Here is a 69,627-nt window from a genome sequence, read left to right on the forward strand (position 1 = left end):
TCAAAGAAGTTTCAAGCTTATTAATCCTCTTTTCCAAGCCTTCGATAACAAACTCATTTTTCCTGTCTTCGTTGTCCTGCTGCATTTTCAGGGCCTTGCTCAGCAACAGACTCTAAAAGACGAATAAAATTTAGATCCCCGTTACTGAAATACTTAAATCGGCATGATGAAAGAAAAAATAGTAAAGGAACTTTACTTTAAAATTTGAGTAAATAAGCTGTTTATAATGTGTTGTCTTCTGTAGCAGCTGATGTCCTTCTCTTGTTTCGGGAATCCGATGCTCTTTGATAATGTGCTTATAGTTTTAGCTTCGACACGATCGTGAATACATCCTAAAATCTCTTCGTCGACGTCGCCAAAGAGCATGGATCCGGGCTGATAGCCGCAAGATATGGCAAATTCTTTCAGTTCTGATATATCCTCTTTGTAAAGTTGTTGGCCGCCCAAGTGCCGAGATCAAAATTTTTATCTTCCGAAGAGGTCTCCTTAGTTCTCTTTCCCTTATCAGTAGATGTTTCGACTACGTTTTTCTTAGGAACCACATCAGATATAAGTCTGTCACTTTCTGACATTGTGGTAATGAGATTATCGATTTCAGGTGTAGCTTCATTAGCTTCGGCTTCAGCAGCATCTTCAGCTTCAGCAGGCACAATAGTTTTTTCGCCGAAGCCGGGGTCGGGGTCTATTCGATGGCTTGCATCACGTTCATCATTCGCCGTTTCTTCTGACCCCATGCATTTCCCTCGGTAGCCGAAGCGATCTCCTTTGACTGCAATAGGCTAGTCAGATTTGACCCTAGAGGACTTAGCATTGCGAACGGGATGGGTTCAGTCATTACCTTCAGAATTTCTGAAACATCAACAGAGGAAGGTGAATAAGGGTCTGCAGTCTTTTCTGGCACATCTTGTACATACATCTCTACAGGAGATATTCTAACAAGCTTTCGTTTCTTGGGAGCCGAATCCTTCGGCTGCGCTAGAATTTTTTTGCTTCTTGACAACCCTCTGATCCTCCTTGACGGACCGAATGGCCTACCTGTTCAAAATGCTAACAATCCTTTTTCTTTTCGCTCCTCTAGCCCCTTCGTCAAGTCCGTTGTAATCTGGATACTCAAAGTTCAAAGCATCCATCACCCCGATTCAATCTTCGTTTTTCACGGGTGCCAAAGGCAGCTGTCATCAACTGATCTTCTTTCTTCGTGTAGTTCCCGAGAATTTCATTGCACATTGTTTCTATCAGCTCCAACCATTTAGTGCAGGGTTTGCTGAATCTTTTTTGGAACTTAAACCAATAAGGAAGTCGTACAAGTTCATATTTTTTCCCTCTTCCTTCTTCTTTGGCATTCCCCACCTGCTAGAAGTTGGGAATGTTCTGTTTGCTAAATATGCTTGCACTAAGTCCCTAGTGCTAATGTGCTCCACCACGACCATAAATTCCACTTCGGCCAGTTGGTGAGGAGACCCCAACTGCATATTGAACAAGGGTCGAGTAATGCCGAAGTTCAGCCTTAAGGGACTCTTTACCATGCTCATGAGCTTCTCCCTCTTTTTCTCATCAGCCTTCACATAAAACCACTCATTCGTCCACCCGGTCGGCCATTTAGTGTGGTAGCCAATCACGGGGGCCTTGGTATCCTTTCGATATGCAAAATTGTAGCACCCGAAGTTCTTGTGCAGACCATCGGCTCTAGTCTTCGTCTGATAATGAAGTTCGTGCACTCGACAGAACCCTTCAGCATTGACACTTTTTCCTTGGCTTCGAAGAGCCCAAATTGTCACACCCGGTTTTAGAAGGCAAACCGAATGCGAACCATGTACGTGCCAGGATCAGTTATTCACGTACATAGCAGTTACATAACATGGACATCATCACACAGTGCTCAAAATAGTATTAAAAGGGAATAATAGTAGATTACATCATATGTCTGAGACGTCCATATAGTTCTTACAATAAATCAAAGTGCGGAAAAGAAACGTAGATAAACGCGGCCTTCACAGGCAGCCGACTGGGGGTTGCCGCTAACCCACACCTAGAACTCGTCATAGTCTTGGAACTCCTGGAAGTCTCCTTCCACAGCTTCATCTTCGCCTGAGCAGTGGTTGCAATGCTGACAACCTGGGGATGGGGGGGGGTTGGTGTGTAGAGCAAGGGTGAGTACACATCAACATACTCAGCAAGTATCATGTTTGGCTGTAGTGGACTAGCTTTATGTGGGGATAAGTCAAGCAGTTGCTTTTAGTTGGTCAGATTATTACTTACTAGTAGAAAGCCAAGTTTTAGCATTAACCCAAGTTATTAACCCGATGTACCCTTTCCAAACGGAAAGAATACCACTTACCAGCACCATAGTCATAACCAAAACCATCAATCTCATAACCACCTGTACCACAATGTCTCTGATCAAGTACCACTAATCACTGGAGCTCCCTTGGCCGCTCATAACCGCGAGCACGGCTGATATATCAGTTTCATAACACTCTGCAGAGGTTGTGCACTTTACCCACAAGTCGTGATTCCCTCTTGCCTCGGGCCGATCAAACCCTTAAACACTACCAAGGTGAACAGGCAGGGTCTCACTACGTAGCCTTTACAAAGATTCCTCGGGGCTGTAGCCGCCCGTTAGGTTTCCTAAATGTACCGCACTCCTCCCCAAGGGACGAATCAACCTTGGCAGAGCGAGCCGCATACACCGAGCCCCATTGACGGCACGACGGCGAAGCGAACTACACCCCGAATCCTCTAATTATTCAGCTAAGGGCACCCCATTCTACCCTCATGGTTGCACTGTTTTCCCGGGCGGTCATCCATAGAACAGGTCCTTACGGAGAGGCACTCGAGAAACCGCTCGAGTCCCCTTGAAGACCACAAGTATAACATCAACATAAGAAAGGGGAAAACAGCGTATCATAGATAATCTCATCATGTTCATTGATTAGAGTTTGAGCAATAGCATAGGACTAAACAATAATAATAATAATAATCCAACCCAGATAGGTAAACAAGGACATGGATAACAAAAGCTAGTTAATCCTTAGGTATAAATGTGTAATGCGGGAGGTGAATTAAAGAATGAATAGGACAGAGATAGGTCAAGGGACACTTGCCTCCACCAACCGACTGCTGCTCAGGGGCTTCTCCTGCGAGTTCCTCGGGCTCTTCAACCGGATCGTTCTCTATGCGAGCGCAAACATACATACATCCACACATTTAATACAAAAGAACAGTACACCATACAATAGAATGCAATAAGTAAATAGACGTTCCACGCGGGCTCGCGAGTACGGTTAAGAGAGAAAGAGGAAAAGACAGTCGAGAAACGATCACGTTACATGATTATAAATTAACCACTCGCTTAATGGAAGGAAATTTAATGTAGACACTATGTTTAGCGTAAAGTAAAGTCATGTTTCATGTCTAATTATTATCAGCAGGTGGAGATAAATAAAAAGATGGTCGCGCGGCGAGATGCGCGACAAAGCTCTCTAAAACAAATTAAGAAGTTAACGACTCGCCGTGCGACCGAGCACGCAACGAGACACTTCGCCTTAGTTACGAGGAGACGTTAAGCGTCGCGCGATGAAGCGCACGACGGCATACGTCGACTAAACTGAGTCCAAAGTGGAATGTCGCGTGAATACACACGCGGCGTTACACCTTAAACAACCTGAAACAAAAATGGATCGTCGCGCGACGAAGCGCACGACGCAACACAAGATAGAATCTGAATTTAGACAAATCCGTCGCGCGACGAAGCGCGCGACGCAACACGCTAATTAACGAATAATCACCGCGAGCGCGGGCGAGCGAAGATACGGTCGGGCGAGGCCGGGACGGGGGAACGGGCGGCCGAGCCGGGGCCGGGGCGGTTGAACCGGCCAGGGGGCGGTTGAACCGGCCAGGGGCGGCCGAGTCGGCCGGGGCCGCGCCGGGGACACGCCGGGGGCCGGAGGCCGCGCCGGGACCGCGCCGGCGAGCAGGGGCCACCGGGGCCGCGCCAGGCCACGCCGGGGGCGCGCCAGGGCCGCGCTGCGCGCGAGCAGGGGAGGAGCGGGGGCGGGCGGGCGCCGCCACGGGCCGGGACGGGCGGGGAGCGCCGCGCGGGGCCGGGGAGGGGCGGGCAGGGGGCCGAGCGGGGGGGGCCGAGCGGGGGCCGAGCGCCGCCGGGGAGGGAGGGGGAGGGGTCGCGCGAGGGGAGGCCGGGGACGGGCGCCGAGCGCCGCCGCGGGAGGGGGCGAGCGGGCGAGCGCCACCGGGGTGGGCAGCCGGGCGGGGCCGAGCGCCGCCGAGGCCGGGGGCGGGGACGGGGTCGGGCGCCGCCGCGCCGGGCAGGGGCGGGGACGGGCGGGGTCGCGCGCGGGCAGGGGGAGAGGGAGGGCGCGCGCGGGGGGAAGAAGAGGAGGGAGAGGGAGAGAGAGAGGAGAAGGGGAGGGGAGGGGAGCTCACCTCGGGGTCCAAAATCCGGTGATCGCCGTCTCCAAATCCTAGGGCACCACGGGGAGAGAGAGGTGGAAGAGGGAGAGGAGAGGTTGTTTGCGCGGGAGATCCAAATGAGAGAGAGAGAGGGGAGGGGGGCACATGGGGGGTTTGGGCGCCAGGGGCGCGCAGGCCGGGGCGGCCGAGCCGGTTGGGCTGGGCTGGACTAGGTTGGGCTGGGCCGGGCCACTTCGCGGATCGAAAACCCACGACGAGCGCGGACCACTAAATGGAATTAAATCGCGAACCGAAATCCGGAACGGAACAAGACGAACACTCATCATCAGACAAAGAAATGCGCTTCGGCATGATGCAACACCCATGACACTTAGGTTTTGGTTTATACATGACACGGACACCTGCCGCTATACTGGTTTGAAATTGGGAAGAAGGAGCAAACGGGGAAAGAGAAAAGAGAGTAACGCCCGAATTTGGTGAGAGAAAAGAAGAAAAAATTCTACCCCCAAATTCAGGGCGTTACAAACCTATCCCCCTTAAAAGAATCTCGCCCTCGAGATTCAGGGTCGGCTAGCAAAAAGCTCAGGGTATTTAGCCATCAGATCATCTTCACGCTCCCAGGTTGCTTCTTCCTCAGAGTGATGATTCCATTTGACTTTGCACATTCTGATGGTCTTCCTTCGGGTGACTCTGTCTGCAACCTCAAGGATTTGCACTGGCTTCTCAACGTAGGTCAAGTCCTCCTGGACTTCAAGACCTTCCACTGGCAACTGCTCTTCTGGCACACGCAAGCACTTCTTCAACTGAGACACATGAAAGACATCATGCACAGCAGACAAATTCTCTGGCAAACTGAGCTGATAGGCCACTTCTCCACGTCTTGCAAGAATCTGATACGGACCAATGTAGCGGGGTGCTAGTTTGCCTTTCACTCCGAACCTTCTGACTCCTCTAATCGGTGACACTTTCAGATAGACAAAGTCTCCGACTTCGAAACTCCGCTCTCTTCTTCTTGTGTCTGCATAGCTTCGCTGTCTTGATTGCGCTATCTTCAGATTCTCTCGGACCATCTTGATGTTCTCTTCGGCTTCAAGCAAAATGTCTGGCCCAAACACTTGCTTTTCTCCAGGTTGATCCCATTGCAACGGAGTTCTACAACTCCTTCCATAGAGCGCCTGAAATGGTGACATCTTCAAACTGGCCTGGTAACTATTGTTATAGGAAAACTCTGCATAAGGCAATCTCTTATCCCATCCGGACTGATCTTGCAACGCACAGGCTCTCGACATGTCTTCAAGAATTTGATTGGTCCTTTCGGTCTGGCCATCTGTCTGCGGATGATAAGCTGAACTGAAGTTCAGATGCGTGCCCAAAGCTTCATGCAACTGCTGCCAGAAATGAGAGGTGAACTGTGTTCCTCTGTCTGACACTATCTTCTTTGGCACACCATGAAGACAAACGATCCGAGACATATACAACTCTGCCAATACTGCACTGCTGTAGTTGGTCTTGACAGGTATGAAGTGGGCTGACTTGGTCAAGCGGTCCACTACTACCCAAATGGAATCGTAGCCGGCACGAGTGCGAGGCAATCCGACTATGAAATCCATACCGATTTCATCCCATTTCCACTGAGGGATCTGCAACGGTTGCAACAATCCAGCAGGTCTCTGGTGCTCTGCCTTAATTCTTCGGCAACTATCGCACATAGCCACATGCTCTGCGATTTCCCTCTTCATTCCGTACCACCAGAATTTCTTCTTCAGATCCTGATACATCTTCTCAGTGCCAGGGTGAATCGAATAAGCTGTCTCATGAGCTTCCTTGAGAATCAACTCCCGAATGGACTGGACATTGGGAACACACAAGCGGTCTTTGAACCATATCACGCCTTCTGCATCCTCTCGAAAATCTTTGCCTCTGCCATCTCGAATCAGTCGCCGGATCTCACTGATTTTCTCATCATTCTTCTGCGCTTCTTTGATTTCGTGCTCCAAGGTAGGTTCCAACTCAACTGTGACTCCTCGAGAATTGTTCAGAAATCCGAGACTCAGCCTGTCAAACTCTTTGGCCAACTCATAAGGCATCGGACGAGCGGCCATCAGATTGACTTGACTCTTTCTGCTCAAAGCATCTGCCACTACGTTTGCTTTGCCTGGATGGTAATGAATCTCCAACTCATAATCTTTGATCAACTCTAACCATCTTCGTTGCCTCATGTTCAACTCTAACTAAGTGAATATGTACTTCAGACTCTTGTGGTCTGTGTAAACATCGCATTTCTGTCCATACAGATAGTGCCTCCATGACTTCAGTGCGTGAACCACTGCTGCCAACTCTAGATCATGGATTGGGTAATTCTTCTCATGAACCTTCAGCTGTCGGGACGAGTAAGCCAAGACTCTTCCCTCTTGCATCAACACGCATCCCAAACCTGTGTAACAAGCATCACAATACACCGAGAAGGGCTTGTGCACATCAGGCAATACTAGGACAGGCGCTGTAGTCAACTTCTCTTTCAGCGCTTCAAAGGCCTCTTGGCATTTCTGGGTCCACTTGAACTCAACTTTGTTGCCTAGCAACGCTGTCATTGGTTTCGCAATCTTCGAAAACCCTTCAATGAATCGCCGATAATACCCGGCCATTCCAATGAAACTCTTGATTCCTCTAGCATCTGTTGGCGCTTTCCAGTTCAAAATGTCTGCCACTTTCTTCGGATCCACAGCCAATCCTTCCTTGTTGATTATGTGACCCAAGAACAGGACTTCACTGATCCAGAACTCACACTTGCTCAATTTTGCATACAACTGGTGCTCTCGCAATCTCTGCAATACCATCCTCAAATGATCTGCGTGCTCTTCTTCGCTTTGAGAATAAACCAGAATGTCATCAATGAATACCACCACAAACTCATCAAGGTAATCCATGAATACACTGTTCATCAAGTTCATGAAGAATGCTGGCGCATTGGTCAAACCAAAAGACATCACTGTGAACTCATACAACCCATACTTGGAAATGAATGTCGTCTTCGGAATGTCCGAAGGTCGGATCCTGAGCTGATGATAACCTGACCTCAGATCAATCTTGGAGAACACACTGGCTCCTCTCAACTGGTCGAACAGATCTTCTATTCTGGGCAAGGGATACTTGTTCTTGATCGTGACTTCATTCAAAGCTCGGTAATCGATGCACATCCTCTTGGTGCCATCTTTCTTCTCCACAAATAGGACAGGGGCGGCCCAGGGCGAGGTGCTTGGCCGGATGTAACCTTTCTCTGACAGCTCATCAATTTGCTTCTTAAGTTCATCCAACTCTGGTCCAGATATTCTGTAAGCTCTCTTAAAGATAGGGGCGGTTCCAGGAAGAAGCTCTATGGCAAACTCAACTTTCCGCTCTGGTGGCATACCCGGTAGGTCCTTTGGAAACACATCTGGGAACTCGGACACAACCTTGATCCTCTCGATTGGGTCTACTTCACTGCTATCAACAGCTATCTGATAACAACTTCCTTTCTTTGGCTCAGGCGAGACTAACTCGGTCACCACTTCCTCTCCTAGTGGGGACACCAACTTGATGGTCCTCTTATCACAACTGATAACTGCCTGATACTTATCTAGCCAATTCATCCCTAGGATGACATCTATTCCCTGAGTACCCATTACTATAAGGTTAGCGGGAAACGCTATCCCCCTTATTTCCACACTTATATCCAAACAAATGCTATCGGCTCGAATTCTACCACCGGCTGAGTCAATTTGAATGGGGGTTGACATGGTAGTAATTGGAAGATTATGTGCTTCTACCCACGATGCAGTAATGAAAGAATGTGTTGCTCCAGTATCAAATAACACTTCTGCAATATGGGAGTCGACTGGGAACATACCTACTATCATGTCGGGGGTCTCCTGAACTGCTTCAGCCTCCAAGTGGTTCAGCCTTCCATGATTATAGCGCGGCTGAGAGCGATTGCCTGCTCCAGACTGAGGCACATTCTGCTTTGCTGGGGCATTGGGGCCTGACTGCTGCTGGGCTGCCTTCTTCGGACATTGCATCACCCAATGGCCTTGCTCTCCACAGTGGAAACATGCTCTGTTTCCTACCTGAGCTGGTGCTGCCTGACTGTTCTGCTGGGTTGCTGGGGCAGGAAGACGAGGTGCCTGCTGATTCTGCCTCTGAAACTGACCTCCTGACTGATTGCTCTGACGGTTCTGGTACTGATGCTGAGGATACTGCCTTTGGAACTGCTGATGCTGAGGTGGACGCTGGTTCTGCCTGAACTGCTGAGGTTGATTGCCTGAGAAACGAGGACGATTGCTGCTTCCAGGCTGGGGTCCACTGATCTTGCGCTTACGATCCTCCATCTCCTTACGCTTCCTCTCTGTCATGATTGCTCTGTCAATCAGGTGCTGGAATGTCGGGAAAGTGTGATTCATCAGTTGGTACTGCAGAGGGTCAACCAAGCCTCTCAGAAAACGGTACTGTCGCTTGGCGTCGGTGTTGACATCTTCAGGAGCATAGCGAGACAATTGCAGAAACCTGTCTCGGTACTCACTGACAGACAATGGCCCTTGCTTGAGGGCCAGGAACTCCTCCTTCTTCACTGTCATCAGACCTGCAGGGACATGGTACTGACGAAAACTACCTCTGAACTCTTCCCATGTGATGGCGTCAGGGTGGGCATGGGTGGCGAGGTAAGACTCCCACCATGATTGGGCTGCTCCTCTCAACAGACGGGGACCATACAGAACCTTCTCCCTATCATCGCACTGAGCGGTATGCAACTCCCGCTCCACAGTGCGCAGCCAGTCTTCAGCATCCATGGGGTCAGAAGAATGAGCAAACGTTGGTGGATGACCTCTCATGAATTCAGCACGCTTGTCTCTGGGCATCTGAGGCATCTGAGGCTGAGGTGGGGTCTGCTGCTGAATGGCGGCCAAAGTCTGACCGATGGCTTGAACTGCCTGAGTCTGCATCAGAAACATCTGCTCGATGGACATCGGGGGTGGGGGCGGCAGGTGCTGCTGCTGAGGCACCTCCTCCTGTTGAGCGGCTCGCTCCTGCTGAGCACGCCTTCCTCCTCTGCGCCTGTTCTCTGACATCTGCAGAATGCAACCACACATCAGAACTGATCTGGCAAATCTTGCAGCATAAGAAAAGAGTAGAGGATTCTTCAACAGCACTGAACAGATGAGCATCTTCACTGATCTCCAACACAGACCACACAGCTTCTCAGATAAAGAGGAAAGTGGAATAAAAGGTTTCCCAACTATATAACTAACTTTATTAACATAATAGGTAAACCAAAATGCAGGGGATACCCACACTCTGGTGACAATCATTACAAAGATCCAAACCAAACATAGTTCATCATGACAAACATAAATGCACAGGATATAGCAAACTACCCTGTCTAACTAAGACTAACTAAGACCGAGACTAACGCTAAGGCTGAAGCTTCTATGTATATATATTTTGTATTAATTACAAGATCCAACTCTAACGATCTATGGTTCTAGAGTTATCTTGGTCTTGCAGGCGGGATTGCCATAAGACTGGTGTCCACGCTGAGGTGAGCGGTATAGGTGCTGAGTCCCGACGGGAGCGGGGGAACCATCCTCCAGGTGACGACGTTCCGCGCGCTCGGCCCGCAGCAGGGCGATCTCAGCACGAGCCCTACTCAGCTCGTCCAATGCATGGTTCAGCTCCGTGTTTAGCACGGCGGCTAGGTTGACTGTGCTGCTCAACCTAGGATTGCCCTCACCGACAGGTGAGACAATCACGCCTCCTGTGCTGCCAGATGGACGGCGGGGGTAATACTTCAGGTCAAGACCGTCAGCTACCCCACCGAAAACCGAGCAGTAGTGCGAAAGCGCACGCCGTGCAGCATCTTGCATGGCTGCCTCAGCGGAGTCCCGCTCAGAGATAGAATAGTGCTCTGAGCAGGCCTCTGCACCCTGGAGACTGTTCTCCGGGCAGCGCACCAAGCAGGTTGCCTCCCAGCGGTCCGGGTAGACCCCGCGACTGTGCTGGTAGACCACACAGTGATACTCGACGGACCAAGTATGCCGGTTAAATGCCCGACGTAGCAGGGTGTCGAGCGCATCGTGGAAGTGACACCCGCGAGCAGCGTCGCGAGTGATGGGTCGAGCAACCCATCCTTCCGGCTCATGGTTAGCAGAGAAGTCGGTGTCGTGGCTCGAGCTGTCGTCGCCACCTCCGTCGTCCGGGTCTCCTCCAGCAGCTACTCCAGAAGCTGGGGCGCCCGGTGGTGAGGCAGGGGGCGCCTCCAGAGGAAGCACAGGGGAGCAGCTCCTCACAGACTCTATCTCCTGCTGGAGCGAGAAAGAAGAGCCCTGCTGCTCCTGTCGTCGACGTTCCTGCTCCTCATGCAGGCGGTGGTGCAGTCTCTCCAAGTGGCTGGACTGTCCGGCCACGGGACGGCGAAGCGGACGCTCAGCAAGGCGGGAGGGTAAGAAGGGGATGACTGACTTTCGTGCAGTGTGTCTAAGTCGAGCCATCTACAAAAGACATCGCAAGCAAAATGGTGAGAACAGAATTAATATGACCAGCAAATGATGAATCATAAGTAAATGAAGGATTAGAATAAAACATGATTTTCAGCAAGGTATAGTATATAGTAGAACATAGGTTTGGTCGGTATGACCAACTTTTGAAGAGATATCAAAGTCAAGGCAGAGACAGAGGTCTATAGTCCTTAGAACGACCATTCTATTCTAGGTTAGCGGTCCTACAGTCAGCACGGCTTTGATACCACTTATGTCACACCCGGTTTTAGAAGGCAAACCGAATGCGAACCATGTACGTGCCAGGATCAGTTATTCACGTACATAGCAGTTACATAACATGGACATCATCACACAGTGCTCAAAATAGTATTAAAAGGGAATAATAGTAGATTACATCATACGTCTGAGACGTCCATATAGTTCTTACAATAAATCAAAGTGCGGAAAAGAAACGTAGATAAACGCGGCCTTCACAGGCAGCCGACTGGGGGTTGCCGCTAACCCACACCTAGAACTCGTCATAGTCTTGGAACTCCTGGAAGTCTCCTTCCACAGCTTCATCTTCGCCTGAGCAGTGGTTGCAATGCTGACAACCTGGGGATGGGGGGGGTTGGTGTGTAGAGCAAGGGTGAGTACACATCAACATACTCAGCAAGTATCCTGTTTGGCTGTAGTGGACTAGCTTTATGTGGGGATAAGTCAAGCAGTTGCTTTTAGTTGGTCAGATTATTACTTACTAGTAGAAAGCCAAGTTTTAGCATTAACCCAAGTTATTAACCCGATGTACCCTTTCCAAACGGAAAGAATACCACTTACCAGCACCATAGTCATAACCAAAACCATCAATCTCATAACCACCCGTACCACAATGTCTCTGATCAAGTACCACTAATCACTGGAGCTCCCTTGGCTGCTCATAACCGCGAGCACGACTGATATATCAGTTTCATAACACTCTGCAGAGGTTGTGCACTTTACCCACAAGTCGTGATTCCCTCTTGCCTCGGGCCGATCAAACCCTTAAACACTACCAAGGTGAACAGGCAGGGTCTCACTACGTAGCCTTTACAAAGATTCCTCGGGGCTGTAGCCGCCCGTTAGGTTTCCTAAATGTACCGCACTCCTCCCCAAGGGACGAATCAACCTTGGCAGAGCGAGCCGCATACACCGAGCCCCATTGACGGCACGACGGCGAAGCGAACTACACCCCGAATCCTCTAATTATTCAGCTAAGGGCACCCCATTCTACCCTCATGGTTGCACTGTTTTCCCGGGCGGTCATCCATATAACAGGTCCTTACGGAGAGGCACTCGAGAAACCGCTCAAGCCCCCTTGAAGACCACAAGTATAACATCAACATAAGAAAGGGGAAAACAGCGTATCATAGATAATCTCATCATGTTCATTGATTAGAGTTTGAGCAATAGCATAGGACTAAACAATAATAATAATAATAATAATCCAACCCAGATAGGTAAACAAGGACATGGATAACAAAAGCTAGTCAATCCTTAGGTATAAATGTGTAATGCAGGAGGTGAATTAAAGAATGAATAGGACAGAGATAGGTCAAGGGACACTTGCCTCCACCAACCGACTGCTGCTCAGGGGCTTCTCCTGCGAGTTCCTCGGGCTCTTCAACCGGATCGTTCTCTATGCGAGCGCAAACATACATACATCCACACATTTAATACAAAAGAACAGTACACCATACAATAGAATGCAATAAGTAAACAGACGTTCCACGCGGGCTCGCGAGTACGGTTAAGAGAGAAAGAGGAAAGGACAGTCGAGAAACGATCACGTTACATGATTATAAATTAACCACTCGCTTAATGGAAGGAAATTTAATGTAGACACTATGTTTAGCGTAAAGTAAAGTCATGTTTCATGTCTAATTATTATTAGCAGGTGGAGATAAATAAAAAGATGGTCGCGCGGCGAGATGCGCGACAAAGCTCTCTAAAACAAATTAAGAAGTTAACGACTCGTCGTGCGACCGAGCACGCAACGAGACACTTCGCCTTAGTTACGAGGAGACGTTAAGCGTCGCGCGACGAAGCGCACGACGGCATACGTCGACTAAACTGAGTCCAAAGTGGAACGTCGCGTGAATACACACGCGGCGTTACACCTTAAACAACCTGAAACAAAAATGGATCGTCGCGCGACGAAGCGCACGACGCAACACAAGATAGAATCTGAATTTAGACAAATCCGTCGCGCGGCGAAGCGCGCGACGCAACACGCTAATTAACGAATAATCACCGTGAGCGCGGGCGAGCGAAGATACGGTCGGGCGAGGCCGGGACGGGGGAACGGGCGGCCGAGCCGGGGCCGGGGCGGTTGAACCGGCCAGGGGGCGGTTGAACCGGCCAGGGGCGGCCGAGTCGGCCGGGGCCGCGCCGGGGGCCGGAGGCCGCGCCGGGGCCGCGCCGGCGAGCAGGGGCCACCGGGGCCGCGTCGGGCCACGCCGGGGCCGCGCCGGGGCCGCGCTGCGCGCGAGCAGGGGAGGAGCGGGGGCGGGCGGGCGCCGCCACGGGGGAGGGCAGCCGGGCGGGGCCGAGCGCCGCCGGGGCCGGGGGCGGGGACGGGGTCGGGCGCCGCCGCGCCGGGCAGGGGCGGGGACGGGCGGGGTCGCGCGCGGGCAGGGGGAGAGGGAGGGCGCGCGCGGGGGGAAGAAGAGGAGGGAGAGGGAGAGAGAGAGGAGAAGGGGAGGGGAGGGGAGCTCACCTCGGGGTCCAAAATCCGGTGATCGCCGTCTCCAAATCCTAGGGCACCACGGGGAGAGAGAGGTGGAAGAGGGAGAGGAGAGGTTGTTTGCGCGGGAGATCCAAATGAGAGAGAGAGAGGGGAGGGGGCGCATGGGGGGTTTGGGCGCCAGGGGCGCGCAGGCCGGGGCGGCCGGGCCGGTTGGGCTGGGCTGGACTAGGTTGGGCTGGGTCGGGCCACTTCGCGGATCGAAAACCCACGACGAGCGCGGACCACTAAATGGAATTAAATCGCGAACCGAAATCCGGAACGGAACAAGACGAACACTCATCATCAGACAAAGAAATGCGCTTCGGCATGATGCAACACCCATGACACTTAGGTTTTGGTTTATACATGACACGGACACCTGCCGCTATACTGGTTTGAAATTGGGAAGAAGGAGCAAACGGGGAAAGAGAAAAGAGAGTAACGCCCGAATTTGGTGAGAGAAAAGAAGAAAAAATTCTACCCCCAAATTCAGGGCGTTACACAAATATACACGCTAAGTCTAACATTGGCATTGGGAGTCAGTTGATGTAGATAAATTTCAAACTTCTTCAAAACTTCACTGATCATCTCATAAAGGGGAACCGAAGTCCTGCCATGAAGAAGCTTTTGAAGACTATGACTTCATTCTCTTTTGGCTCTGGAATCACCTCCTCTCTAGCAAAATGAACCAGTTCGACATCATTCTCTCCAAAGTATCCTAGTTTCTTCATTAAAACTAGATCCTCTGCCTTAATTGTGGATCTCCTAAATTCGATATGGCTGGGTTTGCTCAGGCTTAGGATATTGCCATCATCTTCATCTTCATTTTCGCTATCAGCTTCGCAACAGTTTGTTCAGCTTCGGTATCAGCAGCACCTTCGGTGATAGTTTCTTCTTGCATAACCAATCCAGAACGCTTCATCATCTCCGAAATAGGAGCTGTCTTAGTAGTCCTAGCCTCATCTCCCTCATGGGCCACTCTAGCAATAGATCTTACTCTGGCCATTTCAATGTTCAGTCTCTGACAGACAAAGTATGCTTAAGTGTTGAAACGTTTGTCCGAAGCGTAAAGCAGCAAGCTTCGACTTCAGTAAAAATTTTCAGCAGCACAATGGTGCAATAGCAATGAATGCTACGGTAACTTCTCACCAACTCGTCTGTTTATATAGCCTTGCAGGAGAAGAAGTCGAATCGCCAAGACGCACATACTAGCTGATTGGTGGACCGGTAAGCGCTGTGAATTTTATATTCGTTTTTAATAACAAGCTCAGGGAAGGTGTTTTCGGACCTTCGGCGTTCCGAAGCCTTCGTACTTTTCGCGTATCGAGCTCATTATGAAAAAACAATCTAGCACCACGAAGGGGCTACTGTTGGGGGTCTTCTTCTCCGCCGAAGGTCCTTAAGACAAAGGTATCACTGGCAAAGTGATATTGAGGATCCTCTCTGCCGAAGGTCCTCGGGACGAAGATATTATCTAAGAACTATAATTGCGAATACCGAAGCTTCTACCGAAGGACGACAACTTCGGCTTAAGGTGACGACGAAGGTCAAGCATGGCGCTGAACCGAAGAGGAAAAGAATAGTTAATCCCTGATGACCTATGTTACGATTTTGTATACAAATTGAGGTCATAAATGTATTTTTACTCGGGCTGTGTCCCGTGCTATAAATAGGTGAACAGTACCCCGTACTGTTCACACTGGATTGTAATTGCTCTCGCGTCAACACCTTCGAACAGGCAGAAGGTATCAATGTATTATAAATTATGTTAATGTTTATATGTATATTACGAGATACATATGTGTATGAACAAATGAATTACATATATCATCTCCATGGATTCTTATTCTCATAAATCATGAAGGCATGTCCTTCATGACCTTCGTCTGAAGATCATTATATCCAAAAGGAGATAATGCTTCGGAGGACGAAGGTACTTAATCTTTAACAATTGTGTTGTCTTGTTCTTGATTCACAACATTTGAGAACAAGTGACCAACACTATCTCATGTCTGACTTTCTTAAAACAATTATGGAATAACTTTCTATTTTCACCATTTCAAAAAGCAAAACAGGATCCAAGATACTTCCAAAACTGGACTACACAAAAGCAAAAGCATCTACTTCTAAAAACATCTTTTGCTCCGACCTCTTAGATTGGCTTTTAGCATTTTAGAATCAAAAGCAACAGCAAAATGCCCAACCAAATACTTCAGGCCACCCGAGTTATGAACTTTGTTGCCAATTTGTTCGAGTTCGACCGATACGATAATTTGTGTGTTTAAAAAGTTTAGTCTAGTTAAATCGACAATAGATTCGGATTAGTTTGTTTAATAGATGTAGGCGCTGGCTCTTTAAATGAGATGGGCACCCGTGGAAGACAACCATAATACAAATTCATGCCTAGATTAACAATAACAGCAAAAGCCAACATCCCTTTTCAACCAAAATAATTCAAATCAAAGAAAAATGATTCAAATCAAAGGGACATGCATGGCAAAAATGAGTACATTCTTACTGTGCGAGTGATGAGGAAAACCAAAAATTAGATACACACACAATTTATTTAGCCAACAATCTTAGTCTGCAAGTGATGAGAATTCAAGGGAACCAGAAAATAGACCACAACACGATTGATGTAGCCATTTAGGTGAAAGGGCAGACCGGGGCAATAAGAATGAGTTGACAACTGAATGAACTAGTTCAAGCATTTCTTAAACAGTACAGATGACACCTGACTCTAGTAGTCTGCTAATCACATGGTACAATCAACCACCCAATACAAGGCTTCAATTCTGAAACAACTCCATGTAACAGATACCATAAGCAGAAACTACAAGAACTTTTTAATCTAGCAACCACCCCTCAGAGCAAGAACAAGATGGAGCACTGAACCACCTTCAATGTTGTAATCCTTGGCAGTTTTGTCATCAGCAAGTTGCTTCCCAGCATAAATGAGCCTATGCATGGAACATTTTTATTAGGACCACACAATGCTAAAAAAGATTACAAGAATTTGGAGCTTAGAAAAAGGTTTCACATTCATTTAGATTTTGGGGGCAAGTAGAGTACCTCTGCTGAATAGGTGGGATGCCTTCTTTCTCCTCAACACGCTCCTTGATCCTATAAATTGTGTCATTGGGCTCGATGTCAATCTCGATTTCCTTCCCAGTTAGTGTCTTCACCTTGATCATAGTTCCACCCTTGAGCCTCAAGACCAAAGGGAGTGTTGACTCCTTCTGAATGTTGTAATCAGCTAAAGTTTTCCCATCCTCCAATTGCTTGCCAGCAAAAATCAGCCTCTGGTGGTCAGGCAAAATGCCCTCCTTGTCCTGAAAAATACAAAGTCAGATACCCTGCCGAGTTAGAATGGCATTCTTTCACCTGTCTCTGAATCAGTGTTACTTAAAATTGATTATCACAAGTTTTGGAATTTGATTCACATTTAAATGCACTTGGCAAAACAAATGATACATGAAAAATGATCACACATGGACAAAGGTGTGGGATACAAATATTGAACATGGACAAGTGTTAGCAAATAAAATTTACTTGAGCATGGACAATGTTATCCAAAGCTAGCTCCGATTGAGGTTTTTGACTAGGCAATTTTTTGTTCACCAGAAATGACTCAAAGTCGGCTTTTATTTCCTAAAATGTGTTTGAGAATCTAAGCAGCAGTTGCACTCCAAAAACATAAGCGAAAATAAGGAATATCTCGCTACTTTGCAAATCCTAACAGAGGATAAGAAACATGTTATTCCGCAATGGGACCGGGTTACAAGTAAGATCAAAGTCATGGTTTTCCTAAACTAAGTCACATAGTATACAAAACGAAGTATTACAAAAAAAGATGGCTTGGCCTTTAATTAAGTAGCAACCATGATGCAATATGGAGGCCTCCATTCCAAATTGTAATTTGTTTTGGTTTTTCTAGGATCTAGGTGCATAGTTTGTGCTACTCAAAACGACTTACAATTTGGCAATGAGGGAGTAAAAGCCATAAATAGTGATACTCAGTATTAGTATGGGGTCAACTCTTTACATTCTTATTATGAAAAGAATTCTATGCTAGGTGCTTGTGGAAATATTACATCTTCCATAACCACATAACAGTTTATAGGTACTAAATTTCCTAAATTTGTTTGTTCATCACAACGAATAAGGCTTAAGTGTCGACAGTACACGGCACGATACCAACCAGCAAAAAATTACCATAAGCGCCAGTTATGAGGAGAATCTTCATACTTCAGCCAATAGACACTATCCCAAGATCTATTTCCCCGCAAAGGGTAAGAACCGCACTAAAGGAACTACCAAATCGATGAAGCAATCAACACGACTACTCCGATGTTATCACCGATCACGAAGGACACAATTCGGCTACGAATCGGGAGTCGTAGAGGTGAACAAGGGGGAGGGGAGGGGTGGCAGACCTGGATCTTGGCCTTGACATTATCGATGGTGTCGCTGCTCTCGACCTCGACCGTGATGGTCTTCCCCGTCAGCGTCAAGATGAAGAGCTGCATCTCGTTGGCTACGACCCGCGGTCTGGGGCTAGGGTTTACGGTGGCCTACCGCGTGAAGTCGCCGAAGCAAAAGTCCGAACCGAACGAGGAGGGAGGCTCTCGCAGTGTTGATTAAAGAAGAATATGATGATTGAGGAATGAGGAAGCGAAGAGGGCGTGTGGTTGTTTTGCATATTTGCACCTGGAGGTGTTCATGTTCGCATCGAGGTCCTCCGTGTCAGGTTGCGGCCGCTGCATGTGGGCCCCAGTGCCATCTCCGATTCGAAGCCAGGGGACTCGGGGGAGTGCCTTTCAGCTGTCATGGGCACGTGGCTGCCAGATGTAGTGGACCGTAAAACAAGACTTATTTGGGCCTTGTATTGGCCCAGCTGTCCGGAATTTCGAATGGTATCGCAGACTAGGCTGATCATGCCTGATGTAAAATCACCCCGCTCAATTTCAACAAACCCTATCCTACTTGTTTCTATTTCTATGTATATCAATTACTCACTATAGAAAAATACATATATCTTTTATTCTAATTATACAATTACTTTAAATAGCCATACACCTAAGTGTACTAGTCTATATCGCAGGTGCTTGTCCACTGGTTTGTAGGGGAAACAAAAGAACAGATTTGCTTGCACTCAAATATAGTAGTAGTAATAGTAGGCTGGAGTGTACTGTAGACGGAGAAAGCTGAACGAATGGTCCCACTCTATCCAATCCATACGAAGAGAATATGCTTGGCCTGAACAGTGGACATCCGTCACGTTTGAACGGAGCGAAAAAATCGGAGCAATGGAGGCGGCATCTTCGGCCACGGATCCACCGCCCATGGCGGCGCGTTTCGTTTCTCCGTTACCTTGTCAAAATATATCAACCGGTACAGCCGTGCAGGCGCAGTGCGTTGACCTGGTGGATCTTTGATCTGTCCATTTAAATTTGGCAGGTGTAATTGTCATTTTAAAATTTGGCGTGCGGCATGCATGATTACTGATCACATAAACAGGTTTGACCCTCCGATTCGAGTTCACTTGCACACGACTTCACACTCTCCCTCATAGTTGGGCTGACGATACCAGCCATGCCCTCCTCCCTCCATCGCCGCCGGCTCCTCCTCCTCGTCGTCGCTGCCGCCGCGCTGCGGGGGGCGCCGTTGGCGGACGCCGGCGCGGACACCTGCAAGGCGTGGTTGGTGCAGTCCATCCCCACGGACATGCCGCACCTGAGCCGCATCCCCGGGGTCCTATCCACGGGTTCGTCTCTCTCTCTCTCTCTCTCTCTCTCGTCTATGGGGGTTTGCCAGTTTGGGGAATGGGGAGTAGGCGTATGCTGAATTGGTGATACATAGCTGGTGATGGTGGTAGTGGGTTTGTGAAATTACTAATGCTTCTTGCAGCCGTCACTACGTATATCCATCCATTGGGCTGCTGATTTCTGTGGGTCCTGACCTCAGGAGATGTGCTCCAGTGGCTCTCGGGGAATGCAACGAAGAGTCTGGACATCCTTGCGCAGTACTGGCAGTTCTTGCCCCAGCCGAACAATCCGAAATCGGGGGACTACGGGTTTTCCGAGAGTGACATGAGGAGATTCGGGGCCGATGAGGGCCGCCGGGTTTACAAGGCACTGGAAAATGCTGCAGACCGTAAGATCAAAATCAGGCAAGTATCGAGTATCATACTTGAACTGTCAGTTTCTATAATGTTGGTGATTATTACTTAACCATAGGATGATTGGAATAGTAGTAGAGTATGTTGGAACATTGACATATAGTTATCGGCCAACAGAAAAACTGGTGTCACAATTGAATCACAAAGAAGAGAAGTGATAAAGCAAACAAGCAAAACATTTATAAATAACTAAACAGTGTGTCCATGTAGAGATTTCGTTTCTCTATTGACAAGCTGTGGTATCATTTCAGGATTGTCCAGCACTCTGGATTTGCTCCTGATTTTGACCAAGAGAGCGCAGACCTGGCTGCAGGAAGACCAAATGTTGAGAACGCAACCGTTCTTTTCGAGGACTGGTGGGGATCTGGTGTTGTGCACGCAAAGGTCTGGATATCAGATAAGAAGGATGTGTATATAGGTTCCGCAAACAACGACTGGAAATCCCTTACTCAGGTATATCCGACAAAAAAAAACAGGCTCTGCTAAATTTGCAGTATGGTGTTGAGAAAAAAAAACAATTTGGTAAACCTGTGTGGCACTACTTTTACATGCATTGCAGGTTAAGGAGCTTGGGATTTATTTTGCTGGTTGCCCACAGATAGCAAAAACTGTGGAGGTCTATTTTCAAAACCTGTGGACGCTTTCAACCCTCAACTCAACTTTTTACACCAAACAAGCCTGGGATACGCAGTGGCAAGTTTCTAGAAAGGTTCCATGCTGGTCTCATTTCCTACAGCCCAAAGAAAGATGCAGGTTTGCATCTCCCTCTGCAGGTCACATGCAGCGATCTACTACTTAGTGCACAAATTTGAAGGGGAAAAATGGCTGGTACATAGATGGCAATAAATTATGTACAATCTAAGCACACAATTTTGAAGGAAAAAAAATGGCTGGTACATAGATGGGAAATAAATTATGTACAACCTATCCATTAACCTATATTGTCTGCATTTATCTTAGTGCTGATCCATCTTCGATTCTGAAAATGCTCGGTACATACGATCCTTTATACCTTTGTCACTCATCTTTATAATGATTCAGTGGCTGCTAATTACTTATTAAATCCTGTCTTGTGGCTCCGTCAAATGCCTTAAAAATATTCAAGCATGGTATTTTCCTTTTAGACTTTTTTTGCTAGATCAAATAAAGAGATTTATTCTTAATGTGCGAACAGGTCACCCATACCACTTTCAGTTGACATCCCATATGTAGATGGATATCCAGCTCTTGCAAATCCTGAAATGATTGATGTTTCGTTTGAAACCCCTGGGTACAAGAAACCTACTCAGGAGCACTACTTGAGCTACCTTTCCTTTGCGCCACCTGAGGTAACTTTGTAGCACATTATAGACATCTAGGTATTGCTAGTCCGTAGTCTTCAGTGTATCGATGCTTTTGTAAACTAACTTTTAGTGTAAACTCATTGATATTCATGGTGATATGTACTTATGCAGTGCATATTCAATGGAATTTTTCAGTGTGCGAGGATGCCAAGTTTGTTTGTCTACATCATCTGGTTGGCCTAAGAAAAAAGTCATCTGACTGACCTTGTACTTTCACCCATACATCAACATTTTTCATATACATACATTAAGTATTCATGTTTCATTACCTTAACTTATATGACATAATTTTTCGTAAACATTGAATTAAGACATGCAATATAATAAGGTGTTGTTTGGTTTATAATTTGTAACGTAAATGGTAATGGGTAATAGGTTTGAATAGACCGGTATCAGTTTTTAGTGTGGTCTCTGATTACGGTTGGACTTAAACAAACATGATTTAACGTTATTGGTTACTCATCATATTACAATTATGTGCAGCACCTAAAAGATAACTGGTCCCGGGGACTAATTAATCTAGTAAGTAGTGCATTTCGGGACGTTGGTTTCATCTTTTCTTGTTTCACAGGTGACATTTGGCAGATTCCAAGCAGATGAGCAGGGGTGGGTTGACACCATCAAGTCTGTTAAGCTTGGGGGAATTGTAAGAATGAATACCATGGATTGGCTTGGGCAGTCACAGTATGCTACCCAAACAGTCTACTGGTCATCTTTATCGTCAGCAATCTCAGAGGTATTCACAACTGGATCCAACATTTGACCCTGGCAAAAAAAAACCCAGATTTGCTCTCTTTTCTGAAGGTTTTTCTTCAATCTACCTCTAATTAGCAACAAGGCAGTGCTCTGACACCAAGGGTAAACTGACTCTCGCCAGGTAGTATTCTCAAAGAACGCGACCGTGAGGCTACTCGTCGCCTACTGGGCGCATCTCATCCCAAACACCGAGAAATACCTGAAGAGCCTACTGTACTCCAACGTTCTCTGCGCGTCTTCGGCGTACAACCACTGTGGCGGCAAGGTCGAGATCAAGTACTACGTGGTTCCTGGGCACAACGAGACCGGACCTGCTCTGTCCCAGGGCGGCGCCGCGACGGGGAACCGTTACCCTGGCTTCACCAGGGTGAACCACGGCAAGTACGCCGTCAGCGACGTGAGGGCGAACGTCGGCACCAGCAACCTCATCTGGGACTACTTCTACACCACGGCTGGAGTCAGCTTCGGGACATACAACCCCAGCATTGTCGCGCAGCTGCAGGATGTCTTTGATGCGGACTGGTATTCTCCTTATGCCGTGCCGGTTGAACCGCTGGAAGAGTCTGTGTAGGATCAGCTGAGAGTCCAATCCTCTTTTGCGTGTGTGTGTGTTTGGGGTTGGGGGGGGGGGGGGGGGGGGGGGGGGGGGGGCACACATAGCCAGACATCATTGTTTTGTTCTGAGAACTGGCAATTGATTCCTAAATGTATAATTATAAATGTGAATACTTTCCGCTGAAATGGAAAGGTACACGGACACTTTTGAGGAGTAGTACAATTTTGTTTCCAGATTCTTGAATGCAGCCTGAACTGATCATTGGTTGAGTGCAATGTGCATCCATACAGTTTCTGTACTGACCAATGCTTTCCCTGATTCCCTGCTTGTCTGATGGCTGCTCGGCGGCGTGTCATCTTCATTCATGGTCCAATGGCGATGGAGGGAACAGGAAACAGGCATCGTTTTCCTGTAGACGCCGAAGATGTCGTCGGTCTGGCTGGCCCAAGCAAGCAAGCCCAGAGCAGCAGTCGCGATCTCAGGTGACACGAAGCTGACAGCTAAAGCAGGCAAACACGAGCGGCGAGCCTGCGCGTGTTGTCCCTAACCACCCCAACGACCGGTGGTTTGTGGGTCGCAACGCAACCAGGAACATGAAGCCACTTGTACCGTAGCTGTTGACAGAGGAGCGGCGCTAACGAGCAGCAAGTGCAAGAGCAAGATTTTATTATCGGCGGCCCATCTCAGAAAGAGTCGCGCAAGGATTACATCGTCAGAAGTTTTACTCGCATACGCTGTCATCAACACATTCAAAAACCCTAAACCCTAAGCCCTGGCTCTAACACCTCGCCATAACACCATCAACGGTAGTAGAACTGTAGAAGAGTATCTCTTCAACGACCATGCTAGAGCTCGAGAAGAGGTAAAAGACATTCTTTGGTGCAACGACACAAAGAACAAGTCTTCTCCGACTAGGGAAAACAATAGGAGAGACACCAGGAAAAACAACAAATGGTGAGCAAACGACGTGATAGCAGCCACAAAGTAAGCATGATAACAAGCGTATGAGACAGACAATAGAATGGTATGCTTGACAAACAATGTCTCTTTCATCCCCGACACAGGCACACAACTCAGAATTGCTGTGGTCTGCATTACTTCCTCCGTAGAGGTACTCAGGTACCCAACCTAGAAGAAAAAAAATAGGGATCGAGATCAATATAGAAAACATGAATGTCTTTTTACCTCTAAGGGGTGTTTGAATATGCACTAGAGCTAATAGTTAATTCGCTAAAAAAATACTAGTGGAATTAACTAGCTAATAAATACTCTCTCAATTCCAAAATAAAATTTGTATTGCCCTTTTAGTATTCTTGGTCCTACCTGTCGGGGCCAAACTCTATTGTACGTGCTCCCCTTAGTATATAAAAGGGTGGGCAATTGCGTAGCATGGGGAGGATACACGGGACCGGACTCGAGCCCATCCAGGGACTCCGGGACGGGACATTCACATTTGAATCCCCGTGAAGGCATCTCCAACCAATTCCAAGACAGTACGGGTCGATGCTTGACCTTCGGAGTCTGAGGTTTGTCATCGCTCAAATGGTTAGGTCGGCTCATTCCTTCTGCCCATAAGGCAACATAAGAATGAACTCTTTGCAATAGGATAGCACTTATCTATGGACCAGCCCGGTGAGGCCCGCCCTCATAAACCCAGTCTCTGGTAATAAAGAAAGAATTGGCTCTCAGTTCAGTCCTTATGCATTGGTTCCATTGCCATGTTTTTAATGCATGCCATTCATTCTACCCCCACTCAAGATTCTCGCTTCTATTGTTATCATGAAGTCTGAGTTATGTAACTAGTTTATCGCTTAGTTTGTGACCCCCCCCCCTTAATGTTGAACAGGGACCGAACTGTTGTGGACTAGGTCCAGGGGAAAAATCCATGTTCTCTGGGGTAGCCGCTTAGCTTAGTTTTGTACTGTAAGCCTACACTCTCCACCACCCTATAACAAGTGACCTAGTACTTAGTACTGGGTCCCTTAAAGTTCGAGCCATGTCCAAATTTAAAGGCTGGATCCCGAAACTCTGCTCGACAAGGTTTAGTCACATGATTCGATAGATTGAGTACAACAAAGTAAGGATCACGAGGGTACGTTGCTAAGCATCGTTCCTGAACTATACTCAGGAACGACTCACTGGTATAAAGGTAGCCCCAAACATTTGGGACTACCACCTAAAGAGCCTTTATGCAAGGGGTGTAGTAGAGGGAAATTCTTGTCTTCGTGTCAGGCTACACGTATGTGTGGGCCAGACCATTTTTGACTTTGCAGCATTAGCGAAGTGCCACCAAGCAAGCCACTCGACATGAAAACCACAGGCATAGAGCTGCTCCTCAGGACTGACGTATCTGAAGCAAGGTGTAGGAATGGCCCCACCTATGGGTTCGCCACCTCACCCGAGGTGGCCCTAGGGCCCTCTATCGGTACCCAAAACATGGGATACTGCTCATACTAGGTTTAGGCGGGACCCATGTGGCTATCTGTAGTCATAGGATGGCGAGCAGTCTACTCCAACTTAGAGTTTAGGCTAGACGAGACCACTAGCGCCATCACCCGCCCCGACAGTGGTGAAGGAAACTATGACGCCTAAGTGGGGGTGAATTAGGACTTCTTAAAATTCTCTCTAAACTAGGCCACAAATAAATCCCTAGAGCAAAACCTATGCAAATAAATAATCTAGAATGTGCAAACTAGGTTTTGTATAAGTGTTGTTATCTCTACCACAAAGTCTAAGTTTCAATTCTAAATAGTCTAACTAGAAAGGCAAGATTGAAACTTAAATACTTAATATAAATGCAGAAGGTAAAGAGCAAGGTAGAGATGCAAACTCTCGTGGATGACGTCGATGTTTTTATCGAGGTATCTAGAACCACGCAAGGTTTTGACTAATCCTCGTTGGTGCCCCTACACAAAGGGTAGCCCACGCGAGGGCCAAGCACCTCGGTCGAGTAACTTTGCTTTCGGCTCCTCTCGGACGCTCCCCGCCGTCTCCTCTATCGAGCTTCCAGCTTAAATGTTGCGAGCCTCGTTCTCTCTGATACACGGTGGTGGTCGTGACACAAACTCGGTTGTCATGGTCTCGCAAGAATGTTGCCCCACTCGGTACAATTATAATGGCTCGCGCAAGAGCCGGGGGTTGTGTGATATTTCTAAACTCACTCAACTAACTAGGATTCACCTAGAGCAAGCGTTAATGCGGTCTAACTAACCTAACCACTTCGCAAAGCACCTACGCTAATCATCGAGTGATTCTATTAAGCACCTGGGTGTTTGAGCACTTGAAAATGTCTACAATATGCCTTAGTATGTTTCTTGGGCTCCCACACATCAAATGCCCGATTGGAGGGTATTTATAGCTGTCGGTGTTTCGAGACCGGGGGGTCCCTGGGCCGACGAGTGAATGTCGCCGCGTGCCCCAGCCCAGATGGGTCGAGCGCGAGGGCGAGCGCGAAGGGGGGAGAGCGAGGCGGCCGGAGACTGGCGTGAGAGAGGTGGGAATCCCGCGGCCTTCGTGTTCGTCCCGTGTCCAGGTCGGGTGCGCTTGCAGTAGGGGGTTACAAGCGTCCACGCGGGAGAGGGAGCGAGCGGCTCCAAGCGAGCGCATGTCTCGTCCTCGTCCCCGCGCGGCCAACCCTCTCTAAGAGGGCCCTGGTCCTTCCTTTTATAGGCGTAAGGAGAGGATCCAGGTGTACAATGGGGGGTGTAGCAGGGTGCTACGTGTCTAGCGGAGGAGAGCTAGCGCCCTAAGTACATGCCGTTGTGGCAGCCGGAGAGATTTTGGCACCCAGCTGGTGTGATGTCGTGGCCGTCGGAGGAGCGATGGAGCCTGGCGGAGGGACAGCTGTCGGAGCGGTTGAGTCCTTGCTGACGTCCTCTTGCTTCCGTAAGGGGGCTGAGAGCCGCCGTCGTCACAGAGTATGCGGGGCGCCATCATTGCCTATCTGGCGGAGCGAGCCAGATGGGACACCGGTCTTATTCCCTGCGGCCCGAGTCTGCTCGGGGTAAGGTGATGATGGCGCCTCCTGTTGACGTGGCTGGTCTGCGCCCTAGGTTGGGTGATGTGGAAGCTCCTCCGAAGCCGAGGTCGAGTCTGTCTTCCGTGGCCGAGGTCGAGTCCGAGCCCCTGGGTCGAGCAAGGCGGAGTTCGTCGTCTTCTAGGGCTGAGCCCAAGTCCGAGCCCTGGGTCGGGCGGAGCGGAGTTCGTCGTCTTCTGGGGCTGAGCCCAAGTCCGAGTCCTGGGTCGGGCGGAGCGGAGTTCGCCGTCTTCCGGGACTTTGCCCGTGTCCGAGCCCTGGGTCGGGCGGAGCGGAGTTCGCCGTCTTCTGGGGCTGAGCCCGAGTCCGAGCCCTGGGTCGGGCGGAGCGGAGTTCACCGTCTTCCGGGACTTTGCCCGTGTCCGAGCCCTGGGTCGGGCGGAGCGGAGTTCGTCATCTTCTGGGGCTGAGCCCGAGTCCGAGCCCTGGGTCGGGCGGAGCGGAGTTTCCTATAGTGCCTTCGGTAGGGCCTGACTGCCTGTCAGTCTCACTCTGTCAAGTGGCACCGCAGTCGGAGTGGCGCAGGCGGCGCTGTCCTTTTGTCAGGCCGGTCAGTGGAGCGGCGAAGTGACGGCGGTCACTTCGGCTCTGCCGGCCGGGGGGCGCGCGTCAGGATAAAGGTGTCAGGCCACCTTTGCATTAAATGCTCCTGCGATTTGGTCGGTCGGTGCGGCGATTTAGTCAGGGTTGCTTCTTGGCGAAGGCAGGGCCTCGGGTGAGCCAGAAATATGTTCGCCGCTGGAGGGGGGCCTCGGGCGAGACGGAAATCCTCCGGGGTCGGCTGCCCTTGTCCGAGGCTAGGCTCGGGCGAGGCGTGATCGAGTCCTTCGAATGGACTGATCCCTGACTTAATCGCGCCCATCAGGCCTTTGCAGCTTTATGCTGATGGGGGTTACCAGCTGAGAATTAGGAGCCTTGAGGGTACCCCTAATTATGGTCCCCGACAGTAGCCCCCGAGCCTCGAAGGGAGTGTTAGCACTCGCTTGGAGGCTTTCGTCGCACTTTTTTGCAAGGGGACCAGCCTTTCTCGGTTGCGTTCTATTCCGGTGGGTGCGCGTGAGCGCACCCGCCGGGTGTAGCCCCCGAGGCCTCGGAGGAGTGGTTTCACTCCTTCGAGGTCTTAATGCCTTGCATAATGCCTCGGCTGGTCTGGTTGTTCCCTCATGCGAGCTGGCCGTAGCCCGGGTGTACGGTCGGGTCCCAAGTTCTCGAGCTGGTATGTTGACGCTGTCAATGGTTCGGCCGGAGCCGGGTTTGCGAGAGCAGCCCCCGAGCCTCTTCACAGGGCGAGAGGGCGATCAGGGGCAGACTCGGCTTTTTTACATACGCCCCTGTGTCGCCTTTCCGCAAGGAGGGGGGAAAGTGCCATGTTGCCCTCGATGGGCGCCGAACATGGTGTCTCCGGTGAGCTGCAAGCGGGTAATCCGAGTGGACGTCTGTGCCCCGTTCGTTAGGGGTCGGCTAGGGGCCCAGAGGCACACCCAAAAGTACCTGCGGGTGATCTGCCGGACCCGGTCCCCTGGCGACGGGGTCCGAGGGCTCGATGCCTCCCTCTGATGGGATTCCGTTACAAGATCGCTCCCGCTGGTCTCGGAAATGTCCTAGGGTACCTCGGGAGCGCAGCCCGAGCCTTGGTTATGTATCAAACGTACCCATGGTCATCCCTCGCTCGGCGTCTGAGGCGGCTGTGAACCCTTCGGGGGCCAGCCTTCGAACCCCTGATCAGTAATGGGCGTGGAGTCCGAGTAGCCTGAGGCGGCCGTGGAACCCTTCCGAGGGGCCGACCTTCGAACCTCTGACCAGTAGTGGGTGTTGGGCCCACGCGATCTGAGGCGGCTGTCGAACCCTTCCGGGGGGCAGCCTTCGAACCTCTGATCAGTAGGGAGGCTCGAAGCCTGGTTCCTTCACGGGGAAGGATCCTTTTCGGGGTATCCCCTTTCCCGGTCCCTGTTGCAAGAGAGAGAAAGAGGAAAAAAGGAAAAGGATACGAAATCGAACGACGCGGCGTACCTTTATTGACGCGGTCATTATGGCGAAGGCGAAGCGTCGCCCGCTTCTCCTGCCAAAGGCGCCGCCTGTCCCGCCGCGGAGTTAATGCGACGGGGCGAGTGGTTGGCGGGGCGGCCGTTGCGCATGCGCGAGCCGTTCGAGGAACGGAACACGGGCGCGTTGTCTTCACGCCGTGAGAGAGGGTTCTCTCGCTGCCCCCGGATGGGACGTGAGCTTGGCTGACGACGTGACTGCTGCTCCTGCCCGCCTGCCACTGTCATTACTGTCGGCCCATTTTTGGCCGCACTGACCGCCGCGCCAGGCTGGCACTGCTAGGTCGTGCGCTGGGTCGCCTCGAGTCACGGTATTGGTTCCGCAGTCGAGGAGGCGCGGTGGTGGCGCAAGTGGCGGTGCAGTTGCATGCACGAAGCATTCGGCGCGCCGGTTGCGTGACGCGTGGGCCTGAGCCTCCATGCTGGGCGTGCTGGGAGTCGGAGAAGCGCGCCCACTTGGCGCGGTTGCATGCCGCCTGCATGGCTGCCCGCCCCTTTCGCCCGTTGGTCTGGGCCAAAGTGGAGGGTCACTTGTAACCGCTGGGCGGTTGTGCGCACCGCGCACGGCGGTTTGGCTTCTTCTGCTCTGAGCCGGTTTGCATGACGTGTGGGACCCAGCCCCCGTGCCGCAGGGGAGGACCTTGGAGTGTGTTGGAGAAGACTCAGCCCGCGACGGTCGGGGGCGCAAGTAGGGAGAGTCGCCTTTAAAAGGAGGGTGACCCCCTTCGGAAGGCGACCATGTCTTCGCGCTCCCTTATGCATCGTGTCTTTCCACCTTCCAAGCCCCCGGATGGGGGATACCCGCCGTCTTTCCGCCTCATCGTTGGAGGAACGTAACTCCGTGGGAGTTGGTACCTTTCAGCCATCGTTCGGCTTCAAGGATTTTCATCACACAGCCCGGCTGCTCCCCTCCGCTGGTGGTCACCCAAAACGGTGACCTCCAGCCCCTGGATGAGGAGAGGCAAGCCGGGCTGCGATCTTGGTCCCGCCCTCAGCCTCGAGGGTGTTCGTCATCCTCGCTAGGGCGGGGAGCGAGACGAGCCGGGGCTCTACCTCCCGCGCGGGCTGGTGGGCCACCTCTTCTTCCAGCTTCTGGTGGTGGCAATCATCCTCCAGCTCTGCGGAGGAGACGTCCTCCAGTCATGCCGGGGAAGGCGAACTGTTGCTGCCTAGCTAGGATGCAACATTCCGCCCTCTTCCTCGCTTTCGTGGCGAGGACGGGAGCGAGGTCCTGCCGGTGCGCTTTGGAGCGGCCCGCTCTTTGGCTTTAATAGCTGGTTCGCGCCCCTTGAGCGGGAACGCGAACGAGAGCCTTCCAGCGGCCTCGTCCGCCCTGGGACCATGGCTGCTGCTGCAGAGGTCGCTGGCGGGTCCCCCGGTGTTCGTCGCCCCGCAGGCTCGAGGTTGTTTATACCCACGGGGACGGAACCAGAGTTCCGTTTGTAATGGCACTTTGAATGCCAATGTTTTTGTTCATTGTGGTTGTCGAGGCCTGAACATGTATGTAATTTTGGCACGGAGCCGTGTTTTTTCCTCATTTTCGAGCACTAAGACTCGCCTGTTGGTTGTCTGAACCGCTTCACCAAGCGTGAGTCGCCCCGTGTAAAGGTGACGAGTGAGGTATCCGTATCCCGGAGGCGTAGGAATCCCTCGGCTCGGTCGGCCTTGTTGTCCGAGGCTCCTCTAGCTCAGTTATGGGAACCCCTCGGCCGCTCTTCGATGAGCCGAGGCTAGGGGTAGTAGTGTCAGCATGAACAGGGGCAGAGTTGGCTCGAAAATGAAACCTGGTTGGCCGGAGCCTGGCCGGGTCGTCCGTTAGCGAGACCGACACCGGAGTTGACCAGCCGAGGCCTCGGATCGGGCTGACGTCCTTGGAGGACGGCTGGTCAAGGCCTCGGGGTGACCGGCCGAGCCGCCTGCTCGGGCCGGATTCCCGGAGAAGACCCTGGCAGCGATGGCCCGGGCGTGGCGATGACGTCGTCCTTCGGAGTGGAGTTCCTCGGACCGCGTCGCCGTCCGAGGCCAGGTCGGACCTCGCCGAAGGTGTTGTCGATGCCGAGGGTGCTGCTGCCCCCTTCCAGCGTCAAGACCCGAGCCTGCAGGATCGGATTGTCTTGTAGCGTGTGTCTACTGCGGCCGCCGAGGCCAGAACACACCCTCGCCGTGTTGTAAAGCTGTCTCTCTTTTCCTCTTGTTTCGAGTATCTGGACTTTTTTGTCAGTAGCAGGGATGTTTGTGCGAGCGAGAGTTGCTTCTCGCGGAAGGTGATGAGTGAGGTATCCGTATCCCGGAGGCGTAGGAGTCCCTCGGCTCGGTCGGCCTTGCCGCTTACGCGCACTCTTACCCGTCCATGGGGCTCTGTCACCGACTCAGTCGAGAAGGCTCGAAGGATCGCTTCGGCAGAAGAGCTTCCGAACGTGGAGACTTGTTCGGTCCGCGGAATCACTTATCCGAACGTGAGTTACTTATCGCAGAAGGTGATGAGTGAGGTATCCGTATCCCGGAGGCGTAGGAGTCCCTCGGCTCGGTCAGCCTTGGCTGCTTACGTGTACTCCGTCGTTTTTAGGATCCACTTTTCGAAGTAGTCAAAAAGCACGAAAGACATTCTGGCAGGAGAGATCTATTTTCGAGGAAAATTTCGACGCAGAGGGGGTTCCCCCCCTTTTAGCCCCCGAGGGAGGGTCGGGCTTTGCCGAGGCGAGGCCGACCCTTCCTTGATGACTAAACTTTGCGTGGTTGCGAGGTATATGAACAACTTGAAAACATCTTAAGGGTAGAAATGACGTAGCTGTTGGATGTTCCAAGCGTTGCCGTAGACCTCGCCTTGGCTGTTGGCCAGCTTGTACATTCCGGGCTTCAGCACCTCGGCGATGACGAACGGTCCCTCCCAGGGGGGCGTGAGCTTGTGCCTCCCTCGGGCGTCTTGTCGCAGCCGAAGCACCAGGTCGCCCACCTGGAGGTCTCGGGACCGGACCCCTCGGGCGTGGTAGCGTCGCAGGGACTGCTGGTACCGCACCGAGTGTAGTAAGGCCTTGTCCCGAGCCTCCTCCAGCTGGTCCAGCGAGTCTTCTCGGCTAGCTTGGTTGCTTTGATCGTTGTAGGCCCTCGTCCTTGGGGAGCCGTATTCCAGGTCTGTGGGCAAGACGGCCTCGGCCCCGTAGACTAGGAAGAACGGCGTGAAGCCCGTGGCTCGGCTCGGCGTTGTCCTCAGGCTCCAGACCACCGAGGGGAGTTCCTTCATCCATCGCTTACCGAACTTGTTGAGGTCGTTGTAGATCCGAGGCTTGAGTCCTTGTAGAATCATGCCGTTGGCACGCTCTACTTGCCCATTTGACATGGGATGAGCCACGGCGGCCCAGTCCACCCGGATGTGGTGATCCTCGCAGAAGTCCAAGAACTTTCTGCCGGTGAACTGGGTGCCGTTGTCGGTGATGATGGAGTTCGGGACCCCGAAGCGATGGATGATGTTGGTGAAGAACGCCACCGCCTGCTCGGACCTGATGCTGTTCAGAGGTCGGACCTCGATCCACTTGGAGAATTTGTCGATGGCGACCAGCAGGTGCGTGTAGCCCCCGGGTGCCTTCTGCAAGGGGCCGACGAGGTCCAGACCCCACACAGCGAAGGGCCAGGTGATGGGTATCGTCTACAGAGCCTGAGCGGGCAGGTGGGTCTGCTTCGCATAGAATTGACACCCTTCGCAGGTGCGGACAATTCTAGTGGCGTCGGCCACCGCCGTCGGCCAGTAGAAGCCTTGTCGGAAGGCATTCCCGACAAGGGCTCGAGGTGCTGCGTGATGGCCGCAAGCCCCCGAGTGTATCTCTCGCAGGAGTTCCTGACCTTCGGCGACGGAGATGCATCGCTGGAGGATGCCAGAGGGGCTGCGGTGGTAGAGCTCCTTCTCATCGCCCAGCAAGACGAACGACTTGGCGCGCCGTGCCATCCGCCGAGCCTCGGCTCGATCGAGGGGTAACTCTCCTTGGTGGAGATATTGCAGGTACGGGGTCTGCCAGTTTCGATCAGGCATGGCCCCGCTTCGCTCCTCCTCGACGCGCAGTGCCTCACCCTCGGGGGCCGAGGGTACCTCGGGCTGAACCGAGGGCGCCTCGGGCCGAGCTGAGGGTGCCTCGGGCTGTGCTGAGGGTACCTCGGGCTGGGCCGAGGGTACCTCGGACTGGGCCGAGGGCGCCTCAGGCTCGGGCGTGTCGTCGATCTTGACGGAGGGTTGATGCAGATCCCGGGAGAAGACGTCCGGGGGAACCGTTGTTCGCCCCGAGGCTATTTTAGCCAGCTCGTCCGCAGTCTCGTTGTAGCGCCGAGCGATGTGGTTAAGCTCGAGCCCGTAGAACTTGTCTTCCAAGCGCCGAACCTCATCGCAGTAGGCCTCCATCTTCGGGTCGCGGCAGTGGGAGTTCTTCATGACTTGGTCGATGACGAGCTGCGAGTCACCGCGGGCGTCGAGGCGCCGGACCCCTAGCTCGATGGCGATCCGCAACCCGTTGACCAGACCCTCATACTCAGCCACATTGTTGGACGCCGGGAAATGGAGGCGTAGCACATAGCGTATGTGTTTCCCGAGGGGCGAGATGAAGAGTAGGCCTGCGCCGGCTCCCGTCTTCATCAACGACCCGTCGAAAAACATGGTCCAGAGCTCCGGTTGGATCGGAGCCGTCGGTAGCTGGGTGTCGACCCATTCGGCCACGAAGTCCGCCAAGACCTGGGACTTGATGGCCTTCCGAGGGGCGAACGAGATTGTCTCGCCCATGATTTCCATCGCCCACTTTGCAATCCTACCTGAGGCCTCTCGGCACTGGATGATCTCCCCCAGGGGGAAGGATGACACCACAGTTACCGGATGAGACTCGAAGTAGTGTCGCAACTTCCGCCGCGTCAGGATCACCGCATACAGCAGCTTCTGAACTTGTGGATAGCGGATCTTGGTTTCGGACAGTACCTCGCTGACGAAGTAAACTGGCCTCTGAACGGGCAATGCATGCCCCTCTTCTTGCCTCTCGACCACAATCGCGGCGCTAACCACCTGAGTGGTCGCGGCGACGTAGACCACGAGGGCTTCTCCGGCAGCTGGAGGCACCAAGATAGGCGCCTTTGTGAGGAGCGCCTTCAGGTTTCCGAGAGCTTCCTCGGCCTCAGGGGTCCAAGTGAAGCGCTCGGCCTTCCTTAAGAGGCGGTACAGAGGCAGACCTCTTTCGCCGAGGCGTGAGATGAAGCGGCTCAGAGCCGCGAGACATCCCATGACCCTCTGTACGCCTTTCAAGTCCTTGATGGGCCCCATGCTGGTGATAGCTGCGATCTTCTCTGGGTTGGCTTTGATGCCCCGCTCGGAGACGATGAACCCCAAGAGCATGCCTCGGGGCACCCCGAAGACACACTTCTCGGGATTGAGCTTGACGCCTTTCGCCTTGAGGCATCGGAATGTCACTTCAAGGTCGGAAAGGAGGTCTAAAGCTTTCCTCGTCTTGACTACGATGTCATCGACGTAGGCCTCGACCGTGCGGCCCAATGTGTTCGCTGAACACATGGTTCATGCACCGCTGGTACGTCGCGCCCGCATTCCTCAAGCCGAACGGCATGGTGACATAGCAGTACATGCCGAAGGGTGTGATGAAAGAAGTCGCGAGCTGGTCGAACTCTTTCATCCTGATTTGATGATACCCTGAGTAGGCATCGAGGAAAGACAGGGTTTCACACCCAGCAGTGGAATCCACGATTTGATCGATGCGAGGCAGAGGGTAGGGAACCTTCGGACATGCTTTGTTGAGACCAGTGTAGTCTACACACATCTGCCATTTCCCCCCTTTCTTTCTCACAAGCACAGGGTTGGCAAGCCATTCGGGATGGAATACCTCTTTGATGAACCCTGCCGCCATTAGCTTGTGGATCTCCTCGCCTATCGCTCTGCGCTTCTCCTCGTCGAATCGGCGCAGAGGCTGCTTGACGGGTCGGGCTCCGGCCCGAATATCCAGCGAGTGCTCGGCGACATCCCTCGGTATGCCGGGCATGTCCGAGGGACTCCACGCGAAGACGTCGGCGTTCGCGCGGAGAAAGTCGACGAGCACTGCTTCCTATTTGGGATCGAGCCCGGAGCCGATCCGGATCTGCTTGGAGGCGTCGCCGCTGGGGTCGAGGGGGACGGCCTTAACCGTCTCCACTGGCTCAAAGTTGCCGGCATGGCGTTTCACGTCTGGCACCTCCTTAGAGAGGCTTTCCAGGTCGGCGATGAGGGCCTCGGACTCGGCGAGGGCCTCGGCGTACTCCACGCACTCCACGTCGCATTCGAACGCGTGTTTGTACGTGGGGCCGACGGTGATGACCCCGTTGGGGCCCGGCATCTTGAGCTTCAGGTAGGTGTAGTTGGGGACGGCCATGAACTTCGCGTAGCATGGCCTTCCCAGTACCGCGTGGTAGGTTCCTCGGAACCCGACCACCTCGAACGTCAGGGTCTCCCTTCGGAAGTTGGAGGGTGTTCCGAAGCAGACGGGGAGGTCGAGTTGTCCGAGGGGCTGGACGCGCTTCCCGGGAATGATCCCATGGAAGGGCGCAGCGCCTGCTCGAACGGAGGACAGATCGACACGCAGGAGCCCGAGGGTCTCAGCGTAGATGATGTTGAGGCTGCTGCCTCCGTCCATAAGGACCTTGGTGAGCCTGACGTCGCCGACGACGGGGTCGACGACGAGCGGGTATTTCCCCGGGCTCGGCACGTGGTCGGGGTGGTCGGCTTGGTCGAAGGTGATGGGGTTGTCGGACCAGTCTAGGTAGACTGGCGCCGCCACCTTCACCGAGCAGACCTCCCGGCGCTCTTGTTTGCGGTGCCGAGCCGAGGCATTCGCCGCTTGCCCACCGTAGATCATGAAGCAGTCGCGGACCTCGGGGAACTCTCCTGCTTGGTGATCTTCCTTCTTGTCGTCGTCGCGGGCCCTGCCACCCTTCGCGAGCGGCCCGGCCCTGTGGAAGTGGCGCCGAAGCATGACGCACTCCTCAAGGGTGTGCTTGACGGGCCCCTGGTGATAGGGGCACGTCTCCTTGAGCATCTTGTCGAAGAGGTTGGCACCTCCGGGGGGTTTCCGAGGGTTCTTGTACTCGGCGGCGGCGACAAGGTCCGCGTCGGCGGCGTCGCGTTTTGCTTGCGACTTCTTCTTGCCTTTCTTCTTGGCGCCGCGCTGAGTCGACGCCTCGGGAGCATCTTCCGATGGGCGGCCCTGGGGCTGCTTGTCCTTTCGGAAGATAGCCTCGACTGCCTCCTGGCCGGAGGCGAACTTGGTGGCGATGTCCATCAGCTCGCTCGCCCTGGTGGGGGTCTTGCGACCCAACTTGCTCACCAGGTCGCGGCAGGTGGTGCCGGCGAGGAACGCGACGATGACATCCGAGTCGGTGATGTTGGGCAGCTCGGTGCGCTGCTTCGAGAATCGCCGGATGTAGTCCCGGAGAGACTCTCCCGGCTGCTGCCGGCAGCTTCAAAGGTCCCAGGATTTCCCGGGGCGCACGTACGTGCCCTGGAAATTGCCGGCGAAAGCTTGGACTAGATCATCCCAGTTGGAGATCTGCCCCGGAGGCAAGTGCTCCAACCAGGCGCGAGCGGTGTCGGAGAGGAACAGGGGGAGGTTGCGAATGATGAGGTTGTCATCGTCCGTTCCACCCAGTTGGCAGGCCAGACGGTAGTCCGCGAGCCACAGTTCTGGTCTCGTCTCCCCTGAGTACTTTGTGATAGTAGTCGGGGGTCGGAACCGGGTCGGGAATGGTGCCCGTCGGATGGCCCGGCTGAAGGCCTACGGACCGGGTGGCTCGGGCGAGGGACTCCGATCCTCCCCGCTGTCGTAGCGTCCCCCACGCCTGGGGTGGTAGCCTCGGCGCACCCTCTCGTCGAGGTGGGCCCGACGGTCGCGGTGATGGTGCTCGTTGCCGAGGCGGCCCGGGGCCGCAGGCGCGGTGTTGTGCGTGCGCCCGGTGTAGACCGAGGCTTCCCACATGAATCGGGAAGTTGCGGCATGAGGTTCCAAGGGGTACCCCAGCCTTCGAGAGGCAGAGCTCTCGGCCCGTCGGACCGCGGCGCCTTCCAGGAGATTCTTGAGCTCCCCCTGGATTCGCCGGCCCTCGGTGGTTGATGGCTCCGGCATCGCGTGGAGAAGCATCGCTGCTGCAGCCAGGTTCTGGCCGACCCCACTAGATGCGGGTGGTGGCCTGAACCTGACGTCGTCGGCGACGCAGTGCTGGAAGCCCTGGGGCAGATGACGTATTTCTCCGGCCGGGGGTTGTCCCACCCATGCCTGCCCGACGTCTCGGCGGATCGGCTCAAGCGCTCTTGCTCCCTCGTCGAGCCTGGCCTGCACCCCGCGGATTTGCTCGAGCTGTGGGTCATGCCCCCCCGCCTGAACGGGGACCACAGCTAGCTCCCGTGGGATGTCAACGCGGGGCGCCGGCCTAGGGAGATCACCGTCCTCCGGCATGCCGAGATGATTGCCTTCGGGGGGACCCCCTAGATCGACGTGGAAACATTCACGGCTTGGGCCGCAGTCCTCGTCGCTGAGGCTGCGGCTACCGTCGGAACAGTCGGAGAGGCAGTAGTCACATGCGGTCATGAAGTCCCGCATGGCACTAGGGTTGCCAAGTCCAGAGAAATCCCAGCAGATGCTGGGCTCGTCGTCTTCCTCGGACCCAGAGGGCCCGTAGGTTGAGACGTCCATCAGCCGGTCCCAAGGCGACCGCATGCGAAACCCCAGAGGGTTTGGACTCGCCTCTATGAGAGCGCCCGCCAAAGCGAGGTCGCTAGGCGGGTTGAGGCTGAATCCAAATGACGTGGGAGGGGAATCGGTCGGTACCTCTTGGTCGACGAGCGGCGATAAAGTCACGTCGGGGACTGACAGCACCATCGTCTCAAGTACGAGGGTGACGTCCAGCAAGCTTTTCGCGAGCGCGCTGGCGTCGTCCGCTTGCTCGAGATTGGCGTGTTGCGGGGAGACGGCGCTCGTCTTCGTCTCAAGCGTGAAGTCGATACCCGGTGCGCCCCCCGTTGGGGTGCCGGCGCTGTCGACTCGCTCGACAGCCAACGAGGCGTTGCCTCCTGCTTGGCCTTGGTCGCCCTGCCTTCCCCTCCGTCGGCGGGGAAAAGGGCGGGATGAGCTCGAAGGTTGTTCTTCCACCACGCGGGGAAGACGTCGTCGATTCCGCCGCCGGCGGGCGGGCTATCGGCCGCCATTGTCGTTGTCGCGTGGCGGTGGAAGGAGTATCATGTCGTAGCCGCCATCGAGGGACATGAACTCAAGATTCCCGAAACGGAGCACCGTTCCGGGTTGGAGAGGTTGCTGGAGACTGCCCATCTGGAGCTTGACGGGAAGCTGTTCGTCAACACGCAGCAGGCCCCTACCTGGCGCGCCAACTGTCGGTGTTTCGAGACTGGGGGGTCCCTGGGCCGACGAGTGAATGTCGCCGCGTGCCCCAGCCCAGATGGGTCGAGCGCGAGGGCGAGCGCGAAGGGGGGAGAGCGAGGCGGTCGGAGACCGGCGTGAGAGAGGTGGGATTCCCGCGGCCTTCGTGTTCGTCCCGCGCCCAGGTCGGGTGCGCTTGCAGTAGGGGGTTACAAGCGTCCACGCGGGAGAGGGAGCGAGCGGCTCCAAGCGAGCGCCTGTCTCGTCCTCGTCCCCGCGCGGCCAACCCTCTCTAAGAGGGCCCTGGTCCTTCCTTTTATAGGCGTAAGGAGAGGATCCAGGTGTACAATGGGGGGTGTAGCAGGGTGCTACGTGTCTAGCGGAGGAGAGCTAGCGCCCTAAGTACATGCCGTTGTGGCAGCCGGAGAGATTTTGGCACCCAGCTGGTGTGATGTCGTGGCCGTCGGAGGAGCGATGGAGCCTGGCGGAGGGACAGCTGTCAGAGCGGTTGAGTCCTTGCTGACGTCCTCTTGCTTCCGTAAGGGGCTGAGAGCCACCGTCGTCACAGAGTATGCGGGGCGCCATCATTGCCTATCTGGCGGAGCGAGCCAGATGGGACACCGGTCTTGTTCCCTGCGGCCCGAGTCTGCTCGGGGTAAGGTGATGATGGCGCCTCCTGTTGACGTGGCTGGTCTGCGCCCTAGGTTGGGTGATGTGGAAGTTCCTCCGAAGCCGAGGTCGAGTCTGTCTTCCGTGGCCGAGGTCGAGTCCGAGCCCCTGGGTCGGGCGAGGTGGAGTTCGTCGTCTTCTAGGGCTGAGCCCAAGTCCGAGCCCTGGGTCGGGCGGAGCGGAGTTCGTCGTCTTCTAGGGCTGAGCCCAAGTCCGAACCCTGGATCGGGCGGAGCGGAGTTCGCCGTCTTCCGGGACTTTGCCCGTGTCCGAGCCCTGGGTCGGGCGGAGTGGAGTTCGCCGTCTTCTGGGGCTGAGCCCGAGTCCGAGCCCTAGGTCGGGCGGAGCGGAGTTCACCGTCTTCCGGGACTTTGCCCGTGTCCGAGCCCTGGGTCGGGCGGAGCGGAGTTCGTCGTCTTATGGGGCTGAGCCCGAGTCCGAGCCCTGGGTCGGGCGGAGCGGAGTTTCCTATAGTGCCTTCGGTAGGGCCTGACTGCCTGTCAGTCTCACTCTGTCAAGTGGCACCGCAGTCGGAGTGGCGCAGGCGGCGCTGTCCTTTTGTCAGGCCGGTCAGTGGAGCGGCGAAGTGACGGCGGTCACTTCGGCTCTGCCGGCCGGGGGGCACGCGTCAGGATAAAGGTGTCAGGCCACCTTTGCATTAAATGCTCCTGCGATTTGGTCGGTCGGTGCGGCGATTTAGTCAGGGTTGCTTCTTGGCGAAGGCAGGGCCTCGGGTGAGCCGGAAATATGTTCGCCGCTGGAGGGGGGCCTCGGGCGAGACGGAAATCCTCCGGGGTCGGCTGCCCTTGTCCGAGGCTAGGCTCGGGCGAGGCATGATCGAGTCCTTCGAATGGACTGATCCCTGACTTAATCGCGCCCATCAGGCCTTTGCAGCTTTATGCTGATGGGGGTTACCAGCTGAGAATTAGGAGCCTTGAGGGTACCCCTAATTATGGTCCCCGACAATAGCCTTCCCCCTAAATTATAGTCATTGGACAGAAAGCTGTTGTTTCTGTCGACGGGCGCACCGGACAGTCCGGTGCACACCGGACATGCACTGTTCACTATCCAGTGCCCTGACCATGTCAGCCGACCATTGGGGTTTGTAGCAGTCAATCGTTGGATCCGACCGTTGCCAGACAGTCCGGTGCACACTGGATAGTCCGGTGCACACGGGACAGTCCGGTGCTACAGCCCGAGAGCGCCCAGTTGTAGGCCTCTCTGTGTAGACTGCCTGGTGTCCCACCGGATAGTCCGGTGCCCACCGTACATGTTACTGTTCAATGTCCGGTGCACCACCAGTGCGCTGGCTGACTGCCCACTTCATGGATTTCTTCGTTGTTTCCTTTGGGCTTCTTTTGTTCTTGAGTCTTGGACTTCTATGCATCTTTTATGTCTTTTTTTGAGGTGTTGCATCTCCAATGTCTTAGTCCAATCCTCTTTGCATCCTGTGAACTATAAAAACAAACACTAGCGAACACATTAGTCCATAAGGTTATGTTGATCATCAAACACCAAAATCATTTAGCCAAATGACCCGGAGTCCATTTTTCTTGCAAGTGGGATTGATCGACATATATAGTCTAGGGCCATATCCCCATGGGATGGTCCTTGTCGGAGAGGGAAATCTCCGGCCGGGTGGCGGAATGCACCCGCCCTAATCCTAAGATGAGGAGGGGGCTTAAGCGTTTTGCCTGTTGGTAGATGAACGATGAACTCAAGAACACACAAGAGTTTAGAGTGGTTTGGGCCACCAGAGCGTAACACCCTACTCCACTGTCTAATGTATTGAGCTTGTTTGAACTTGTGAGCCTGAGCTAGGTCTGAGTGTGCTTGAATCTATAACGTTGTGTGCCCTCGCTTTTATAGCTAAAGGGGGGCACGTACAAAGACACTAAACCCCGACATGTGGGCCTAGGAACATAACGGAGGGAACACCCGGAGCAACTAATGCCAGTCACCTTGTGCAATCTCCCTTTGCCCCGATATCTGCTGCTTGTGTAGTATTGGCGTGCAGCAGAAGCTCCCTTGGCAACGTACAAGTCATGATGACCATGGCACGCGTGGCGGTATGGGCGTACTGCCCACTGTCTGATTGGACAGGTATGCCGCCTGTAGGGTGGCCTGGTCGTCGCCTGCCATCAGAGTGGATGGGGCACATTAAATGCCGAGGCGGCACATCGCCTGACAGCAGGGCGGACAGGCGGCGCGTCTTTTCCGCAATAAATGTAGAGATTGCATGGACCAGAGGCCTTACGTCAGGCTCCGCCTGTTGGCTTATGTCACAGGCAATAGGCCACGTGGCAGCATCGGGTCTCCGCCTGAGCGGGGAGCGGAAGCGCATTGGTCAAACCCCTGATGAGTATCTGTGCCGGACCCCTGTACGTCCCTGACCTAGGCCAGGGTATTCTCCGTTCTGGGACTTTGCCGTGGGTGGTCCGGACCTCACTTAGAGGGGTCTGGGTCCCGTCCGGGGGAACGTGGAGGTCTTGGGTCATACCCGGAGGTCCGGGCTATGCATGCTGGGGTCCGGCACTTTCCCATGGGGGTCCGGATCTACTGACGATATCATGGTATATGTTACCTTCTCTGGTCACGTGGCGGCCCCGGAGTCGTCCATGTGGTGGGGTCGGGCACCGTTTATCACGTGTCTAGACGCGCGGGTACTGCGCCTTCATACTGTAGTAAGGGGTACCCATGTTCCAGGGTACCGACAGTGGCCCCCGGGCCCACCTCAGGGGAGGTTACAAGCCTGCAGGTGGGGCCAAATCCTGATTGGTGATTGGCGTGCCATTTTCGGGCACTTGCTGACGTAATCACCGCCAACCCGCCTTCGGTCATGCCACCTGCCACGTCTGTCCCCGTAGATGACGGGTACGTGGCCCCCACGCCTGGTGGTTTTGTCGGGCCGCACGCGGGGCGTCCCGTTGCCGCCGCCTAAGTTAAAATTATTCCTCAGCAGCCCCTTGGCGACGTGCGGTCGTGCGCGACGGTTTGCTCCCGGGATGACGGTTCGCCTTCTCCACACTCGGAGGTCGGTACTCCAGGTGCGTGACATGTGGACCCGGGCCCCCATGTCGGGGACTGGGTCACTGTGAGCGCTAGGTGCGCGTCGGATGGGATTTCCTGGGGCGCGAGCGGGAGAGCCCTCTTTGAAAAGGGGATTCATCCTGCGGTGAGCAGTTACACTTTTGCACTTTCTCCAACTGCTGCGCCCTTTCACCTCCGAGTCTTGTGCACCTCTGCTGCACTCGCAATCTTCTGCTTTTCACCACCGTAGTCGCCATGGCCTTGCTGGTTCATCCCGAGCGTTACCAGACCGAGAGGGCACTCGGCACGGTGCGCCGCCTGCTCGGATGGAGTGCGCCGGCGCACGCCTGAAGGATCCGGGCCGACGCTACTCCCCTCGGCGATCTCACCGCCGGGGAGTTTGTGCTCTTTGTCTCCTATCTTTCGTGCGGGTTGGCGTTGCCGATCTCGCCCTTCTTCATGTTACTGCTGGAGGATCTCAGTCTCTAGCTCCAGCACCTCAGACCCCACTCCATCCTTCAGGCGGCCATCTTCACTCACCTGTGTGAGATGATCGTGGGGGTGGCGCCGTGTACCTCTCTCTTCCGCCATTTTTTCGTGTTGGTGAAGTCCGGGAAGGCCAAGGGCCATCTCGGCGCGTACTACTTCCAGACGAGGGTGGATTTGTCTGGCGCCTATATCTCCTCCCTCAGTGGCACGAGGTGGGAAAACTGGCATGCCGAATGGGTGATCGCCAGTACCGAGGCCAGCGACCGCCTCGTACTACCGAGCGACGGGCCAAGGCTCGACAAGAAGCAATGGAGGGCCAAGCCGCCATTGACATCGGAGTTCGAGCCCGTACTGGACAGGATTAAGTCCCTGGCGACCAGCGGTCTGACATCGATGCATGTGGTCAGCGAGTTCTTGAAGCGCCAGATCGCACCGCTGCAGGCAAGGGCACGCCTGAGCTGCTAGTTCACTGGCTTGAACGACCTCGACCGGATCCTTCGCGGGCCAGGCACCGACCTGTCCTGGGAGGAACTGGAGCTCCTATTGAAGGGGATTACTGGTGAGTCCTTTGTCCCTGAGTCGCTAATCCCTCCTGAGGGCATTCCTCCGCTCTGTGATGACCAAGGGTTGAGGGCAGTGATCTTGGATTGGCTGCGGACCCTTGATGAGAGCGGCGTGGCGGTTCGCCAGACCGGCGGTCGGGACCCCTACCGCAGGATTCAGATCTCCGGTGTACCGGCCAGGGGTTCCCGACCCGCTGACGCTGGCTCCAGAGCTCCCCCACGACCCTCAGCCCCTCAGACAAGGGCAAGGGGACTGCGAGCAGTTCTTCTGCCCCGAGTGGTTCCGGGAGGTCGAAGGGAGAGAGGCGGCACCGACTGCGCGCGCCGACGGGTCTTTCATCACGGATCTGTCTCTTGATTCGGACCTCCCCCAGAAGCGCCAGAGGACAGCTGGCTGGGACAAGGAGGCCGGCTCCCAGGCCCAGGGCTCGCAGAGGCGCGTCAGTCCTCCTCCAGCACCACCATCAGACCCGCCGCCACCACCATCTAGCTCGCCGCCGCCCTAGGGGCAGCAGCACCAACAGCAGCAGGGGTAGCGGACGTCCCGCTTCCAGGGTCGCTGGAAGGTTCAGGGCCCCAAGTAAGTGTAACCCTTTTTATTTTTTTCCACTAGTCTAGTTACCATGTTGACGGGCATTAACCCATTCTTTGCTTATCAGGGCCTCTTCTCCCTCTGCTTCCAAAGTCGCTCCCTCCGGTGAATCCGGCTCCCAGCAGCAGGCGTCTGCTGGCCTTGATGCCGGTGACCTGCCTCCGCCTACCACTGCCGAGGCGGTGCCATCGGGCCCCTAGGTTTCGTCTGCCAATGCCGAGGTGGGGCCGTCGGGCCCCCAGGTTCCGACTGCTACTGCCGAGGCAGCGTTGTCGGGCCCCCCAGGTTCCGGCTGCCACTGGGCAGCGCCGTCGGGCCCCCAGGCTCTAGTCGGGGGTCCGGAAGTAGCAGCGCCGCCGATGGCTACTGCAGACCCAACGGCGGCGGCGATGTCGTCGAATACACTGTCGGCAGCGGCGGAAGACGCGAGGGGCGCGCCTAGCTCCATCCCGCCACCCATTCCGGAGGAGCCAGAGGTTATTCTTGGGCGGCGGCTCCAGACCGGCGCCGGGCTAGAAGCGGCACCGACTCCCCTCCCTCGGGTGCTGTCCCACGCTCATCAGGCTCTCCGGGAGACCGAGGCGGCGATCCTGTGGGAGTGGGAGGCGCTCGAGACTGAGCACCAGCGTCTCGGTGAATGGTGCACCCAGCTGGAGGAGCGTACCAAGGCCGTGTCCTACCAATTTGCCTCGGGGCGGTCCGAGCTTGAGCAGGAGCACGAGGACTTCAAGGAGGACCTGGAGAAGGTGTTTGACCGGGAGCGGGAGGTGACCCGGAAGGAGAAGGGGCTGGTCAAGAAGGAAGAGCACTTGAACCAGAGGGAGGCGGTCATCACGGAATTCCATGAGAAGCTGAAAAGCCTATAACGTGATGTTGGAGAAACAGCGGGATGAGCAGACCGCGACTGAGGCGGCTCTGCAAAAGCTGCGGCGGGAGCTCGATGGCAGGGCTAGCAACCTCTCTCTCACCGAGGAGAACCTCAAGGCGAAGGATGCTTCCCTGGAGGAGCGAGCGATGGCTCTCGTCTGGCAGGAGAAGGACCTCGTCTGGAGGGAGCATATGTGGGAAAGGCGGGAAATGTTGCTGGCCGAACACGAGCTCGAGGTGGAGGAGAAGGAGAGGAAACTGGAGGAGAAGGAGCGGACACTGGAGGAGCGGGTCCGCCGGTTCCAGGCGACGCAGGCAGCGCAGGTGGCTCCGGTCTCCCAGGCGGTGGAGGCGATGAAGAAGACGCTTGAAGATCTCCGGGCAGAGCATCGCACCGGGGCCCAGCGTATCGCCGCATGGGTCGACGATGCAAGCTCGGCTTTGGTGCCGCTGGGGGTGAGCCCCATCCCAGTGTCGAAGCAGTCGTTGTCCATCTCCGACGCGCTCCCGGTGCTGGATTCCGCTGCCGACCGCCTCCGACGCCTGGATCAGATCCTTGGTGCCCGCCTGGAGGCTGAGGGCAGCAGACTGGGCGGTAATAGAGTACGTCCTGACGTGCTTCCGGAGCCACGACCCGGCCATCTCCTTGGGGCCGGTGATCGCCGGTCCGGTGGCCGATACCGAAGACGCCGCCCGGGAGAGCGTACAAGACGCTGTAGATGCGGTGGCCAAGCGCTTCTAGCGGGATCCCGCTGATGATGAGTAGTCAGATCTGCGGAGAGAAAGCAAGGGTTCCGCTGGGAAGCGGTTTATTATATTTTGATTTTGTAAGATACTTTTAAGTACTACTTGTCAAGCAACATTACAACTTATCTGCATGCTACTTTCCCTTTGTTGTGTGTGTCGTTGTCAACTCCTTCCCTAGTACTTGGCCCCCTGTGATGTGGGCTCGACTTGTCGAAGCTGGATGCCAGTATATTTAAGAAAGAATTGGCGACCTGGTCCCCAGGAGGTAATCTCGACTGGGACCCAGACCTGCACACAGCCTTAGATATGGAGTTTCAATAGTGCACTCATAGGACCCATTAACTGGTATCCTTTATCCTTTGATTTACGCAACAGGATCTGTAGGATTTAGACTGGGAAGCCGACCTGTGTGTCTGGACCCTCTGGGTCACAGCTTCCATTTACTAGGGTACTCGTCGCGGGGTGGTGGAGTGCGTAGGCTTACGGTACGGGACCAGGCTAAGCAGCCAAGCAGCTCCGGACCTCCCCATGAGACGAGTGTCCTTTCTTTAGAGCCGGACCTTGGGTTTCCGGACCCATAGGACTATAGTTCCAGATACTAGGACACCCACCACAGAGCGGTGAAGCATGCAGGCTTAGGATACTGGACCAAGCTAAGCGGTCGCATGGCTCCGGACCTCCCTAGGGACAATTATCCGTTCTCTTGGACTGGCCCCCCAGGTTACACGGCCTGGCTACTCAATCTGGATGTCAATATACCAGCAATGGAGGGAAACCGTATGGGTGGGTTAGATAAAATTAATGGTTGTAAACTTAAGCAGAATAAAACCACCATAAAGCAAATCTGGGGGGGAATCTTCTCTTCATAACTTGATGTTCATGAGCGTAAACCAACAGGCCGGGTTTATGGGGGCAGACCTCACTGGGCTGGCGTACATATGTGTTCTACCTAGTTACAAAGGAAGAAAACTGAATTTCCCAGCTTTGCTTTTATGGGAAGAACTTACGGAGGTGCTCTATGTTCCAGGGATTGGGCAGAGGCTCTCCTTCAGTTGTGGCGAGGCGGACACACCCGGGTCGGCATACTTCCATCACCTTGAAGGGTCCTTCCTAGCTAGGGGAGAGTTTATGGAGCCCTTCTCGGTTCAGTACTCGCCTTAGGACTAGGTCCCCGACCCTGAGCTCCCTACTATGCACGAACCGTTGGTGGTAGCGACTGAGCGCTTGGTTGTACCGTGCATTCCGGATGGCCACTTGCCATCTACGCTCGTCGATGAAGTCCATGTCTTCACGCCGCAGCTGTCCATGCATAGACTCATCGAAGGCCTGGACCCATGGGAGCCCATGATGATTTCCGAGGGAAGACAGGCTTCAGCCCCGTAGACCAGGAAGAACGGGGTCTCCCCGGTGGCTCGGCTGGGTGTTGTCTGTTTCCCCCATAGCACGAATGGGAGTTCACTGACCCAATTCGCACCATGCTTCTTCAAGTAATCGTAGGTGCGCGTCTTGAGTCCCTTGAGGATCTCTGCATTTGCCCTTTCCACTTGGCCATTACTCCTAGGGTGGGCCACAGACGCGAAGCAGAGCTGGGTGCCGATGCCCTCGCAATACTCCTGGAAGATCTGGCTTGTAAATTGGGTCCTGTTGTCCGTAATGATACGGTTTGGGACCCCAAATCTATAGATGATGGACTTGAGGAAGGCGACAGCGGCACCCTGGGTGATGTTGACCACAGGGGTGGCCTCTGGCCACTTGGTGAACTTGTCGATGGCGACGAAGAGGTACCGATTCTGGGAAATGGTCCCAGGATATCCACCCCCCAAATGGCGAATGGCTAGGAGGGTGGAATCATCTGCAGAGTCTGAGGTGGTGTGTATATCTGCTTTGCGTGGAATTGACACGCCTTGCAGGACTTTACCATCTCAGCTGCATCCTGGAGAGCGGTTGGCCAGTAGAAGCCATGCCGGAAGGCCTTACCGACCAGTGTGCAGGATGATGAATGACTTCTGCACTCTCCTCCATGGATCTCCGTGAGCAACTCACAACCCTCCTCCTGGGTAATGCATCGCATGTGAATGCCGTTGGCGCCACGACGGTAGAGATCCCCTTCCACCACCGCGTAGTGTTTAGCCAACCGCACTATGCGTTCTGCGGACACATCGTCATCAGGAAGGATATTCTCCTTCAGGTAGTCCCGGATCTCGGAGATCCATGCATCGGGACCACTCTGAGATATTGGCTGCGGTGCTAAGGGGCTGGCAGGCCCCCCTGTAGCACACACAGTCTTCGGTGGGTTCTTGGACGCCACGAGGACTGCTAGCTTCGAGATGCTAGTCTCACCCCCTTCGCCCCCTTCGGCAGGCTGGGCGGTGGGTCTCAGCAGCCGTCTTTCGAAGACGCCCTCGGGCACGGGTGCCCAAGTTGATGCCTTCACAGAGAGGTCATCTGTCGCCGAGTTGTCGGCCCGAGGAACATGTTGCAGTTCTAGGGCTGTGAAGTCTTTCTCCAGCTTCCTCACGTGAAGAAGGTAGGCTGCGAGCCTGGGCTCATTGCAGCTACACTCCCCGCGGACTTGCTTGATGATCAGCTAGGAGTCTCCCTTCACCAGGAGCTGGCGGATCCCCAGAGATAGGGCTGCCGATAAGCCAAAGATTAGTGCCTCGTACTCTGCCATGTTTTTGGTGGCCTTGAACTCAAGGTGCACCATGTACTTCACTTGATCTCCGCTTGGATCGATGAGGATCACCCCGGCCCTGCCAACTTGTTGGCGGGCAGATCCGTCGAAGTAGAGCGTCCAGTGGGGCTCGGTGAAGACCGGACCCCTGGGCTCCGTAGGTGTGGGGTCTGAATCAGGATCCGGACCCCTAGGGACGCTTGGGGGAGGCGTCCATTCTACGATGAAGTCAGCCAGGACCTGACTCTTGATGGCATGGCGAGGTCAGAAGTCCAGCTGGAACTCAGCGAGCTCCGCGGCCCACTTGGCAATGTTGCCTGTGGCGTTAGAGTTGTGGAGGATGGCCCTTAATGGGAAGGAGGTCACCACCACAACCTTGTGCGCTTGGAAATAATGGCACAACTTCCTGGACGCGACAAGCACAGCATAGAGGAGTTTGTGCGTCTCAAGGTACCCGGTTTTCGCCTCATGAAGGACCTCGTTGACGTAGTAGACCGGCCTTTGAATGGTTCGGACCCCTGCAGCCGGTCCCGAGTCCTCAGGTTCATGGCTTTCTGGTGCCGGTCTTTCGACGACCAGCACCATGCTCACCGCTTCCGCGGCCGTCGTGATGTATAAATATAGTGGCTCCTTTGGTTTCGGAGCTACCAATATTGGTAGGGACACCAGGTGCTGCTTCAACTCCTGGAAGGCTTGTTCCGCCTCTTCGGTCCAAGGGAAAGGTCCGGACTTTCGCAGCAGCTTGAAGAAGGTCAGCGCTCTCTCAGCCAGCCTCAAAATGAAGTGACTAAGGGCGGCTAATGACCTCGTAAGCTTCTAGACGTCCTTGACTCGGGCCGGGGGCCTCATTGCCTCGATCGCTTTGATCTTCTCCAGGTTCGCTTCAATGCCCCAGTATGAAACCAGGAACCCCAGCAACTTCCCAACGGAGACACCAAAAACGCATTTCTCCGGGTTCAGCTTCGTGCGGGTTGCCCGCAGCTTGTCGAAGACCAGGGTTAAGTCTTCCACTAGGGTCGACCCTCTCTTAGTCTTGACCATGATGTCATCGACGTAGACTTCCACTTTGTCCCTAATCAGGTCCCCGAAAGTCTTACTCATCGCCCGCACAAATGTAGGCAAGGCGTTTTTCAGACCGTACGACATAACAACATAACAGTAAAGCTTGTCCATTGTTACAAAAGCGGTATGCTTCCTATCTTCCCTAGACATCTGGATTTGATGGAAACCAGAGTAAGCGTCTAAGAATGACAATAGGTCACACCCGGAGGTAGAATCCATGATTTGATCTATACGTGGCAGTGGATACGGGTCCTTGGGACATGCCTTATTCAGACTGGTGTAGTCGATGCACATACGAAGCTTCCCATTCGCCTTGGGGACGATAACTGGGTTGGCCAGCCATATTGGGTGATGAACCTCTTCGATGAAGCCAGCGTCTAGCAGCTTTCGGACCTCCTTTCAGATGAAGTCCTGCCGCTCAACAGACTGTCTGCGAGGCTTCTGACTCACCGGCCTGGCATCGGGGTTGATCTTCAGATGGTGCTCGATCACCTCCCTGGGGATCCCAGGCATCTGCGACGGCTCCCATGTGAACACGTTGGTATTTGCCTGGAGGAAGGAGACGAGCGCGAGTTCCTATTTCTCGTCCAGATCACCCGCAATGCGAGTGGTCTGGGTGGAATCCGCAGCGAGCCGGATGGCTTTGACAGGGACACCATCCACTCCAGATGGTTGTACTTTTGGCGCCTTGGGGAGCGCCTTGGTACTGGAGGTTGAGGGGTTCCTCCCTCCGTCATCCGGGCGAGCAGTCTCTGCCGCCAGGGCGTGCAGCTTCTCTACGGCCACAAGTGCGGTGACACGGTCACCCCACATGGTGAGGACCCCAGTCGGGGATGGCATCTTGAGGACCAAATACCCGTAATGGGCAATGACCATGAACCGGTACAGGGCCGGCCTGCTAATGATGGCGTTAAAGGGGAGGTTGACCTCCGCGACGTCGAACACGACGTTCTCCGTGCGGAAGTTCTCCTCAGTCCTGAATGTAACAGGGAGCGCGATGCTCCCAAGGGGATACACCGGCTGTGGGCCCACTCCAGAGAATGGACGTGAGGGTCCCAGACGGGACCCCGGGATTTGCAGCTGCTTGAACGCAGCATGGCTGATCACGTTGAGGCCTGCCCCGCCGTCAATCAACACATGGTGCAGCCGCATGTTGGCGATGACAGGGGCAGTGATGAGTGGCAGTATGCCGGTCCCAGCCATGTTGTCGGGGCAGTCGGATGCCCCGAAGGAGATGGTGGTGCTTCTCCATCGTTGATGTGGGGTAGCCTTCGGGACCCCTGGAGTTGCCGACAGGACCTCACGGCGCAGGGACTTGACGTTCCTGCAGGAGGTGAGTTCCCAGCTTCCACCGTACATGACGTACAACTTCTTGCGGCGGTCGCTGTCATCCCCGGAGTCAGAATCTCCAATGAAGACGTCCTTGAGGTCCCCCTCGGGTGATTGATACCCGAGTTCTCGCTCTCCCGCGGCCACTTCGTCGTCGTCGACCCTCTCCTTACCAGGTCGACGACAGGGCGGGGAGCAGTCCTTCGACGACTGCTCGCGTCGCTCGCTGACACGTTTCGCGAGCTTGATGATCTCGCGGCATTCCAAGGCGCTGTGGCGAGCGTTGGGATGCACTGGGCACAAACCGTTGTTGCCTCACTGTGGCCGGGGGCGCTTATTGCGCTCGCCCCGGCCCCTAGTCGCGACTGCGATAATCGGAGCGGCAGACTGCGACTTCTCATGGCCGCGATTCTTCTTCTTCTTCTTTTTGCCGTCTTGGGAGATGGCTCTAGTGCCTCCTGTCTGGTCGACTCCGTTTTGTGGCGCCGAGTGCCAAGCACGGCCCTCGGCTGCTCTAGCGCACTTGTCTGCAAGAGTGAAGAGAGTGGAGACAGTCTCCACGTCGTGCGTGGCTAATTTCTCCAACATCTTTTCATCACGTACTCCCTGGCGGAAGGCCGTGATGATGGAAGCATCTGATATACGAGGTATGGTGCCACGTACCTTGGTGAAGCGGGAGATCAAGGCCCGGAGAGTTTCTCCAGGCTCCTACCTCACTGCGTGGAGGTGAGCCTCCACGCCATGTTGTTGATAAGCGCTGGCAAAGTTCGCTGTGAACCACGCGCAGAGCTCTTCCCAGGAGTAGATTGATCCTGGGGTAAGGTTCATGAGCCAAGTCCGGGCAGGCCCAGACAAGGCAACATGAAAATATGTCGCCATCACGGCGGTGTCCCCACCCGCTGCCGTAATGGCGGTGATGTACACTTGCAAGAATTCCGACGGGTTGGACGTACCGTCATACTTTTCCGGCAGGTCTGGCCGGAACTTGGATGGCCAGGTCACCGCGCGGAGATGATCCGCGAGTGCGGCGGCCCACACCAACCAAGGGGGCACTCGCCTGCAACCGGGTGCCCACTGGGGTCTGCGGTGCAACCGCAGTGAAGTCGTAGTCGAGGTTGCGACCCTCGACGTTCTGTCGGTGCTCACACGCCCTCTCCAGGGAGATGCGGGCATCCTCACCTGCACGCCTGCGGTTGAGTTCTGCCCACAGGTCCTCAGTTGGCACGACCCTCACTGAGGGCGAGCGCACAGACACCGACACCTCATGTTGGCGCCGGGATGACCGAGGCCTGGGTCTGGTAGAGCTAGAGTGCGCCATGCTGAGCAGGCGGTCGATGTCGTCACGCCACTGCCTCATGGCTCCTGGCGAGGCTGTGGAGCTAGGAGGGTGGCGCAACAATTCTCAAGCCACAGACAGCGCCCCAGGCGCAGCCCTAGACTCTCTGGACGTCTGCGCAGGAGTGTGCTGTCGTGCCGAGTGCACAGCAGCGGCACCAGGCGCTGGGAGGTTAGTAGCTCATGGCGTGGAAGAAGCAGCTTCTTCCTCCACCAGGAAGTCCTCGGGCAAGGAATCATGGTGCTCCACGATGTGGACCATGGCGTCGAGCAGGAAAATAAGTGAAACCCTAAAGCCAAGCCCCCTACCTGGCGCGACAAATGTCGGAGAGGGAAATCTTCGGCCGGGTGGCGGAATGCACCCGCCCTAATCCTAAGATGAGGAGGGGGCTTAAGCGTTTTGTCTGTTAGTAGATGAACGACGAACTCAAGAACACGCAAGAGTTTAGAGTAGTTCGGGCCGCTGGAGCGTAACACACTACTCCACTGTGTAATGTATTGAGCTTGTTTGAACTTGTGAGCCTGAGCTAGGTCTAAGTGTGCTTTAATCTGTAACGTTGCGTGCCCTCCCTTTTATAGCTAAAGGGGGCACGTACAAAGACACTGAACCCTGACATGTGGGCCCAGGGACATAACGGAGGGAACACCCGGAGCAACTAATGCCAGTCACCTTGTGCAATCTCCCTGTGCCCCGATATCTACTGCTTGTGTAGTATTGGCGTGCAGTAGAAGCTCCCTTGGCAACATACAAGTCATGATGACCATGGCACGCGCGGCGGTATGGGCGTACTGCCCACTGTCTGATTGGACAGGTACGCCGCCTGTAGGGTGGCCTAGTCGTCGCCTGCCAGCGGAGTGGACAGGGCACATTAAATGCCGAGGCGGCACATCGCCTGTCAGTAGGGCGGACAGGCGGCGTGTCTTTTCCATAATAAATGTAGAGATTGCGTGGCCCAGAGGCCTTACGTCAGACTCCGCCCGCTGGCTTACGTCACGGGCAATAGGCCACGTGGCAGCATCGAGTCTCTGCCTGAGCGGGGAGCGGAAGCGCACTGGTCAAACCCCTGACGAGTATCTGCGCCGGACCCCTGTATGTCCCTGACCTAGACCAGGGTATTCTCCATTCCGGGACTTTGCCGTGGGTGGTCCGGACCTCACTTAGAGGGGTTCGGGTCCCGTCCGGGGGAACGTGGAGGTCTTAGGTCGTACCCGGAGGTCCGGGCTATGCATGCTGGGGTCCGGCACTTTCCCATGGGGGTTCGGATCTACTGACGATATCATGGTATATGTTACCTTCTCTGGTAACGTGGCGGCCCCGGAGTCGTCCATGTGGTGGGGTCGGGCGCCGTTTATCACGCGTCTAGATGTGTGGGTACCGTGCCTTCATACTGTAGTAAGGGGTACCCCTGTTCTAGGGTATCGACAGTCCTGGACCCCTATTTGTGTTATCCGGACCTTCGGCCAGGAGAGGTATGGTGCTACCACGTGCCTGGGCCATCACGAATGGGACCTAGACCTCCACAAGCACCTTTAAAACCACTGACCAGAGGAGGTCAAGGGATGCCAGGTCTGCATGTGCTCCCAACTACTGCTCTCTTCCCAGGCGAGGGTGCGGTGCTACCACGTGGCCCAAGGCATATCGTGGAAGCTGTTAAGTGTCGCCTGGTGTGGGCCTCTGATACGAGGCCGACCACATTAAATATGAGAAGGATGCACACCTATGCACATCAGGGGGCAGGTAGTGTGTGCCCCATATTAAATGCATGCAGTGTGTGCAGTCCGCAAGGCCTAAGACGTGTCGGTAGCCCGCACATTTCCAAGACGAAGACTATTGACCCATTACGCTGCTTGTGGGAACTACCATCATGACATCTACTATTCTCGCTACACAGGCACTCGAAGAGATAAGCGGAGGAAACAGGACAACATTGTCTGCCTACTCCCGTACGCAAGTCGACAAGTCAGCCTATAACACAACCTACGCCAGAGTCTTAACCCACATGCTGACAACACGGGGCGAGGACGAGTCTGGCCAGAGGAGCCTGCACGATGACCGAGAGAAGATTCCTACCCACCACGCACCACGGGTGAAGACCTTGGTCCACTAGCTCCATTCGATGCTCTGCACTTCATATTTTAGTATTCCTGGGCCTACCTGTCGGGGCCCAACTCTCTTGTATGTGATCCTCTTAGTCTATAAAAGAGTGGGCACTTGCGTAGCAGGGGGAGGACACACAGGACCGAACTCAAGCCCATCTTGGGACTCAAGAACGGGGCATTCACACTTGAATCCCTACGGAGGCAACTCCAACCAATTCTAGACTTTCTTAACTCTCAACAATACTACTCACAAAGTAGGGGCGGACCCACAAGGGTTCTAGGTGGGTCATGGCACAACATAAGGCAACCAGACATCCCACTACCCCCCATTTCAGCCCCACAATCGACTAGAGCCTGAGTCGTCGCTGTCATCCTAGCGTTCATCACAACCAGCCAGTCGCCCCCATCAGGCCATGCTGTGGCTGCCACCATGTGTTAGGAGCCATGCTGATGTCACTCACTGCACACTCCCAATTCTCAGCTTCCCACGCTTGTGGTCTCGCCTGGCCACCACCCTGTGGCCTCGCCTGCACACTGGCCTTCTAGGTGAGCATGTCTCAACTCACACCTCCTATTCTACTTCGTCGTTGTGGTCTCTATGTGGTTAGATGTATGATGAGCCAACCAGTGCTACAATTGTGGTGCAAAGTTTATTACTATTGGATAATGTGATGAAATTCTGAAAATTGAGAATCAAAATGTATCATTATTCACATTCATATATGGATGCAAATATGCTAGGGTCTCTTCTGCTGCCCATGCTTCATATAACATTAATCTCTTTTTATTATTGATGATAAGTTGAGGTTTCAACTGCTGCATACAGAAAATTTGTTGCGGCGTACCCTATATGAAAATGCTAGGTCCATCGTTGCTCAAAGTGCAGTAGGGTATTAATCTCCGGTGGTCCAAACCACTCTAAAACCCTCGTGTTCTTGCATCTCCACAGGTAAACCCTAGATTGTCCCCTCATTCTTAGGATTATGCGGGTGCATTCCACCACCCGCTAGAGTTTACTCTCCGACACATACAATAATTAATGGATTTGTTTTATATACTCTCTCTGGTGTCCTATTAGTTGTCGTTTTGGATAAGGTTTGAGTCAAACTTATACAATTTTGACTACAAATAACTATTTTATTATGAAGTTTTGAAACATAATGTTTATATGCACCGATTTGTCGTAACAAGATTTTTATAAAAGTATAAATGTATTAAAAGTTTATTTGTATTTTAAAAAAAACATTGGTCAAAGTTATATTTTGGAGACCGTGTCGCTGTCCTAAACGATAACTAATAGTACACCGGAGGGAGCATGTGTCTAAATTTATCATCACCTCATTGAACATGGACATAAAAATCAAGAGCTAAAACGACTAATATTTTGGGACAGAGGGAGAATATAGCTAACTATTAGCTTTTAGATAATGGATAAAAAGTTCCGGCTTTCCCCTCGAAAGAGGTTAGAGCCAACACAAATTGTTACATCACATTGCTCTCTGAAAAGATGATTACAAGACAATCCTATTAGAAATTCTCCAACCAAAATTAACACAAAATTGCATGGCCACCGATTCCAGGCAACGACAAACATTCTTTATTAAAACTCCATCGGCTTCATCCTTTTGTAGCTGAGCCCAAAATCTAAGCCAGTGTGTACCTATGAAAAGAACTTGCAGTAAAACTTAAAACATTATTAAAAACTAAGTCATTCCTACTTATCCAAATAGCCCAACAAAACACCGAGACACATGTAATAACAAGGCGCTTAGTTCTTAAATCAATACCGGTGAGTCACGTACTAAAAATATGACGAACAGACCTCGGTGCACTCATACCAAAACAGAATTGAAACAACCTCCACATATGGCGATCAAAATGACATTCTATAAACAAATGTTGAATAGACTCATCTGCATTACAAAACCCACATTTTTTGTTCCCATTCCAATTTCTTTTGATTAGGTTATCCTTAGTTAGAATATTTCCTTTAACCAAATACCACAAAAAGATTTTAATCTTTAGGGATAAATTCAGTTTCCAAATCAGCTTGTGATTAAACATTCGACCGTTATTAATCAGAACCTCATACATTGATTGCAGCGTGAACTAACAAGAAGATGTTACCCTCCACTTAAAGACATCTCTATTAGAGTTCAGCGGGGTAAGCACCACCCAATTAACAAGATCATACCGCTAAGCTAAATTCTGACCCCGCAACGTCCTACGAAACGAAACAATGAGGGGGATCGTACTCAAGATAGACGTAACTGTATCACTGTAACACCTCGTCCAATCCCTGTACCGATGGTACTTACTCTTGGCAGCTCACTAGGATCATATATTGTCCCCATAGACCAACACGAGTCTTTTGCGCGCACTTTGTCCTCACTCATGCGCACCCGAGAAAACTTCCCAGTCGGTCACCCATCCCAAATTGCTCCAAGCCAAGCACACTTAACTTAGAGGTTCTTTCGAGATAGGCTTCCGAAAAAGATGCACCTTGTTGGTATAGGTACTCTATTAATTCTATTAAGACTTGGGCTAGGATATCACCATCCCAGGGGCCAGGATATCACAATCCACCCCCCTTAGAAGATCGACGTCCTCATCGGTCAACGCCAATCCAGGAAACTCCCCTCTTAGCCACGTATGTGTGTCTAGTGTCATCATATGCCATACCATGTGACCACTTCGGGCCCACATGCACCATGCGCCATATACCCGAACCCCTAACCCACACACTCCCGTGAAACCGCGAGGGTCGGCTCTAATATCACTTGTAACACTTCGTCCAATCCCTGGACCGGCGGTACTTACTCCTAGCAGCTCACTAGGATCATATATTGTCTCACAGACCAACACGAGTCTTTTGTGCGCACTTTGTCCTCACTCATGCGCACCCGAGAAAACTTTTCGGTCGGTCACCCATCACAAATTGCTCCAAGCCAAGCAAACTTAACTTGGAGGTTCTTTCGAGATAGGCTTCCGAAAAAGAAGATGCACCTTGTTGGTATGGATACTATATTAATTCTATTAAGCCTTGGGCTAGGATATCACCATCCCAAGGGCCAGGATATCACACTCACAATATGATATAGTGAAGGATATTGCCTCATGAGTGGTTGGTCTCCCAACCACACATCCTCCCAGAATCTTATTTGTTCTCCATTACCTAAAATGAAAGATCCTAGGTTAAAAAACAAATCTTTCACTTTCATAATTCCCGACCAGAAATGAGAATCACATGGCCTGAAGGATACTTTTGACAAGGTGTGCCTCTTAAGGTATTTATTTCGCAACATACTTTGCCAAATTCCATCCTCATTAACTAGCTTGAAAAGCCACTTACTCATCAAGCATTTATTTTGTAAATCTAAGTTCTTAATACCTAACCCCCCCTTGATCCTTAGGTTGGCAAAGGATATTCCATCTAGCAAGCCTGTATTTCTTCGTATGATTTTCACCTTGCCAGAAAAATATAGATAAAAAATAATCCAATTTCTCGAGTACACCCCTAGGAACCTCAAAGAAAGACAACATAAACATAGCCAAGCTGGTAAGTACCGAATTAATTAGAACAAGACGACCCCCTACAGACATCAGCTTTCCTTTCCAACCACTGAGTTTCTTTTCAAACTTTTCCTCTATCATTTTTCAATCAGTATTTCTTAACCTCTTGTAGTGCATCGGGATACCTAGGTATTTAAACGGGTACCCCCTTTCTTACAGCCAAAAAACTGTTGATATTGATGTTCCTCCTCTACTGCCTTACCGAAACAAAATAGCTCACTTTTATGGTAAATAATTTTCAAATCGGAGACTTGCTCAAAGGCTACAAGAAGCGACTTTAGGTTTGCTGCTTTCTCTACATCATTATCAAAAAACAACAAGGTGTCATCCGCGTATTGCAAAATAGAGAGCCTTCCATCTACTAAATGTGGCACTAGACCATCAACTTGACCATCTGCTTTAGCTCTATTAATCAGAATGGCAAGCATATCCACTACCACATTAAAAAGAATGTGAGAGAGCGGGTCTCCTTGCCTCAACCCCTTATGAGTCTGAAAGTAAGGCCCAATTTGGTCATTTACCTTGATACCCACATGACCCCCTGTCATAATAGAGTCTATTCACTCACACCAAGTATTAGAAAAGCCCTTCATCCTTAAGGTTTGTAGGATAAATGACCATTTCACCTTATCATAGGCTTTTTCAAAGTCAATCTTGAAAATTACCCGCTCTGCTTCTTTCTATGCAATTCATGTATGGTCTCATGCAATACAACCACCCCTTCCATAATATTTCTACCAAGAATGAAAGCAGATTGAGTAGGACCAATAGTCTTTGAAGCAACGATTGAGATTCTATTTGTAAGAACTTTAGTAAAAAATCTTAAAGCTTACATTCAGTAGACAAATGGGTATGTACTGTTGTATTATATCAGCATCCCTGCACTTTGGCAGAAGAATGTTTGTACCAAATGTAAGACTAAAAAGGGATAAATCTCCTTTATGAAACTCCTCAAATAAATCCAACAAATCATTTTTAATAACCGACTAGAACACTTGAAAGAACTCCGCAGGGAAAAACCATCCGGCTAGGCACCCTGTTGTGCTCCATCTGGAAGACTCGACATATCTCTTTTCCAGTGAACTGACTAGTTAAAAACGAATTCTCTAAATCTGATACTTGGGGTATATCCAAAATTTGATTCTCATCAAGTTCAACCGCAGAGGGATCTGGTGGCCCGAACAAAACCTTATAATAAGCAGTAATATGTTTCTTAAGGGCCTCCTCTCCTTGAATAGTATGTACCCCATCTTTAAGTTGGAAGATTCTATCCTTCCCGTGTTTGCCGGTCGCAACCAGCTGAAGATTCTAACCACTTAATTTCCTCGTCTCTTAGTATTTGCGCCAACTTAGAATGCAAAAAAGTTTTTTTAATCTATTTCCCGATTAGACAACGGAGCCACTTCTGCCTTTTTGTCCAAATCATCTAATTTGTCTAGCAGATCTTTCTTTTGCTTTTTTATATTGACCACTAGTATTTTTAGCCCAACCCCGGAGGTACTGTCTGACTCTCCTAATTCTGGACTGCCATCTTTCCAATGGTGTATCACCCTCCACCACTAAAGTCCAAATATCCTTTACCATGTCAAAGAATCCATCTCGTAATAACCATCCTATCTCGAATTTAAAAGGGTACTGGTTACCTGTTACTGGTTCACCAATATTCAAGAGTATAGGCGTGTGATCGGATATATCTCTACTCAACGCCACTACAGAGGATAAATGATATTTAGCTTCCCAATCCGTAGTAACCAAAATACGATCCAACTTTTCGAAAGTTGGATGTGGAAGGTTATTGGCCCAAGTGAATCGTCTCCCTGTCATGTTAAGCTCCTTAAGATTTAACCCGTCGATAACGACATTGAACAAAAAGGACATCTTTGATCAAAGTTGTCATTATTTTTTTCATGAGGGTGTTTAAGGATGTTAAAATCACCACCTATTAAGATAGGTAAGGTTTCATGGTTCGCCATCCAGACTAGCTCCGTCAGGAATGCCTCCTTCTTGTCAAATTGGGTTGGACCGTAGACAACTGTTAAAGCCCACTTGAAATGATCGCTTTTGTTACACACCTTGAACTTGACATAAAACTCCCCTTTATCTATGGTACCAATATCAAATACATCTAAGTCAACACCCAGTAGAATACCCCCCTCCCGAACGACATGTAGGTTCTTTTGTGTGCCAAATAAAATTCCTTCCCTCGCTAAGATTCCTCAGGAAGGAGTCAGAGAAAGATTTTCTCATTGTTTCCAATATAGCTATAAAAGACAAAGTTTGTTCTTTAGATAAGTCAGACACAAATCTATGTTTCATAGGGTCTTTGAACCCATCACTATTCCAGAAAACCCCTCTCATTGGGCAACCGATTTTTTTATTTATATTCCTGCTCTTTTTCTTAGAGTTTTTTGTGACTTCAGGCCTACTAGTATGAGACATAATTATATGCTCACTAGTAAAGTCCATCACTCCTTCCAACATGTCATTGCGTAAAGAGCCCAAGATAAAGTTATCTAGCTACTGATCTTCTAACCTCTCTTTTTCCTCTCTCCCTCTAAAGCAACAGACTTGGCATCTACGATACTACCAGACTCACCACTTAGATTATTGGTTAACAACTCTAGAAATTTTCCCCAAGATTTATCATTATTCCCACAAACAAAACCTAAGAAGTTAACCTCTGAACTACTTCATAAGGAATAAGAACATAAGGTAAGATGCATATGGAATTACCTGCGGAGAGGTCCGCATCTAAATTGCGAGCAGCCTTCAACTTTGAAGCTCTTTGCATGCTACCTCCATTCCCGCTCATGTTTCTTCTTTTGCTCCTTCCTGATTCTTTCCCCTCCACCGAGACTATTAGCTAATTTACTAAAAATAACTAATAATTAAACTATTAGCTAGATTGTTTGTACGTATGTAACTAATTTTAGCAGCTAACTATGAACTCTAGTGTATTTAAACACGACACGAGGTAACCTAAGTTGATGACAATTTCATTGTCATAAAGCTTTGATCGACGACACGTTTGTTGTTCCTATCTCGTCATCTCATGAACGAAAATTTAGTTGAGATTATTCTCCATGGTTTGGACCACTAACTTTGGTTTAACAAATTTTAAAGTAGGACCTACAATAAACAGTGACGATGGTTGCATCTGGGAAACCATTTTCCTCATGTATAACCACGAAGCAATCAAATTAGCCGGCCGTTACATCGTACTATTTTGGCAAATGTATAAAACTGGTGGGCCATGCCAGAAAAGTACGCTGTCAGACAGCGAGAAGCTGTCGGGCCCACGCGCAGAGGTCCAGGGTTCAGATACGATCGAACTCTTCTCTCCCACAAAAGTTAAAAACTTTCGCAATGCACCCCCTCCCGAAATAAAAACCGGTGTAAAATAAACGGCAGAGCCCAGTGTCCCCGCTAGCTGCTAGCGAGCTACTACTAGTACAGTGTCCCCCACTCCCCAGTCCCCCTCAACCTCTCTGCCAACCGCTTCGTCCCCTCCTTTCTCTCCTTGGATTCCACTACTCCCTCGTCCTCGGAGCAGTTGCTGCAGCTGCAACCCCCCTGCGCCTCTCTTCTCCCGGTCCCACCCGCCCCTCCGCCGCCTAGGGCTTCCAAATCCCCTCAGCTTCCCCGGATTCCGCTTTCCCCCGTCGCTGCAAGGTTCCGGGAGGTTCTAATCTCCTTTGAGCGCCGCCTGCCCGCCGTGGCTGTTTCTCGGTGTTCACCGCGTTCCTCCGTGCAATGCGGGGCCTAAACGCGGCTGGGGTTAGGGTTCCTGGCCCGCAGCTCGCTTCAATTTGATTTTTTGGAGGTTTTTATAGGGAGGAGAAAGAGTCCGGATTTCGAGGAGTTAGTGGTTGCGTGCTTGTCTCGGCGGAGGTGAATCTCAAGTTCGTGGCCGGGGTTTTAGCTCGACGAGGCGGACAATTTTCTACGAGGGATTGGAATTCTTTGCTCGGTTTTTGAGGTGCCCGTGTGGAAAGCCCGGTAATTTTTGAATTTTTGGGCGGTAAAAACCTGTTGGTTAGGCTGTGGTGGTTTCTATGGCCGGGGCGCCGAGGGCCCGGTCCCTGAACATCGCGGTTCCGGAGGCAGAGGCGAGGCCGGTGCTGGTGCCAGGAGGCAACAAGGCCAGGTCGGGCCCGGCGAACGCCCGGAAACCGTCGCCGAAGCCCGTGAGGAAGGCGGAGCCGGCGCCGGCGGGGACGCCAGCGGAGACTGTGCCCGCCGCGACCAAGGCGGAAGAGGGCGCAAAGAGGAATGCAGTCGGCGGGGGTGGAGGTGGCGCGCCCAAGAGTGCGTCCCCGGTGCCGTCGCCGCGGCGCACACCTCCTGGGCCGCCGTCGAGGAGGAACGACGCGCCGCTGTCGCATCCGGGCTTGCCGCTCAGCGCGTCTTGCTCCTCGGATGCATCCGCGGAGTCGGTCCGCGCCCGGCGGGCTTTCACCGGGAAAGTAGAGAAGGGCCGGTCGGTGCCGACGGCTCAACCGAAGCAAGGCAAGGCTGTGGGTAAGGCGGTGGAGAGCAAGCCCATCCGCGTGGAGGTTGTTGCTCCGATGACAGTGACACCAGAGGCTGTGCAAGGGAAGAGGAGGTGCGCGTGGGTTACTCCAACCACCGGTGAGCATCTTCTCTCCTGGAACTGGTTCTTTCTTAGTCAAAAATCCTAGTTTGGTATAAGAATTGTTCTTGTTTCTTCTATACAGACAGAAGAAGAATGCAACTCTTGTGTTTCTTGATGTTTTAGTCACTTATTACTAGTTTACCGTGTTTAATTTATGCCTGTTCGAATCATTGGAATCAGTCCAATCATGTGCTGCAGTTCATTATAACTTGTATACATTCTAGCATCCTGAACCAGGCACCTTTTATCACAATGGTTCATATGGTGTAAATATGTAGTAAAGCTACGCGAAACTCTCAAGAGCAGCATGCTACTGAGTTGCTAATCAGAATGGTGATATTTTTTCCTACTGCGTTAATAGTTTGTTAAACTCTAGCTGTTCTTGTTTGCCATGGGATTGGATATTGGAACCATTCGAGATCGTAATTCTGCCTAGATTAGATAAAGTTAGCATTCCTCCTCCTTTAGGTTGCCTGTAAAGTGTAAAGAACATATTATCCTTTTTTTTGTTTCCCTTCTGTTCTTATTTCCTTCGTTTCAACCGATTGGTTTGGTTAATCCCTTGCAATTTGACATCAACATCTGTAATTGACTATAGTTTTGCATATATGGTTAACTGTAGATTTTCATCCAAACAACTGCCTTGTCATTGGCACTTCCACGTAGTTAAATGTGTAATTAGCTATACTTTTGACTCAACTGAGAGAAAGGCCTGGTGCAGCGGTGAGAGCCATCTCACTAAGTCACTAGGCCACGGGTTCAAATCATCCTCTCCACATTTACAGGGGAAAGACTTGTCTTGATTTAACCCTTTTCTAGACCCCCACTCGTGTGGCAGCCTCCAGCACTGGGTCTATCCTTTTTTACTCAACTGAACATCAGCTCCTTAGATCCCCGTTTGGATCCTTGGAATTGAATTCCATTTTAATAACAGGACAGGACGTTAGGATCATTTCATTTTAGAGGAATTAGAATTCACTCAATATAGTAACTTATTTGGTTTGGAATTTGACATCCCATTACTTTCTAAAGTTCAGATATAAGCCTATCTCAAAATCATGGGTTGAAGGATGAGAAATGATTTTATACATTAGTAGAATTTGTTTCTACTCTGTAACTTACATGACACTCTTCGTCTCGCTCATCTATAGTAAAAATATAGCACATAAATATCTCCGGCATCTTACTAATAATAGTATACAAATATACTTTCCATAAAACCGAATTAGATTAATTGATATATGCCTAAATTACTATTATTAGAATGGAATTCAATTCCAATGATCCAAACAGAGCGTAGTAATTTAGGCATATGTCAATTAAGTTAATTTTGTTTTATGCAAAATATATTTGTGTACTATTATTAGCAAGATGTTGGAGATATTTATTTGCTACATTTTTACAATAGAGTGAGCCAAAGAACATCCTATAAGTTGCAGAGTACAAAACATATTCTACTGATAGATAAAATCATTTCCACATCCTCTAACCCATGAATTTAAGATAGGCCTGAACTTTCGAAAGTGGTGTAATGTCAAATTCCAAGCCAAATAAGTTACTTTATTAAGTAGATTCCAATTCCTCCAAAATGAATGAATCCAAACGCCCCGTTATATTATTTTGTACCATGTGCCCTTTAATTTTGATACTGTTGCAGCAACCCACTGTAATTGCTTGAAACCATAAATTTGGCAAAAGGAACGATTACTTTACCAACCTGAAAATAACACACTAGTAGTTGTAATAGCTCCATCTATGCTGTCAGGAAAACTGAACGCTCAAAGTGTGAGGTACAGTACTGGCTTTATTTGACACCATCACATGCTATGTTTATCCTATGCCTTTTCTACGCCTTATTGATGAAGTGTTTCTTAAGCTATGCATTTTTACGAACAAAGCTGACATGTCATGTTTTCTACTGACAAGATCCTTGCTATGTCACTTTCCATGATGAGGAGTGGGGAGTTCCCGTGCACAATGATAGGTATGCAAACTGAAAATTGCTTCATTCATCTTTGCTATTTATCTTCTGTGAAAACGGAATCAAACAGTCCAAGGATATTTGGCCATGGTCATTCAACAGGAGATTGTTCGAACTACTTGTACTATCTGGTGCATTAGCTGAGCTTACGTGGCCTGAAATTCTCAAGAAGAGGCAACTTTTCAGGTATATGTCTTGTAATGTTGAAAAATAAAATTACTATGCATGGTTTATTTCGTAAGATCCATGCTGCATTTTCCAGGGAAATTTTCATGGAGTTTGACCCTGCTGCTGTCTCTGAAATAAATGAGAAGAAGCTTGTGGCACCTGGATGCGTTGCCCATTCTCTTTTATCAGAGCAAAAGCTCCGAGCTGTACTTGAGAATGCTCGCCAGATACTAAAGGTTTGTAGTGCCTACTCGATACACCACCAATTTGGCTGGCACTTCTGTTGGTATGGCTTTTGCCTGAAACTACAGGTTTGTGCAATCCGATGCAGATCGCTGACGAATTTGGATCCTTTGATCGGTACTGCTGGGGTTTTCTGAACCACAAGCCTATAGTAAGCAAGTTCCGCTATCCAAGACAAGTTCCTGTGAAGAGCCCCAAGGCAGATATAATCAGCAAAGACATGATGAGAAGGGGGTTCCGAGGCGTGGGCCCGACGGTCATATATTCCTTCATGCAGGCTGCGGGGCTAACAAATGATCACCTAGTCAGTTGCTTCCGGTTCGAGCATTGCAGTGCCGTGCCAACTCTTTGCGCATGCGACATCGACAGGGCAAACACGAAGGCGGATCTGAAAAAAGATGAGGTGACAGCGAAGATCTATCGCGAGGAGGTAATCGCAAACCCAGAGATGCTGAGGACGATCGATGCTCTTACCGTTTCGTAGCACCATGTGGGAATGGAAGAGCAACGTGGTCGCTGAACTTGTGTCATCTCTTATGTAGACAGTGTGCTAGGCTATCCTTTGCATTGAGGTCAGAAATCAAAAAAATGCTTATTATGTAAAAAATCGTTCTGTTGCTAATGCTTACTCTGTTGTACATTGAATGGTTGGGGGAAGCTAAGGATGGTGGCCTTTTCTTACTGATCCAGAAACTGTCGAATTACTTGCTGTCAATAATTCAGCAGTTTTCTCCTGACCACTGTTGTTTATCAGAAAGATTTCCTTGGTGGCCTATTATGGTTGGGGGAAGCTAAGGATATTCGTTTGGTTTTAATCCGTACCGGTATCTACAATATTTTTGTCTCTATGGATTGAAGTTGCAGCAGTGTAAACAACCGAACAGCCCCGAGGAGTATCTCACAAGGCTCGGAGGTCGATATGTATCATGCAAAGATCAATGGTATATAGGAAAGATTCACTCATGCATAATTCAGAAGTAACAAGCTGAAATTCTGGATAGTTTTTCTTTTTCTTAAAAAATCTGGAACATAGGTCACAGGCTGAGATTCTGGACTCATGAAGATAGCTTTGTTTTTTTTTAAAGTAGTAAATAGGTCACAAGTGGTCTACAGTGAAAACTCTGTTCAGATTGCACTCCTACATTGCTCTGTCGCTCTCAGACGTCCGATTTTTTGAGCGTCCGGGCCAGGATGGCTGCCTATTGGATTTCAGGATTTGGCCTCCTGAAATCCAATAGTCAGAGTCAGCTAGAGATTTGTGCAGGTACTACGCTAGGAAGTCTGCGTGGAGGAGAGATAAGAAAAAAGAAGACGTCGCTAGGGTGCACTTCATCGCTATGTTTGCACCATAGTGAACTTCCTTGATCTATTTCCACAGCTCATTAATTTTGTTCTTCCTTCGTTTCCCCACCACCAGGACATTGTCAGCTAGAGATTTGTGCAGGCTGTTGAGGACGACGCCCTAAATATATGGAGCTAGAGCCTACGTCAGAACGGCTCAATGAGGATTGCAGGGCGCGTAGTACCACTTCAGCAGACTTTGTCAATTGAGATCATACCAACGAAACAGATCGATGAGGAAGGATGCTTCAGGTTGCCAGGTCCACAGCTCATGCATCTATCCCTTCATAAAAACAGATCATGCATCATGTAGGCATTGCAGGGACCATCTCCATCAGATTTAGGCAGCAGGCCGGAGTGGACTCGGCAATCATAGTAGTCGAGGAGATATGATGATTCAAACATCGGACACACTGAAATGCAGGTCCCTTTCGTCAACAAAAAGCAGGATCAGTAGAAAGCGTGGCTGGGTCAAAAGTGCTCAGAGTGGGTCCCGTCCAGTAACAAGTTAGATGTCTGGAGCAGGCTAACCATTTTTTTGCCGTAGTCCAGGGTTGCTGAGACAAAACAAACATGTCAGTGTAAAGCATTACAAATACTCTGCCAGTCCTAAAACAAATGCACATCTCGCATTTATATAAATCAACTAATTTCAAGTTTGGCTAGATTTATAGAAAATAATATTAAAATTTGTGTATCCAAACAGGCTTACTAAAAAATGTATGGTTTGATTAATTTGATGGTGTATATTTGTATCATGAATATTGATATTTTTGTGTGTCCTGTATAGAAAGGACAGGCTCAGTGCTACTGACTCCCACTGCCCCACATGAACATAAGTCTAAAAGAAATAACCGAGGCATGTTTTATCCTTGCATTTTGTAGAGGATGCGTCCGACCTAAAACCTTTTCTCACCACTATGTCAAGCCTATCATTTTTTCTGTGTCATTGTATATTCTAAGAAGATAAGATTTCAGAATGGCCGTACCTCCATCCTGATTGTCTTTTATATATAATGACTAAAACATCAACTGTATTTTCGTCAGGACTGTTCTACTAGCTCCTACGACATACTCCGTATACAATTGCCTGGCTACAGGTGATTTCAGATTGAACTGTATTGTTGGCACTTATTCCAGGCAGGCTCTGAGCCTATCTCCAGCAGATCCACTATTTCAAACTCCACCCTGTAAGTTCCGCATCTCCTATTTTACCTTATCTACTAGAGAGTCTGACATACATAGCATTATTCAATAATGCGTTTTTTCAAAAACTATTATTCAAGCATGGAATTCCAATTATTACAAGGCAAAGCTTGTGCTTTAATTTGTTCCTCCAATACAATCGACGGTCTAGAGAGTAGAAACTCAGATACCATCAGCACAGCAGATCCGTGTTGGGCACTAGGCTTCACGGGAAAGACAACCAAGTCTTATCTTAAAAACAAAGGGACTCGTGTACCGTTCTGCTGATTTTGCTCCTTCACCAGACAGCACCTAACCTGGTTTCTTAACAAGGTGGCAAGCCAACCAACAAGTGATCCAGATCTGACTGGGTGCCAACACCTAACACAAACAATATACACCTAACATGCAGGTTGAGGTCGATATCACCGAACGCAATATAATAGGAACATAACAGCAAAAGGGGATAGAGTAAGCAGTACCTGCTCTTTTATGCTTGGAACAGATGAGAGCCAACTCAATGGTTGTGGACTTGCGGTGGATTATTTCCAGGGTCAACAAACTGCAGCATGTTAGTGGAATACAAGTGGGCAACTACTTTCTCCTGCGTGTCATAGCAGCTTTTGCAGATAAAAGGCAGACATGAATATGTAGTTTATAAGTAAATGCATTTCTGGTATTTTGGCATGACATATCATGAAATCAGGTACAAAGGTATACCAAGATGCAGATCAACACAACATTGAGCCCCTTTCAGTTGGTACCAAACATGGCCCAATGCATCAGGTTGGCATAGATGCCACAGGTTTGGTATTAAGAAGGCAAAACTTAGCACAAAGGATAACTGTAGCCTACATATAAAATGTGGATAACTGATTTTAGAAAATGTAGGAGCACTGTGGTTTCGTTGGATGGCTGTTTCTAGTTCCAAGTCACATAATTTACATATACAACATATGACAAACAAATAATGTCAGCTAGTACCATATGTGAAAATGCTCGAGTCATGTGACATTTAAAGAAAGAAAAAAACTGTATCCTCTTTTCAGTTATGAATTATGATAACTATACCAAAATTGTACAGGTATACATAGATTGTTGCTAAGAAGTTAGGAGATTAAAGACGAGGACCTAAGCTCCACAAGACAAAAGAAAAACCTATCTATACCATGTGGCATGATATACCTCTCGAGCAAGTCAAAGATGAGATTCTCACTAATATTCCCTTTATATCAACAAAAAATGCGAAACTGAAACTTCTTTTATCCTGAGACGTATATGCCGCTCGTTCTATCTATAAAGAATTTTAGTTAACATACTTTTATGTCCATATGCATGCTGAGAATTTTATCTCATCCTTTAAGTGGCTCGAGCTGTACTTCCATTGGTTCAGGTGACAAATTAGACTCCATTTTACTGACTACCCTGTTAGATTGCAAAAGTTCGACTGTATCATCTTCCTCAGTGTTGCCAAGCACCCAATTTCCTGAAAGACCATCAACACCTGCAGTCCTTCGCTTAATTGCCATATACTCAAAGTAAGCTGTTAACAAAGTAACGCTTATAACCCATAAGATTAGCCCACATGTAAGTCCCTTGATAGTCTTACTGCCATATCGGTGCCCAAGATGCTGCAAGCCAGTAAAGAGCGCCAAGGTACCAGCAAGCGCAGCAGATCTCCCGGTCAAAACATGGAGATATTCCCAAACTACTCTGTTTCCAGGCGGGGTCTCTCCATTCTCTGTTTTATGCGGTCGAAGATACGCATTTACTGGCTGCATAGATGCGAATGTCAGTGCTACTGCACCGATTCGAGCATGTCTGGATTTGAAAGAGAAACCTCGGAGCTCAGCAACTGCAAATACAACACCCAAGAACATGACAGCTATGCTTGAATACTGCAGATAGGTGTGAGCCTGGAACCAGGCCTCGCCTTTCAGATGTTTCAGGTATCTCGCAGCCATGATCCCCCCTGGCAGCAGAATAGCCCATGCCACAAACATCATAAACCCATGAACAGCAAGCACCGGGCGGAGGTCCTCCACTGCTTCAGCCAAGCCGCTCAACAGAAGAATCCTGATAGGACGATTGCTTGTGTCGGAGTGCATGTTCTTCAAACTTAAGGGGCCGGGTGACCATTGAGCACCCATGGCCCAGATGACCTTCATAGGAGTCGTCGGGTCGATTATGTTCTTGCACTCCACCTTTCCACTGCATGAAGGTGTTAATGGACGAGTGAACTCAAACACGATCGCACCATTTTCCAATCGGCATCGCTTATGAGTAACATTTTCATGTGTCTCGTGCACACTCATCCCGTCCTTTCCGTCGATCCAATAAGATTTGACATGCCCCTTGCCATTGCCATCGACCCACCCGACATAAGCATAGCTATTTACCATTACGCTACCAAATCCAATTGCAAGGTACCCACTCTTCTTCTCACCCCGTGCAGCAATGTTAATAGAGTCACCAGAGAGAGTCCAGAAGAATGTCACCTGCTGATCATCCAGTAGCACGCTGTTGTTGTACATGTCGCTGAGGCCACCATCGACGACCTGAATTTTCCAGCCCATCTTGGGATCATACAAGGATTGGTAGTACACTAGGTCCGGCGTGTTCCGATCAGGCAACCAGACGAGTTCTGTTGGTGTAGCCGGCACGCCCTCCGCCATGCTTCCACCGGCGTAGATGATCTCTGACGAGTTCCTGAGAGTGGCATTGCCTCCGACGGGGTCCGACGTGATGTAGACTGGTGCGTCGTGCCCGGCCTCGATGGAGAAGGTGACTGGCACGCCGCGCTCCACCTTGAGCAGAGGCGCCTCCTTCTTGTTGATGTAGAACACCTTGTCGGGGTTGGGCGGATTGGGGTAATGGAGCGCCGGCCCAACCGTCACAGCCAGCGGCGTATTGCGCTCCGTCGTGATCCTGGCCTGGTCCTCCTTATCCTCGGCGTCCAACGGACCGACGCACCCGCTGCTCGCGTCCGACAGGTTGAGCCTGGCGAAGGTGAATGCTGTCCCCGGAGACCCGCCGCGGTGACTCATC

General features: G+C 51.7%; 4 protein-coding genes across 14 annotated transcripts in view; 2 read left to right on the forward strand and 2 right to left on the reverse strand.

The window, feature by feature from the left end:
• Positions 1-16,233: 16,233 nt before the first annotated feature.
• LOC103629697 (ubiquitin-NEDD8-like protein RUB2) lies at positions 16,234-18,497 on the reverse strand. The gene is made up of 3 exons (XM_008650808.4): positions 18,141-18,497; positions 16,777-17,036; positions 16,234-16,664 (listed from the first exon to the last, which is right to left on the reverse strand). Exons 1-3 carry the CDS (start codon positions 18,231-18,233, stop codon positions 16,556-16,558), a joined length of 462 nt encoding a protein of 153 aa, XP_008649030.1. The 5' UTR covers positions 18,234-18,497; the 3' UTR covers positions 16,234-16,555.
• Positions 18,498-18,965: 468 nt separating this feature from the next.
• LOC103631261 (phospholipase D Z) lies at positions 18,966-22,783 on the forward strand. Of its 10 annotated transcripts, XM_020539366.3 has the most exons (8): positions 18,969-19,224; positions 19,298-19,471; positions 19,672-19,876; positions 20,137-20,338; positions 20,445-20,638; positions 21,060-21,213; positions 21,800-21,964; positions 22,106-22,759. In XM_020539366.3, the coding sequence occupies exons 2-8, from the start codon at positions 19,300-19,302 to the stop codon at positions 22,553-22,555; spliced, it is 1,542 nt and encodes a 513-aa protein (XP_020394955.1). In that variant the 5' UTR covers positions 18,969-19,224; positions 19,298-19,299; the 3' UTR covers positions 22,556-22,759. The 10 variants fall into 10 exon arrangements, 7 of the variants coding, with proteins under 7 accessions (XP_035815984.1, XP_035815985.1, XP_035815983.1 ...); XM_035960091.1 differs by lacking the exon at positions 22,106-22,759 and adding an exon at positions 21,340-21,435 and having other exon boundaries at positions 18,966-19,471; positions 21,800-21,877; XR_004850231.1 differs by having other exon boundaries at positions 18,967-19,471; positions 21,340-21,964; positions 22,106-22,783.
• A 37,749-nt stretch (positions 22,784-60,532) lies between these two features.
• On the forward strand, positions 60,533-64,789 carry LOC100273848 (DNA-3-methyladenine glycosylase I). Its single transcript, NM_001148245.2, has 5 exons — positions 60,533-61,657; positions 63,588-63,645; positions 63,745-63,828; positions 63,905-64,046; positions 64,142-64,789. Exons 1-5 carry the CDS (start codon positions 61,081-61,083, stop codon positions 64,535-64,537), a joined length of 1,257 nt encoding a protein of 418 aa, NP_001141717.2. The 5' UTR covers positions 60,533-61,080; the 3' UTR covers positions 64,538-64,789.
• Positions 64,790-65,108: 319 nt separating this feature from the next.
• LOC103629698 (Cytochrome b561 DM13 and DOMON domain-containing protein) overlaps positions 65,109-69,627 on the reverse strand; it is a 5,643-nt gene continuing 1,124 nt past the window's right edge. The window contains exons 1-2 of one of the 2 annotated variants that reach the window (XM_020539368.2): positions 67,062-69,627; positions 65,109-65,951 (exon numbers count right to left, since the gene is read on the reverse strand). The exon at positions 67,062-69,627 is cut by the window's right edge and continues 1,124 nt beyond it. In XM_020539368.2, the coding sequence (XP_020394957.1) occupies positions 67,932-69,627 (1,696 nt within the window). In that variant the 3' untranslated portion in view covers positions 65,109-65,951; positions 67,062-67,931. Of the gene's footprint in view, positions 66,981-67,061 lie in introns of both variants that reach the window. The other variant, XM_008650809.3, reaches the window with a different exon arrangement.

Source organism: Zea mays, chromosome 6, assembly GCF_902167145.1.
Source record: "Zea mays cultivar B73 chromosome 6, Zm-B73-REFERENCE-NAM-5.0, whole genome shotgun sequence".
NCBI classification, from domain to species: Eukaryota; Viridiplantae; Streptophyta; class Magnoliopsida; order Poales; family Poaceae; genus Zea; species Zea mays.

Excerpts from the sequence above, each read along its gene's own strand:
- LOC103629697 (XM_008650808.4), bottom strand. The coding sequence starts at position 18,233 with ATGCAGCTCTTCATCTTGACGCTGACGGGGAAGACCATCACGGTCGAG. Across the intron at positions 17,037-18,140 it reads ATGTCAAGGCCAAGATCCAG|GACAAGGAGGGCATTTTGCC; the intron begins GTCTGCCACCCC and ends TGTATTTTTCAG. Across the intron at positions 16,665-16,776 it reads ATCCCACCTATTCAGCAGAG|GCTCATTTATGCTGGGAAGC; the intron begins GTACTCTACTTG and ends TTCCATGCATAG.
- LOC103631261 (XM_035960090.1), top strand. The coding sequence starts at position 19,300 with ATGCCCTCCTCCCTCCATCGCCGCCGGCTCCTCCTCCTCGTCGTCGCT. Across the intron at positions 19,472-19,671 it reads CCCCGGGGTCCTATCCACGG|GAGATGTGCTCCAGTGGCTC; the intron begins GTTCGTCTCTCT and ends TCCTGACCTCAG. Across the intron at positions 21,214-21,799 it reads TTTCCTTTGCGCCACCTGAG|GTGACATTTGGCAGATTCCA; the intron begins GTAACTTTGTAG and ends CTTGTTTCACAG.
- LOC100273848 (NM_001148245.2), top strand. The coding sequence starts at position 61,081 with ATGGCCGGGGCGCCGAGGGCCCGGTCCCTGAACATCGCGGTTCCGGAG. Across the intron at positions 63,646-63,744 it reads GTTCCCGTGCACAATGATAG|GAGATTGTTCGAACTACTTG; the intron begins GTATGCAAACTG and ends GTCATTCAACAG. Across the intron at positions 64,047-64,141 it reads ATGCTCGCCAGATACTAAAG|ATCGCTGACGAATTTGGATC; the intron begins GTTTGTAGTGCC and ends AATCCGATGCAG.